Source organism: Balaenoptera physalus (assembly GCF_965194825.1).
Source record: "Balaenoptera physalus genome assembly, chromosome: 6".
Classification (NCBI taxonomy): domain Eukaryota; kingdom Metazoa; phylum Chordata; class Mammalia; order Artiodactyla; family Balaenopteridae; genus Balaenoptera; species Balaenoptera physalus.
The window spans coordinates 31,089,880-31,161,968 of NC_138885.1; positions in this window are offsets into that span (position 1 = coordinate 31,089,880).

A 72,089-nucleotide genomic window follows, 5' to 3' on the forward strand; every position below is an offset into this window, starting at 1 on the left:
TTCACTTAGAATCTTCGTACCTAAATCCACTCATCATGCTGCTACTAGCCTTATGACGTTGATTTCATGGCTGAGTGATATTCCATTGTACATAAGGACCACAACTTCTTTATCCATTTTTCTCTTTCCTGGGATATTTAAGGTGTAACGAAGTGGAGATTCTTGTCAACAGAGCAGCCCTAAACTTTGGGGTGCCTGTGTCTTGCTGATTTTTAGTTTTCCCAATTTATACGCCCATGAGTGGATGTGCCCTATGCTCCCTAAGCTCAGTTTTTTAGATGTTTCAGGACACACCGTGCACTTCTCCAGAGTGGCTGTTGGCAATTTACATCCCGCCCATCAGCGTAGCCAGGCTCCCGTTTCTCCATGGCCTGTCCTGCATTTCTGGTTTTGACACTTTATTCAGCATGGCCCTTTTGACCGATGGGAAGCGAGACTTCTTTGTAGCGCTGATTTGCCTTTCCAGGTTGCTTGGTTGGCCAAAAAGGGCGTATGCGTTTTTTCCTGAATATATTCAGGAAAAAACGCATACGCCCTTTTTGGCCAAGGGCATAATTGTCGAGGTTTCGCCGCTTTTCCTGTGCTTTAAAGGCGATTCGAATCTCCCTCCTGAAATCTGTTTCCTGCAATTCTGCCTTGCTTTCAAATCCTCTTCGTTGCCTTCCATCAATATATTTGTGGACGAGAGTCATCATTTATAAGTCTGCAGGTTTGTGAATTGCAGTGCCCCTGAGCTCCATTTTTCAACTCGCTTTCTTGGGAGATGGCCGCAAAAGCGCAGGATTGCTTCAGGCCCTATTCTGGTCCAAGGCGGCAGGCTGAGCCTGTGGTTAATTCTTCTTCTTGAGGGGAAAATAGAGTGACCTGTGCCTGTCCCAACACCTAGAGCTAGTCTCTCATTGGTTCCCCCTCTTCCCGTTCATCCTCAGGACTAATTGCAACCTGTACGGAACAGGAGGTTAAAGGTGCTGATTCTCCAAGGAGGGAGATTGCTAGTAAAGCGGCTGGAATGGCGAACCCAAGCACAAGGAGATGAGAAATGAGGTGCGTTTTAGAAACCTTTCCCGATCACACGGTGTACCATCTTCTGGGTTTCTCATGAATGTTTTCGATGTAGGAAGATGCCCTTGAACCTGGAGATTTGGGACCCATGGGATGGGTACCACGCAGTATTACTTTATAGGGTCTGCGTTTGCTCACCCAACCTCACCAAACCTCTCAGTCCCAAGAGTGTCCACCCTTATGTCTCAATCAGCTGTGGGTCTAGATATGGTCAATCCAGGTGGCATCACAGCCCCTGAACGAATTTTGTAAGAATTTCTCTCTCTTTCACTGTCTTTGTTTCACGGGTTTTTAAAAGTAATTGATTTTTATAATGGGGTTTACCTGCTTTTCACTGCTGTGATTTTGCCGCTTTACACCCACTTGACTCACTTACAGAGAGATATCAATGCATAGGTTTCAAGATTCTTACTAGTCAGATATATTCTTGGGCGGTGAATAGGGGGTGTGGAGTCCAATTCATTGAGGAAGGAGTAGGGCTTGTGTATTACATATTGGGTTTATGGAACGGTATCTGAGCTAATTTGAAACCCTTGCTGTATGCATCACCCCACCTCACCTTTCCCATTAAGCAGCCATAGTGTGTTTTCTAAACGTGTGACTCTATTCTGTTTTGTAATTCAGTTCAAGGGTAGCAGTTTTTACATTCCCTCTATAAGTCATATCTTATGATAAGTGTCTTTTTCTGTGTGACTTATTTCACTTAGAATCTTCGTACCTAAATCCACTCATCATGCTGCTACTAGCCTTATGACGTTGATTTCATGGCTGAGTGATATTCCATTGTACATAAGGACCACAACTTCTTTATCCATTTTTCTCTTTCATGGGATATTTAAGGTGTAACGAAGTGGAGATTCTTGTCAACAGAGCAGCCCTAAACTTTGGGGTGCCTGTGTCTTGCTGATTTTTAGTTTTCCCAATTTATATGCCCATGAGTGGATGTGCCCTATGCTCCCTAAGCTCAGTTTTTTAGATGTTTCAGGACACACCGTGCACTTCTCCAGAGTGGCTGTTGGCAATTTACATCCCGCCCCTCAGCGTAGCCAGGCTCCCGTTTCTCCATGGCCTGTCCTGCATTTCTGGTTTTGACACTTTATTCAGCATGGCCCTTTTGACCGATGGGAAGCGAGACTTCTTTGTAGCGCTGATTTGCCTTTCCAGGTTGCTTGGTTGGCCAAAAAGGGCGTATGCGTTTTTTCCTGAATATATTCAGGAAAAAACGCATACGCCCTTTTTGGCCAAAGGCATCATTGTCGAGGTTTTGCCGCTTTTCCTGTGCTTTAAAGGCGATTCGAATCTCCCTCCTGAAATCTGTTTCCTGCAATTCTGCCTTGCTTTCAAATCCTCTTCGTTGCCTTCCATCAATATATTTGTGGACGAGAGTCATCATTTATAAGTCTGCAGGTTTGTGAATTGCAGTGCCCCTGAGCTCCATTTTTCAACTCGCTTTCTTGGGAGCTGGCCGCAAAAGCGCAGGATTGCTTCAGGCCCTATTCTGGTACCGGGCGGCAGGCTGAGCCTGTGGTTAATTCTTCTTCCTGATGGGAAAATAGAGCGACCTGTGCCTGTCCCAACACCTAGAGCTAGTCTCTCATTGGTTCCCCCTCTTCCCGTTCATCCTCAGGACAAATTGCATCCTGTACGGAACAGGAGGTTAAAGGTGCTGATTCTCCAAGGAAGGAGATTGCTAGAAAAGCGGCTGGAATGGAGAACCCGAGCACAAGGAGATGAGAAATGAGGTGCGTTTTAGAAACCTTTCCCGATCACACGGTGTACCATCTTCTGGGATTCTCATGAATGTTTTCGATGTAGGAAGATGCCCTTGAACCTGGAGATTTGGGACCCATGGGATGGGTACCACGCAGTATTACTTTATAGTGTCTGCGTTTGCTCACCCAACCTCACCAAACCTCTCAGCCCCAAGAGTGTCCACCCTTATGTCTCAATCAGCTGTGGGTCTAGACATGGTCAATCCAGGTGGCATCACAGCCCCTGAACGAATTTTGTAAGAATTTCTCTCTCTTTCACTGTCTTTGTTTCACGGGTTTTTAAAAGTAATTGATTTTTATAATGGGGTTTACCTGCTTTTCACTGCTGTGATTTTGCCGCTTTACACCCACTTGACTCAGTTACAGAGAGATATCAATGCATAGGTTTCAAGATTCTTACTAGTCAGATATATTCTTGGGCGGTGAATAGGGGGTGTTGAGTCCAATTCATTGAGGAAGGAGTAGGGCTTGTGTATTACATATTGGGTTTATGGAACGGTATCTGAGCTTATTTGAAACCCTTGCTGTATGCATCACCCCACCTCACCTTTCCCATTAAGCAGCCATAGTGTGTTTTCTAAACGTGTGACTCTATTCTGTTTTGTAATTCAGTTCAAGGGTAGCGGTTTTTACATTCCCTCTATAAGTCATATCTTATGATAAGTGTCTTTTTCTGTGTGACTTATTTCACTTAGAATCTTCGTACCTAAATCCACTCATCATGCTGCTACTAGCCTTATGACGTTGATTTCATGGCTGAGTGATATTCCATTGTACATAAGGACCACAACTTCTTTATCCATTTTTCTCTTTCCTGGGATATTTAAGGTGTAACGAAGTGGAGATTCTTGTCAACAGAGCAGCCCTAAACTTTGGGGTGCCTGTGTCTTGCTGATTTTTAGTTTTCCCAATTTATACGCCCATGAGTGGATGTGCCCTATGCTCCCTAAGCTCAGTTTTTTAGATGTTTCAGGACACACCGTGCACTTCTCCAGAGTGGCTGTTGGCAATTTACATCCCGCCCATCAGCGTAGCCAGGCTCCCGTTTCTCCATGGCCTGTCCTGCATTTCTGGTTTTGACACTTTATTCAGCATGGCCCTTTTGACCGATGGGAAGCGAGACTTCTTTGTAGCGCTGATTTGCCTTTCCAGGTTGCTTGGTTGGCCAAAAAGGGCGTATGCGTTTTTTCCTGAATATATTCAGGAAAAAACGCATACGCCCTTTTTGGCCAAGGGCATAATTGTCGAGGTTTCGCCGCTTTTCCTGTGCTTTAAAGGCGATTCGAATCTCCCTCCTGAAATCTGTTTCCTGCAATTCTGCCTTGCTTTCAAATCCTCTTCGTTGCCTTCCATCAATATATTTGTGGACGAGAGTCATCATTTATAAGTCTGCAGGTTTGTGAATTGCAGTGCCCCTGAGCTCCATTTTTCAACTCGCTTTCTTGGGAGATGGCCGCAAAAGCGCAGGATTGCTTCAGGCCCTATTCTGGTCCAAGGCGGCAGGCTGAGCCTGTGGTTAATTCTTCTTCTTGAGGGGAAAATAGAGTGACCTGTGCCTGTCCCAACACCTAGAGCTAGTCTCTCATTGGTTCCCCCTCTTCCCGTTCATCCTCAGGACTAATTGCAACCTGTACGGAACAGGAGGTTAAAGGTGCTGATTCTCCAAGGAGGGAGATTGCTAGTAAAGCGGCTGGAATGGCGAACCCAAGCACAAGGAGATGAGAAATGAGGTGCGTTTTAGAAACCTTTCCCGATCACACGGTGTACCATCTTCTGGGTTTCTCATGAATGTTTTCGATGTAGGAAGATGCCCTTGAACCTGGAGATTTGGGACCCATGGGATGGGTACCACGCAGTATTACTTTATAGGGTCTGCGTTTGCTCACCCAACCTCACCAAACCTCTCAGTCCCAAGAGTGTCCACCCTTATGTCTCAATCAGCTGTGGGTCTAGATATGGTCAATCCAGGTGGCATCACAGCCCCTGAACGAATTTTGTAAGAATTTCTCTCTCTTTCACTGTCTTTGTTTCACGGGTTTTTAAAAGTAATTGATTTTTATAATGGGGTTTACCTGCTTTTCACTGCTGTGATTTTGCCGCTTTACACCCACTTGACTCACTTACAGAGAGATATCAATGCATAGGTTTCAAGATTCTTACTAGTCAGATATATTCTTGGGCGGTGAATAGGGGGTGTGGAGTCCAATTCATTGAGGAAGGAGTAGGGCTTGTGTATTACATATTGGGTTTATGGAACGGTATCTGAGCTAATTTGAAACCCTTGCTGTATGCATCACCCCACCTCACCTTTCCCATTAAGCAGCCATAGTGTGTTTTCTAAACGTGTGACTCTATTCTGTTTTGTAATTCAGTTCAAGGGTAGCAGTTTTTACATTCCCTCTATAAGTCATATCTTATGATAAGTGTCTTTTTCTGTGTGACTTATTTCACTTAGAATCTTCGTACCTAAATCCACTCATCATGCTGCTACTAGCCTTATGACGTTGATTTCATGGCTGAGTGATATTCCATTGTACATAAGGACCACAACTTCTTTATCCATTTTTCTCTTTCATGGGATATTTAAGGTGTAACGAAGTGGAGATTCTTGTCAACAGAGCAGCCCTAAACTTTGGGGTGCCTGTGTCTTGCTGATTTTTAGTTTTCCCAATTTATATGCCCATGAGTGGATGTGCCCTATGCTCCCTAAGCTCAGTTTTTTAGATGTTTCAGGACACACCGTGCACTTCTCCAGAGTGGCTGTTGGCAATTTACATCCCGCCCCTCAGCGTAGCCAGGCTCCCGTTTCTCCATGGCCTGTCCTGCATTTCTGGTTTTGACACTTTATTCAGCATGGCCCTTTTGACCGATGGGAAGCGAGACTTCTTTGTAGCGCTGATTTGCCTTTCCAGGTTGCTTGGTTGGCCAAAAAGGGCGTATGCGTTTTTTCCTGAATATATTCAGGAAAAAACGCATACGCCCTTTTTGGCCAAAGGCATCATTGTCGAGGTTTTGCCGCTTTTCCTGTGCTTTAAAGGCGATTCGAATCTCCCTCCTGAAATCTGTTTCCTGCAATTCTGCCTTGCTTTCAAATCCTCTTCGTTGCCTTCCATCAATATATTTGTGGACGAGAGTCATCATTTATAAGTCTGCAGGTTTGTGAATTGCAGTGCCCCTGAGCTCCATTTTTCAACTCGCTTTCTTGGGAGCTGGCCGCAAAAGCGCAGGATTGCTTCAGGCCCTATTCTGGTACCGGGCGGCAGGCTGAGCCTGTGGTTAATTCTTCTTCCTGATGGGAAAATAGAGCGACCTGTGCCTGTCCCAACACCTAGAGCTAGTCTCTCATTGGTTCCCCCTCTTCCCGTTCATCCTCAGGACAAATTGCATCCTGTACGGAACAGGAGGTTAAAGGTGCTGATTCTCCAAGGAAGGAGATTGCTAGAAAAGCGGCTGGAATGGAGAACCCGAGCACAAGGAGATGAGAAATGAGGTGCGTTTTAGAAACCTTTCCTGATCACACGGTGTACCATCTTCTGGGTTCCTCATGCATGTTTTCGATATAGGAAGATGCCCTTGAACCTGGAGATTTGGGACCCATGGGATGGGTACCACGCAGTATTACTTTAAAGGGTCTGTGTTTGCTCACCCAACCTCACCAAACCTCTCAGTCCCAAGAGTGTCCACCCTTATGTCTCAATCAGCTGTGGGTCTAGATATGGTCAATCCAGGTGGCATCACAGCCCCTGAACGAATTTTGTAAGAATTTCTCTCTCTGTCACTGTCTTTGTTTCACGGGTTTTTAAAAGTAATTGATTTTTATAATGGGGTTTAGCAGCTTTTCACTGCTGTGTTTCTGCCGCTTTACACCCACTTGACTCACTTACAGAGAGATATCAATGCATAGGTTTCAAGATTCTTACTAGTCAGATATATTCTTGGGCGGTGAATAGGGGGTGTGGAGTCCAATTCATTGAGGAAGGAGTAGGGCTTGTGTATTACATATTGGGTTTATGGAACGGTATCTGAGCTAATTTGAAACCCTTGCTGTATGCATCACCCCACCTCACCTTTCCCATTAAGCAGCCATAGTGTGTTTTCTAAACGTGTGACTCTATTCTGTTTTGTAATTCAGTTCAAGGGTAGCAGTTTTTACATTCCCTCTATAAGTCATATCTTATGATAAGTGTCTTTTTCTGTGTGACTTATTTCACTTAGAATCTTCGTACCTAAATCCACTCATCATGCTGCTACTAGCCTTATGACGTTGATTTCATGGCTGAGTGATATTCCATTGTACATAAGGACCACAACTTCTTTATCCATTTTTCTCTTTCATGGGATATTTAAGGTGTAACGAAGTGGAGATTCTTGTCAACAGAGCAGCCCTAAACTTTGGGGTGCCTGTGTCTTGCTGATTTTTAGTTTTCCCAATTTATATGCCCATGAGTGGATGTGCCCTATGCTCCCTAAGCTCAGTTTTTTAGATGTTTCAGGACACACCGTGCACTTCTCCAGAGTGGCTGTTGGCAATTTACATCCCGCCCCTCAGCGTAGCCAGGCTCCCGTTTCTCCATGGCCTGTCCTGCATTTCTGGTTTTGACACTTTATTCAGCATGGCCCTTTTGACCGATGGGAAGCGAGACTTCTTTGTAGCGCTGATTTGCCTTTCCAGGTTGCTTGGTTGGCCAAAAAGGGCGTATGCGTTTTTTCCTGAATATATTCAGGAAAAAACGCATACGCCCTTTTTGGCCAAAGGCATCATTGTCGAGGTTTTGCCGCTTTTCCTGTGCTTTAAAGGCGATTCGAATCTCCCTCCTGAAATCTGTTTCCTGCAATTCTGCCTTGCTTTCAAATCCTCTTCGTTGCCTTCCATCAATATATTTGTGGACGAGAGTCATCATTTATAAGTCTGCAGGTTTGTGAATTGCAGTGCCCCTGAGCTCCATTTTTCAACTCGCTTTCTTGGGAGCTGGCCGCAAAAGCGCAGGATTGCTTCAGGCCCTATTCTGGTACCGGGCGGCAGGCTGAGCCTGTGGTTAATTCTTCTTCCTGATGGGAAAATAGAGCGACCTGTGCCTGTCCCAACACCTAGAGCTAGTCTCTCATTGGTTCCCCCTCTTCCCGTTCATCCTCAGGACAAATTGCATCCTGTACGGAACAGGAGGTTAAAGGTGCTGATTCTCCAAGGAAGGAGATTGCTAGAAAAGCGGCTGGAATGGAGAACCCGAGCACAAGGAGATGAGAAATGAGGTGCGTTTTAGAAACCTTTCCTGATCACACGGTGTACCATCTTCTGGGTTCCTCATGCATGTTTTCGATATAGGAAGATGCCCTTGAACCTGGAGATTTGGGACCCATGGGATGGGTACCACGCAGTATTACTTTAAAGGGTCTGTGTTTGCTCACCCAACCTCACCAAACCTCTCAGTCCCAAGAGTGTCCACCCTTATGTCTCAATCAGCTGTGGGTCTAGATATGGTCAATCCAGGTGGCATCACAGCCCCTGAACGAATTTTGTAAGAATTTCTCTCTCTGTCACTGTCTTTGTTTCACGGGTTTTTAAAAGTAATTGATTTTTATAATGGGGTTTAGCAGCTTTTCACTGCTGTGTTTCTGCCGCTTTACACCCACTTGACTCACTTACAGAGAGTTATCAATACATAGGTTTTAAGATTCTTACTAGTCAGATATTTTCTAGGGCGGTGAATACGGGTTGTTTAGTCCAATTCACTGAGCAAGGAGTAGGGCTTGTCTATTACATATTGTGTTTATTGAACGGTATCTGAGCTAATTTGAAACCCTTGTTTTATGCATCACCCCACCTCCCCTTTCCCGTTAAGCAGCCATAGTGTGTTTTCTAAACGTGTGACTCTGTTTTGTTTTGTAATTCAGTTCAAGGGTAGGGGTTTTTACATTCCCTCTATAAGTGATATCTTATGATAAGTGTCTTTTTCTGTGTGACTTATTTCACTTAGAATCGTCGTACCTAAATCCACACATCATGCTGCTACTAGCCTTATGACGTTGATTTCATGGCTGAGTGATATTCCATTGTACATAAGGACCACAACTTCTTTATCCATTTTTCTCTTTCCTGGGATATTTAAGGTGTAACGAAGTGGAGGTTCTTGTCAACAGAGCAGCCCTAAACTTTGGGGTGCCTGTGTCTTGCTGATTTTTAGTTTTCCCAATTTATACGCCCATGAGTGGATGTGCCCTATGCTCCCTAAGCTGAGTTTTTTAGATGTTTCAGGACACACCGTGCACTTCTCCAGAGTGGCTGTTGGCAATTTACATCCCGCCCATCAGCGTAGCTAGGCTCCCGTTTCTCCATGGCCTGTCCTGCATTTCTGGGTTTGACACTTTATTCAGCATGGCCCTTTTGACCGATGGGAAGCGAGACTTCTTTGTAGCGCTGATTTGCCTTTCCAGGTTGCTTGGTTGGCCAAAAAGGGCGTATGCCTTTTTTCCTGAATATATTCAGGAAAAAAGGCATACGCCCTTTTAGGCCAAGGGCATCATTGTCGAGGTTTTGCCGCTTTTCCTGTGCTTTAAAGGCGATTCGAATCTCCCTCCTGAAATCTGTTTCCTGCAATTCTGCCTTGCTTTCAAGTCCTCTTCGTTGCCTTCCCTCAATATATTAGTGGACGAGAGTCATCATTTATAAGTCTGCAGGTTTGTGAATTGCAGTGCCCCTGAGCTCCATTTTTCAACTCGCTTTCTTGGGAGCTGGCCGCAAAAGCACAGGATAGCTTCAGGCCCTATTCTGGTCCCGGGCGGCAGGCTGAGCCTGTGGTTAATTCTTCTTCCTGATGGGAAAATAGAGTGACCTGTGCCTGTCCCAACACCTAGAGCTAGTCTCTCATTGGTTCCCCCTCTTCCCGTTCATCCTCAGGACAAATTGCAACCTGTACGGAACGGGAGGTTAAAGGTGCTGATTCTCCAAGGAGGGAGATTGCTAGTAAAGCGGCTGGAATGGCGAACCCGAGCACAAGGAGATGAGAAATGAGGTGCGTTTTGAAAACCTTTCCGGATCACACGGTGTACCATCTTCTGGGTTTCTCATGCATGTTTTCGATGTAGGAAGATGCCCTTGAACCTGGAGATTTGGGACCCATGGGATGGGTACCACGCAGTATTACTTTAAAGGGTCTGCGTTTGCTCACCCAACCTCACCAAACCTCTCAGCCCCAAGAGTGTCCACCCTTATGTCTCAATCAGCTGTGTGTCTAGATATGGTCAATCCAGGTGGCATCACAGCCCCTGAACGAATTTTGTAAGAATTTCTCTCCCTTTCACTGTCTTTGTTTAACGGGTTTTTAAAAGTAATTGATTTTTATAATGGGGTTTACCTGCTTTTCACTGCTGTGTTTTTGCCGCTTTACACCCACTTGACTCACTTACAGAGAGATATCAATGCATAGGTTTTAAGATTCTTACTAGTCAGATATATTCTTGGGCGGTGAATAGGGGGTGCTGAGTCCAATTCACTGAGCAAGGGGTAGGTCTTGTCTATTACCTATTGGGTTTATGGAACGGTATCTGAGCTAATTTGAAACCCTTGTTTTATGCATCACCCCACCTCACCTTTCCCGTTAAGCAGCTATAGTGTGTTTTCTAAACGTGTGACCCTGCTCTGATTTGTAATTCAGCTCAAGGGTAGCGGTTTTTATATTCCCTCTATAAGTGATATCTTATGATAAGTATCTTTTTCTGTGTGACTTATTTCACTTAGAATCGTCCTACCTAAATCCACTCATCTTGCTGCTACTAGCCTTATGACGTTGATTTAATGGCTGAGTGATATTCCACTGTACATAAGGACCACAACTTCTTTATCCATTTTTCTCTTTCCTGGGATATTTAAGGTGTAACGAAGTGGAGGTTCTTGTAAAGAGAGCAGCCCTAAACTTTGGGGTACCTGTGTCTTTTTGATTTTTATTTTTCCCAGTTTATACGCCCATGAGTGGAAGTGCCCTATGCTCTCTAGCTGTGTTTTTTAGATGTTTTAGGAAACACCATACACTTCTGCAGAGTGGCCGTTGGCAAATTACATCCCGCCCATCAGCCTAACAAGGCTCCCTTTTCTCCCTGGCCTGTCCTGCATTTCTGGGTTTTACACTCTTTTAGAATGGCCCTTTTGAAACCTGGGAAGCGAGACTTCTTTGTAGCGCTGATTTGCCTTTCCAGGTTGCTTCGTTGGCCAAAAAGGGCGTATGCGTTTTTTCCTGAATATATTCAGGAAAAAACGCATACGCCCTTTTTGGCCAAGGGCATCATTGTCGAGGTTTTGCCGCTTTTCCTGTGCTTTAAAGGCGATTCGAATCTCCCTCCTGAAATCTGTTTCCTGCAATTCTGCCTTGCTTTCAAGTCCTCTTCGTTGCCTTCCCTCAATATATTTGTGGACGAGAGTCATCATTTATAAGTCTGCAGGTTTGTGAATTGCAGTGCCCCTGAGCTCCATTTTTCAACTCGCATTCTTGGGAGCTGGCCGCAAAAGCGCAGGATTGCTTCAGGCCCTATTCTGGTCCCGGGCGGCAGGCTGAGCCTGTGGTTAATTCTTCTTCCTGATGTGAAAATAGATCGACATGTGCCTGTCCCAACACCTAGAGCTAGTCTCTCATTGGTTCCCCCTCTTCCCGTTCATCCTCAGGACAAATTGCAACCTGTACGGAACAGGAGGTTAAAGGTGCTGATTCTCCAAGGAAGGAGATTGCTAGAAAAGCGGCTGGAATGGAGAACCCGAGCACAAGGAGATGAGAAATGAGGTGCGTTTTAGAAACCTTTCCTGATCACACGGTGTACCATCTTCTGGGTTCCTCATGCATGTTTTCGATATAGGAAGATGCCCTTGAACCTGGAGATTTGGGACCCATGGGATGGGTACCACGCAGTATTACTTTAAAGGGTCTGCGTTTGCTCACCCAACCTCACCAAACCTCTCAGCCCCAAGAGTGTCCACCCTAATGTCTCAATCAGCTGTGGGTCTAGATATGGTCAATCCAGGTGGCAACACAGCCCCTGAACGAATTTTGTAAGAATTTCTCTCTCTTTCACTGTCTTTGTTTCACGGGTTTTTAAAAGTAATTGATTTTTATAATGGGGTTTACCTGCTTTTCACTGCTGTGTTTTTGCCGCTTTACACCCACTTGACTCACTTACAGAGAGATATCAATGCATAGGTTTTAAGATTCTTACTAGTCAGATATATTCTTGGGCGGTGAATAGGGGGTGTTGAGTCCAATTCACTGAGCAAGGAGTAGGTCTTGTCTATTACCTATTGGGTTTATGGAACGGTATCTGAGCTAATTTGAAACCCTTGTTTTATGCATCACCCCACCTCACCTTTCCCGTTAAGCAGCCATAGTGTGTTTTCTAAACGTGTGACTGTATTCTGTTTTGTAATTCAGTTCAAGGGTAGCGGTTTTTATATTCTCTCTATAAGTGATATCTTATGATAAGTGTCTTTTTCTGTGTGACTTATTTCACTTAGAATCGTCCTACCTAAATCCACTCATCTTGCTGCTACTAGCCTTATGACGTTATTTTCATGGCTGAGTGATATTCCATTGTACATAAGGACCACAACTTCTTTATCCATTTTTCTCTTTCCTGGGATATTTAAGGTGTAACGAAGTGGAGGTTCTTGTCAACAGAGCAGCCCTAAACTTTGGGGTGCCTGTGTCTTGCTGATTTTTATTTTTCACAATTTATACGCCCATGAGTGGAAGTGCCCTATGCTCCGTAAGCTGAGTTTTTTAGATGTTTCAGGACACACCGTGCACTTCTCCAGAGTGGCTGTTGGCAATTTACATCCCGCCCATCAGCATAGCCAGGCTCCCGTTTCTCCATGGCCTGTCCTGCATTTCTGGTTTTGACACTTTATTCAGCATGGCCCTTTTGACCGATGGGAAGAGAGACCTCTTTGTAGCGCTGATTTGACTTTCCAGGTTGCTTCGTTGGCCAAAAAGGGCGTATGCGTTTTTTCCTGAATATATTCAGGAAAAAACGCATACGACCTTTTTGGCCAAGGGCATCATTGTCGAGGTTTTGCCGCTTTTCCTGTGCTTTAAAGGCGATTCGAATCTCCCTCCTGAAATCTGATTCCTGCAATTCTGCCTTGCTTTCAAATCCTCTTCGATGCCTTCCCTCAATATATTTGTGGACGAGAGTCATCATTTATAAGTCTGCAGGTTTGTGAATTGCAGTGCCCCTGAGCTCCATTTTTCAACTCGCTTTCTTGGGGCTGGCCGCAAAAGCGCAGGATTGCTTCAGGCCCTATTCTGGTCCCGGGCGGCAGGCTGAGCCTGTGGTTAATTCTCCTTCCTGATGGGAAAATAGAGTGACCTGTGCCTGTCCCAACACCTAGAGCTAGTCTCTCATTGGTTCCCCCTCTTCCCGTTCATCCTCAGGACAAATTGCAACCTGTACGGAACAGGAGGTTAAAGGTGCTGATTCTCCAAGGAGGGAGATTGCTAGTAAAGCGGCTGGAATGGCGAACCCGAGCACAAGGAGATGAGAAATGAGGTGCGTTTTAGAAACCTTTCCCGATCACACGGTGTACCATCTTCTGGGTTTCTCATGCATGTTTTCGATGTAGTAAGATGACCTTGAACCTGGAGATTTGGGACCCATGGGATGGGTACCACGCAGTATTACTTTAAAGGGTCTGCGTTTGCTCACCCAAACTCACCAAACCTCTCAGCCCCAAGAGTGTCCACCTTTATGTTTCAATCAGCTGTGGGTCTAGATATGGTCAATCCAGGTGGCATCACAGCCCCTGAACGAATTTTGTAAGAATTTCTCTCTCTTTCACTGTCTTTGTTTCACGGGTTTTTAAAAGTAATTGAATTTTATAATAGGGTTTAGCTGCTTTTCACTGCTGTGTTTTTGCCGCTTTACACCCACTGGACTCACTTCCAGAGAGATATCAATGCATAGGTTTTAAGATTCTTACTAGTCAGATATATTCTTGGGCGGTGAATAGGGGGTGTTGAGTCCAATTCACTGAGCAAGGAGTAGGTCTTGTCTATTACCTATTGGGTTTATTGAACGGTATCTGAGCTAATTTGAAACCCTTGTTTTATGCATCACCCCACCTCACCTTTCCCGTTAAGCAGCCATAGTGTGTTTTCTAAACGTGTGACTCTGCTCTGATTTGTAATTCAGTTCAAGGGTAGCGGTTTTTATATACCCTCTATAAGTGATATCTTATGATAAGTATCTTTTTCAGTATGACTTATTTCACTTAGAATCGTCCTACCTAAATCCACTCATCTTGCAGCTACTAGCCTTATGACGTTGATTTCATGGCTGAGTTATATTCCATTGTACATAAGGACCACAACTCCTTTATCCATTTTTCTCTTTCCTGGGATATTTAAGGTGTAACGAAGTGGAGGTTCTTGTCAACAGAGCAGCCCTAAACTTTGGGGTGCCTGTGTCTTGCTGATTTTTAGTTTCCCCAATTTATACGCCCATGAGTGGAAGTGCCCTATGCTCCCTAAGCTGAGTTTTTTAGATGTTTCAGGACACACCGTGCACTTCTCCAGAGTGGCTGTTGGCAATTTACATCCCGCCCATCAGCATAGCCAGGCTCCCGTTTCTCCATGGCCTGTCCTGCATTTCTGGTTTTGACACTTTATTCAGCATGGCCCTTTTGACCGATGGGAAGCGAGACTTCTTTGTAGCGCTGATTTGCCTTTCCAGGTTGCTTGGTTGGCCAAAAAGGGCGTATGCCTTTTTTCCTGAATATATTCAGGAAAAAAGGCATACGCCCTTTTTGGCCAAGGGCATCATTGTCGAGGTTTTGCCGCTTTTCCTGTGCTTTAAAGGCGATTCGAATCTCCCTCCTGAAATCTGTTTCCTGCAATTCTGCCTTGCTTTCAAGTCCTCTTCGTTGCCTTCCCTCAATATATTTGTGGACGAGAGTCATCATTTATAAGTCTGCAGGTTTGTGAATTGCAGTGCCCCTGAGCTCCATTTTTCAACTCGCTTTCTTGGGAGCTGGCCGCAAAAGCGCAGGATTGCTTCAGGCCCTATTCTGGTCCCGGGCGGCAGGCTGAGCCTGTGGTTAATTCTTCTTCCTGATGGGAAAATAGAGCGACCTGTGCCTGTCCCAACACCTAGAGCTAGTCTCTCATTGGTTCCCCCTCTTCCCGTTCAGCCTCAGGACAAATTGCAACCTGTACGGAACAGGAGGTTAAAGGTGCTGATTCTCCAAGGAAGGAGATTGCTAGAAAAGCGGCTGGAATGGCGAACCCGAGCACAAGGAGATGAGAAATGAGGTGCGTTTTAGAAACCTTTCCTGATCACACGGTGTACCATCTTCTGGGTTCCTCATGCATGTTTTCGATATAGGAAGATGCCCTTGAACCTGGAGATTTGGGACCCATGGGATGGGTACCACGCAGTATTACTTTAAAGGGTCTGTGTTTGCTCACCCAACCTCACCAAACCTCTCAGTCCCAAGAGTGTCCACCCTTATGTCTCAATCAGCTGTGGGTCTAGATATGGTCAATCCAGGTGGCATCACAGCCCCTGAACGAATTTTGTAAGAATTTCTCTCTCTGTCACTGTCTTTGTTTCACGGGTTTTAAAAGTAATTGATTTTTATAATGGGGTTTAGCAGCTCTTCACTGCTGTGTTTCTGCCGCTTTACACCCACTTGACTCACTTACAGAGAGTTATCAATACATAGGTTTTAAGATTCTTACTAGTCAGATATTTTCTAGGGCGGTGAATACGGGTTGTTTAGTCCAATTTACTGAGCAAGGAGTCGGGCTTGTCTATTACATATTGTGTTTATGGAACGGTATCTGAGCTAATTTGAAACCCTTGTTTTATGCATCACCCCACCTCACCTTTCCCGTTAAGCAGCCATAGTGTGTTTTCTAAACGTGTGACTCTGTTTTGTTTTGTAATTCAGTTCAAGGGTAGGGGTTTTTACATTCCCTCTATAAGTGATATCTTATGATAAGTGTCTTTTTCTGTGTGACTTATTTCACTTAGAATCGTCGTACCTAAATCCACACATCATGCTGCTACTAGCCTTATGACGTTGATTTCATGGCTGAGTGATATTCCATTGTACATAAGGACCACAACTTCTTTATCCATTTTTCTCTTTCCTGGGATATTTAAGGTGTAACGAAGTGGAGGTTCTTGTCAACAGAGCATCCCTAAACTTTGGGGTGCCTGTGTCTTGCTGATTTTTAGTTTTCCCAATTTATACGCCCATGAGTGGATGTGCCCTATGCTCCCTAAGCTGAGTTTTTTAGATGTTTCAGGACACACCGTGCACTTCTCCAGAGTGGCTGTTGGCAATTTACATCCCGCCCATCAGCGTAGCTAGGCTCCCGTTTCTCCATGGCCTGTCCTGCATTTCTGGGTTTGACACTTTATTCAGCATGGCCCTTTTGACCGATGGGAAGCGAGACTTCTTTGTAGCGCTGATTTGCCTTTCCAGGTTGCTTGGTTGGCCAAAAAGGGCGTATGCCTTTTTTCCTGAATATATTCAGGAAAAAAGGCATACGCCCTTTTAGGCCAAGGGCATCATTGTCGAGGTTTTGCCGCTTTTCCTGTGCTTTAAAGGCGATTCGAATCTCCCTCCTGAAATCTGATTCCTGCAATTCTGCCTTGCTTTCAAATCCTCTTCGATGCCTTCCCTCAATATATTTGTGGACGAGAGTCATCATTTATAAGTCTGCAGGTTTGTGAATTGCAGTGCCCCTGAGCTCCATTTTTCAACTCGCTTTCTTGGGGCTGGCCGCAAAAGCGCAGGATTGCTTCAGGCCCTATTCTGGTCCCGGGCGGCAGGCTGAGCCTGTGGTTAATTCTCCTTCCTGATGGGAAAATAGAGTGACCTGTGCCTGTCCCAACACCTAGAGCTAGTCTCTCATTGGTTCCCCCTCTTCCCGTTCATCCTCAGGACAAATTGCAACCTGTACGGAACAGGAGGTTAAAGGTGCTGATTCTCCAAGGAGGGAGATTGCTAGTAAAGCGGCTGGAATGGCGAACCCGAGCACAAGGAGATGAGAAATGAGGTGCGTTTTAGAAACCTTTCCCGATCACACGGTGTACCATCTTCTGGGTTTCTCATGCATGTTTTCGATGTAGTAAGATGACCTTGAACCTGGAGATTTGGGACCCATGGGATGGGTACCACGCAGTATTACTTTAAAGGGTCTGCGTTTGCTCACCCAAACTCACCAAACCTCTCAGCCCCAAGAGTGTCCACCTTTATGTTTCAATCAGCTGTGGGTCTAGATATGGTCAATCCAGGTGGCATCACAGCCCCTGAACGAATTTTGTAAGAATTTCTCTCTCTTTCACTGTCTTTGTTTCACGGGTTTTTAAAAGTAATTGAATTTTATAATAGGGTTTAGCTGCTTTTCACTGCTGTGTTTTTGCCGCTTTACACCCACTGGACTCACTTCCAGAGAGATATCAATGCATAGGTTTTAAGATTCTTACTAGTCAGATATATTCTTGGGCGGTGAATAGGGGGTGTTGAGTCCAATTCACTGAGCAAGGAGTAGGTCTTGTCTATTACCTATTGGGTTTATTGAACGGTATCTGAGCTAATTTGAAACCCTTGTTTTATGCATCACCCCACCTCACCTTTCCCGTTAAGCAGCCATAGTGTGTTTTCTAAACGTGTGACTCTGCTCTGATTTGTAATTCAGTTCAAGGGTAGCGGTTTTTATATACCCTCTATAAGTGATATCTTATGATAAGTATCTTTTTCAGTATGACTTATTTCACTTAGAATCGTCCTACCTAAATCCACTCATCTTGCAGCTACTAGCCTTATGACGTTGATTTCATGGCTGAGTTATATTCCATTGTACATAAGGACCACAACTCCTTTATCCATTTTTCTCTTTCCTGGGATATTTAAGGTGTAACGAAGTGGAGGTTCTTGTCAACAGAGCAGCCCTAAACTTTGGGGTGCCTGTGTCTTGCTGATTTTTAGTTTCCCCAATTTATACGCCCATGAGTGGAAGTGCCCTATGCTCCCTAAGCTGAGTTTTTTAGATGTTTCAGGACACACCGTGCACTTCTCCAGAGTGGCTGTTGGCAATTTACATCCCGCCCATCAGCATAGCCAGGCTCCCGTTTCTCCATGGCCTGTCCTGCATTTCTGGTTTTGACACTTTATTCAGCATGGCCCTTTTGACCGATGGGAAGCGAGACTTCTTTGTAGCGCTGATTTGCCTTTCCAGGTTGCTTGGTTGGCCAAAAAGGGCGTATGCCTTTTTTCCTGAATATATTCAGGAAAAAAGGCATACGCCCTTTTTGGCCAAGGGCATCATTGTCGAGGTTTTGCCGCTTTTCCTGTGCTTTAAAGGCGATTCGAATCTCCCTCCTGAAATCTGTTTCCTGCAATTCTGCCTTGCTTTCAAGTCCTCTTCGTTGCCTTCCCTCAATATATTTGTGGACGAGAGTCATCATTTATAAGTCTGCAGGTTTGTGAATTGCAGTGCCCCTGAGCTCCATTTTTCAACTCGCTTTCTTGGGAGCTGGCCGCAAAAGCGCAGGATTGCTTCAGGCCCTATTCTGGTCCCGGGCGGCAGGCTGAGCCTGTGGTTAATTCTTCTTCCTGATGGGAAAATAGAGCGGCCTGTGCCTGTCCCAACACCTAGAGCTAGTCTCTCATTGGTTCCCCCTCTTCCCGTTCAGCCTCAGGACAAATTGCAACCTGTACGGAACAGGAGGTTAAAGGTGCTGATTCTCCAAGGAAGGAGATTGCTAGAAAAGCGGCTGGAATGGCGAACCCGAGCACAAGGAGATGAGAAATGAGGTGCGTTTTAGAAACCTTTCCTGATCACACGGTGTACCATCTTCTGGGTTCCTCATGCATGTTTTCGATATAGGAAGATGCCCTTGAACCTGGAGATTTGGGACCCATGGGATGGGTACCACGCAGTATTACTTTAAAGGGTCTGTGTTTGCTCACCCAACCTCACCAAACCTCTCAGTCCCAAGAGTGTCCACCCTTATGTCTCAATCAGCTGTGGGTCTAGATATGGTCAATCCAGGTGGCATCACAGCCCCTGAACGAATTTTGTAAGAATTTCTCTCTCTGTCACTGTCTTTGTTTCACGGGTTTTTAAAAGTAATTGATTTTTATAATGGGGTTTAGCAGCTCTTCACTGCTGTGTTTCTGCCGCTTTACACCCACTTGACTCACTTACAGAGAGTTATCAATACATAGGTTTTAAGATTCTTACTAGTCAGATATTTTCTAGGGCGGTGAATACGGGTTGTTTAGTCCAATTCACTGAGCAAGGAGTCGGGCTTGTCTATTACATATTGTGTTTATGGAACGGTATCTGAGCTAATTTGAAACCCTTGTTTTATGCATCACCCCACCTCACCTTTCCCGTTAAGCAGCCATAGTGTGTTTTCTAAACGTGTGACTCTGTTTTGTTTTGTAATTCAGTTCAAGGGTAGGGGTTTTTACATTCCCTCTATAAGTGATATCTTATGATAAGTGTCTTTTTCTGTGTGACTTATTTCACTTAGAATCGTCGTACCTAAATCCACACATCATGCTGCTACTAGCCTTATGACGTTGATTTCATGGCTGAGTGATATTCCATTGTACATAAGGACCACAACTTCTTTATCCATTTTTCTCTTTCCTGGGATATTTAAGGTGTAACGAAGTGGAGGTTCTTGTCAACAGAGCATCCCTAAACTTTGGGGTGCCTGTGTCTTGCTGATTTTTAGTTTTCCCAATTTATACGCCCATGAGTGGATGTGCCCTATGCTCCCTAAGCTGAGTTTTTTAGATGTTTCAGGACACACCGTGCACTTCTCCAGAGTGGCTGTTGGCAATTTACATCCCGCCCATCAGCGTAGCTAGGCTCCCGTTTCTCCATGGCCTGTCCTGCATTTCTGGGTTTGACACTTTATTCAGCATGGCCCTTTTGACCGATGGGAAGCGAGACTTCTTTGTAGCGCTGATTTGCCTTTCCAGGTTGCTTGGTTGGCCAAAAAGGGCGTATGCCTTTTTTCCTGAATATATTCAGGAAAAAAGGCATACGCCCTTTTAGGCCAAGGGCATCATTGTCGAGGTTTTGCCGCTTTTCCTGTGCTTTAAAGGCGATTCGAATCTCCCTCCTGAAATCTGTTTCCTGCAATTCTGCCTTGCTTTCAAGTCCTCTTCGTTGCCTTCCCTCAATATATTAGTGGACGAGAGTCATCATTCATAAGTCTGCAGGTTTGTGAATTGCAGTGCCCCTGAGCTCCATTTTTCAACTCGCTTTCTTGGGAGCTGGCCGCAAAAGCGCAGGATTGCTTCAGGCCCTATTCTGGTCCCGGGCGGCAGGCTGAGCCTGTGGTTAATTCTTCTTCCTGATGGCAAAATAGAGCGACCTGTGCCTGTCCCAACACCTAGAGCTAGTCTCTCATTGGTTCCCCCTCTTCCCGTTCATCCTCAGGACAAATTGCAACCTGTACGGAACAGGAGGTTAAAGGTGCTGATTCTCCAAGGAAGGAGATTGCTAGTAAAGCGGCTGGAATGGCGAACCCGAGCACAAGGAGATGAGAAATGAGGTGCGTTTTAGAAACCTTTCCCGATCACACGGTGTACCAAATTCTGTGTTTCTCATGCATGTTTTCGATGTAGGAAGATGCCCTTGAACCTGGAGATTTGGGACCCATGGGATGGGTACCACGCAGTATTACATTAAAGGCTCTGCGTTTGCTCACCCAAACTCACCAAACCTCTCAGCCCCACGAGTGTCCACCCTTATGTTTCAATCAGCAGTGGGTCTAGATATGGTCAATCCAGGTGGCATCACAGCCCGTGAACGAATTTTGTAAGAATTTCTCTCTCTTTCACTGTCTTTGTTTCACGGGTTTTTAAAAGTAATTAATTTTTATAATGGGGTTTAGCAGCTTTTCACTGCTGTGTTTTTGCCACTTTACACCCACTTGACTCACTTACAGAGAGTTATCAATACATAGGTTTTAAGATTCTTACTAGTCAGATATATTCTTGGGCGGTGAATAGGGGGTGTTGAGTCTAATTCATTGAGCAAGGAGTAGGTCTTGTCTATTACATATTGGGTTTATTGAACGGTATGTGAGCTAATTTGAATCCCTTGTTTTAGCATCACCCCACCTCACCTTTCCTGTTAAGCAGCCATAGTGTGTTTTCTAAACGTGTGACTCTATTCTGTTTTGTAATTCAGTTCAAGGGTAGCGGTTTTTATATTCCCTCTATAAGTGATATCTTATGATAAGTGTCTTTTTCTGTGTGACTTATTTCACTTAGAATCGTCCTACCTAAATCCACTCATCTTGCTGCTACTAGCCTTATGACGTTGATTTCATGGCTGAGTGATATTCCACTGTACATAAGGACCACAACTTCTTTATCCATTTTTCTCTTTCCTGGGATATTTAAGGTGTAACGAAGTGGAGGTTCTTGTAAAGAGAGCAGCCCTAAACTTTGGGGTACCTGTGTCTTTTTGATTTTTATTTTTCCCAGTTTATACGCCCATGAGTGGAAGTGCCCTATGCTCTCTAGCTGTGTTTTTTAGATGTTTTAGGAAACACCATACACTTCTCCAGAGTGGCCGTTGGCAAATTACATCCCGCCCATCAGCCTAACAAGGCTCCCTTTTCTCCCTGGCCTGTCCTGCATTTCTGGGTTTTACACTCTCTTAGAATGGCCCTTTTGAACCCTGGGAAGCGAGACTTCTTTGTAGCGCTGATTTGCCTTTCCAGGTTGCTTGGTTGGCCAAAAAGGGCGTATGCGTTTTTTCCTGAATATATTCAGGAAAAAACGCATACGCCCATTTTGGCCAAGGGCATCATTGTCGAGGTTTCACCGCTTTTCCTGTGCTTTAAAGGCGATTCGAATCTCCCTCCTGAAATCTGTTTCCTGCAATTCTGCCTTGCTTTCAAATCCTCTTCGTTGCCTTCCCTCAATATATTTGTGGACTAGAGTCATCATTTATAAGTCTGCAGGTTTGTGAATTGCAGTGCCCCTGAGCTCCATTTTTCAACTCGCTTTCTTGGGAGCTGGCCGCAAAAGCGCAGGATTGCTTCAGGCCCTATTCTGGTCCCGGGCGGCAGGCTGAGCCTGTGGTTAATTCTTCTTCCTGATGGGAAAATAGAGTGACCTGTGCCTGTCCCAACACCTAGAGCTAGTCTCTCATTGGTTCCCCCATTTCCCGTTCATCCTCAGGACAAATTACAACCTGTACGGAACAGGAGGTTAAAGGTGCTGATTCTCCAAGGAGGGAGATTGCTAGGAAAGCGGCTGGAATGGTGAACCCAGGCACAAGGAGATGAGAAATGAGGTGCGTTTTGAAAACCTTTCCGGATCACACGGTGTACCATCTTCTGGGTTTCTCATGCATGTTTTCGATGTAGGAAGATGCCCTTGAACCTGGAGATTTGGGACCCATGGGATGGGTACCACGCAGTATTACTTTAAAGGGTCTGCGTTTGCTCACCCAACCTCACCAAACCTCTCAGCCCCAAGAGTGTCCACCCTTATGTCTCAATCAGCTGTGGGTCTAGATATGGTCAATCCAGGTGGCAACACAGCCCCTGAACGAATTTTGTAAGAATTTCTCTCTCTTTCACTGTCTTTGTTTCACGGGTTTTTAAAAGTAATTCATTTTTATAATGGGGTTTACCTGCTTTTCACTGCTGTCTTTTTGCCGCTTTACACCCACTAGACTCACTTACAGAGAGATATCAATGCATAGGTTTTAAGATTCTTACTAGTCAGATATATTCTTGGGCGGTGAATAGGGGGTGTTGAGTCCAATTCACTGAGCAAGGAGTAGGTCTTGTCTATTACATATTGGGTTTATGGAACGGTATCTGAGCTAATTTGAAACCCTTGTTTTATGCATCACCCCACCTCACCTTTCCCGTTAAGCAGCCATAGTGTGTTTTCTAAACGTGTGACCCTGCTCTGATTTGTAATTCACCTCAAGGGTAGCGGTTTTTATATTCCCTCTATAAGTGATATTTTATGATAAGTGTCTTTTTCTGTGTGACTTATTTCACTTAGAATCGTCCTACCTAATCCACTCATCTTGCTGCTACTAGCCTTATGACGTTGATTTCATGGCTGAGTGATATTCCATTGTACATAAGGACCACAACTTCTTTATCCATTTTTCTCTTTCCTGGAATATTTAAGGTGTAACGAAGTGGAGGTTCTTGTCAACAGAGCAGCCCTAAACTTTGGGGTGCCTGTGTCTTGCTGATTTTTATTTTTCTCAATTTATACGCCCATGAGTGGAAGTGCCCTATGCTCCCTAAGCTGAGTTTTTTAGATGTTTCAGGACACACCGTGCACTTCTCCAGAATGGCTGTTGGCAATTTACATCCCGCCCATCAGCATAGCCAGGCTCCCGTTTCTCCATGGCCTGTCCTGCATTTCTGGTTTTGACACTTTATTCAGCATGACCCTTTTGACCGATGGGAAGCGAGACTTCTTTGTAGCGCTGATTTGCCTTTCCAGGTTGCTTGGTTGGCCAAAAAGGGCGTATGCGTTTTTTCCTGAATATATTCAGGAAAAAACGCATACGCCCTTTTTGGCCAAGGGCATCATCGTCGAGGTTTTGCCGCTTTTCCTGTGCTTTAAAGGCGATTCGAATCTCCCTCCTGAAATCTGTTTCCTGCAATTCTGCCTTGCTTTCAAATCCTCTTCTTTGCCTTCCCTCAATATATTTGTGGACGAGAGTCATCATTTATAATTCTGCAGGTTTGTGAATTGCAGTGACCCTGAGCTCCATTTTTCAACTCACTTTCTTGGGGCTGGCCGCAAAAGCGCAGGATTGCTTCAGGCCCTATTCTGGTCCGGGGGGCAGGCTGAGCCTGTGGTTAATTCTTCTTCCTGATGGGAAAATAGAGTGACCTGTGCCTGTCCCAACACCTAGAGCTGGTCTCTCATTGGTTCCCCCTCTTCCCGTTCATCCTCAGGACAAATTGCAACCTGTACGGAACAGGAGGATAAAGGTGCTGATTCTCCAAGGAGCGAGATTGCTAGTAAAGCGGCTGGAATGGTGAACCCGAGCACAAGGAGATAAGAAATGAGGTGCGTTTTAGAAACCTTTCCCGATCACACGGTGTACCATCTTCTGGGTTTCTCATGCATGTTTTCGATGTAGTAAGATGACCTGGAACCTGGAGATTTGGGACCCATGGGATGGGTACCACGCAGTATTACTTTAAAGGGTCTGCGTTTGCTCACCCAAACTCACCAAACCTCTCAGCCCCAAGAGTGTCCACCTTTATGTTTCAATCAGCTGTGGGTCTAGATATGGTCAATCCAGGTGGCATCACAGCCCCTGAACGAATTTTGTAAGAATTTCTCTCTCTTTCACTGTCTTTGTTTCACGGGTTTTTAAAAGTAATTGAATTTTATAATAGGGTTTAGCTGCTTTTCACTGCTGTGTTTTTGCCGCTTTACACCCACTGGACTCACTTCCAGAGAGATATCAATGCATAGGTTTTAAGATTCTTACTAGTCAGATATATTCTTGGGCGGTGAATAGGGGGTGTTGAGTCCAATTCACTGAGCAAGGAGTAGGTCTTGTCTATTACCTATTGGGTTTATTGAACGGTATCTGAGGTAATTTGAAACCCTTGTTTTATGCATCACCCCACCTCACCTTTCCCGTTAAGCAGCCATAGTGTGTTTTCTAAACGTGTGACTCTGCTCTGATTTGTAATTCAGTTCGAGGGTAGCGGTTTTTATATACCCTCTATAAGTGATATCTTATGATAAGTATCTTTTTCAGTATGACTTATTTCACTTAGAATCGTCCTACCTAAATCCACTCATCTTGCTGCTTCTAGCCTTATGACGTTGATTTCATGGCTGAGTGATATTCCATTGTACATAAGGACCACAACTTCTTTATCCATTTTTCTCTTTCCTGGGATATTTAAGGTGTAACGAAGTGGAGGTTCTTGTCAACAGAGCAGCCCTAAACTTTGGGGTTCCTGTGTCTTGCTGATTTTTAGTTTTCCCAATTTATACGCCCATGAGTGGAAGTGCCCTAAGCTCCCTAAGCCTAGTTTTTTAGATGTTTCAGGACACACCGTGCACTTCTCCAGAGTGGCTGTTGGCAATTTACATCCCGCCCATCAGCGTAGCCAGGCTCCCGTTTCTCCATGGCCTGTCTTGCATTTCTGGTTTGGACACTTTATTCAGCATGGCCCTTTTGACCGATGCGAAGCGAGACTTCTTTGTAGCGCTGATTTGCCTTTCCAGGTTGCTTGGTTGGCCAAAAAGGGCGTATGCGTTTTTTGCTGAATATATTCAGGAAAAAACGCATACGCCCATTTTGGCCAAGGGCATCATTGTCGAGGTTTTACCGCTTTTCCTGTGCTTTAAAGGCGATTCGAATCTCCCTCCTGAAATCTGTTTCCTGCAATTCTGCCTTGCTTTCAAATCGTCTTCGTTGCCTTCCCTCAATATATTTGTGGACTAGAGTCATCATTTATAAGTCTGCAGGTTTGTGAATTGCAGTGCCCCTGAGCTCCATTTTTCAACTCGCTTTCTTGGGAGCTGGCCGCAAAAGCGCAGGATAGCTTCAGGCCCTATTCTGGTCCCGGGCGGCAGGCTGAGCCTGTGGTTAATTCTTCTTCCTGATGGGAAAATAGAGTGACCTGTGCCTGTCCCAACACCTAGAGCTAGTCTCTCATTGGTTCCCCCTCTTCCCGTTCATCCTCAGGACAAATTGCAACCTGTACGGAACGGGAGGTTAAAGGTGCTGATTCTCCAAGGAGGGAGATTGCTAGTAAAGCGGCTGGAATGGCGAACCCGAGCACAAGGAGATGAGAAATGAGGTGCGTTTTGAAAACCTTTCCGGATCACACGGTGTACCATCTTCTGGGTTTCTCATGCATGTTTTCGATGTAGGAAGATGCCCTTGAACCTGGAGATTTGGGACCCATGGGATGGGTACCACGCAGTATTACTTTAAAGGGTCTGCGTTTGCTCACCCAACCTCACCAAACCTCTCAGCCCCAAGAGTGTCCACCCTTATGACTCAATCTGCTGTGTGTCTAGATATGGTCAATTCAGGTGGCATCACAGCCCCTGAACGAATTTTGTAAGAATTTCTCTCCCTTTCACTGTCTTTGTTTAACGGGTTTTTAAAAGTAATTGATTTTTATAATGGGGTTTACCTGCTTTTCACTGCTGTGTTTTTGCCGCTTTACACCCACTTGACTCACTTACAGAGAGATATCAATGCATAGGTTTTAAGATTCTTACTAGTCAGATATATTCTTGGGCGGTGAATAGGGGGTGCTGAGTCCAATTCACTGAGCAAGGGGTAGGTCTTGTCTATTACCTATTGGGTTTATGGAACGGTATCTGAGCTAATTTGAAACCCTTGTTTTATGCATCACCCCACCTCACCTTTCCCGTTAAGCAGCTATAGTGTGTTTTCTAAACGTGTGACCCTGCTCTGATTTGTAATTCAGCTCAAGGGTAGCGGTTTTTATATTCCCTCTATAAGTGATATCTTATGATAAGTATCTTTTTCTGTGTGACTTATTTCACTAAGAATCGTCCTACCTAAATCCACTCATCTTGCTGCTACTAGCCTTATGACGTTGATTTCATGGCTGAGTGATATTCCACTGTACATAAGGACCACAACTTCTTTATCCATTTTTCTCTTTCCTGGGATATTTAAGGTGTAACGAAGTGGAGGTTCTTGTAAAGAGAGCAGCCCTAAACTTTGGGGTACCTGTGTCTTTTTGATTTTTATTTTTCCCAGTTTATACGCCCATGAGTGGAAGTGCCCTATGCTCTCTAGCTGTGTTTTTTAGATGTTTTAGGAAACACCATACACTTCTCCAGAGTGGCCGTTGGCAAATTACATCCCGCCCATCAGCCTAACAAGGCTCCCTTTTCTCCCTGGCCTGTCCTGCATTTCTGGGTTTTACACTCTTTTAGAATGGCCCTTTTGAACCCTGGGAAGCGAGACTTCTTTGTAGCGCTGATTTGCCTTTCCAGGTTGCTTGGTTGGCCAAAAAGGGCGTATGCGTTTTTTCCTGAATATATTCAGGAAAAAACGCATACGCCCATTTTGGCCAAGGGCATCATTGTCGAGGTTTTACCGCTTTTCCTGTGCTTTAAAGGCGATTCGAATCTCCCTCCTGAAATCTGTTTCCTGCAATTCTGCCTTGCTTTCAAATCGTCTTCGTTGCCTTCCCTCAATATATTTGTGGACTAGAGTCATCATTTATAAGTCTGCAGGTTTGTGAATTGCAGTGCCCCTGAGCTCCATTTTTCAACTCGCTTTCTTGGGAGCTGGCCGCAAAAGCGCAGGATAGCTTCAGGCCCTATTCTGGTCCCGGGCGGCAGGCTGAGCCTGTGGTTAATTCTTCTTCCTGATGGGAAAATAGAGTGACCTGTGCCTGTCCCAACACCTAGAGCTAGTCTCTCATTGGTTCCCCCTCTTCCCGTTCATCCTCAGGACAAATTGCAACCTGTACGGAACGGGAGGTTAAAGGTGCTGATTCTCCAAGGAGGGAGATTGCTAGTAAAGCGGCTGGAATGGCGAACCCGAGCACAAGGAGATGAGAAATGAGGTGCGTTTTGAAAACCTTTCCGGATCACACGGTGTACCATCTTCTGGGTTTCTCATGCATGTTTTCGATGTAGGAAGATGCCCTTGAACCTGGAGATTTGGGACCCATGGGATGGGTACCACGCAGTATTACTTTAAAGGGTCTGCGTTTGCTCACCCAACCTCACCAAACCTCTCAGCCCCAAGAGTGTCCACCCTTATGTCTCAATCAGCTGTGTGTCTAGATATGGTCAATCCAGGTGGCATAACAGCCCCTGAACGAATTTTGTAAGAATTTCTCTCCCTTTCACTGTCTTTGTTTAACGGGTTTTTAAAAGTAATTGATTTTTATAATGGGGTTTACCTGCTTTTCACTGCTGTGTTTTTGCCGCTTTACACCCACTTGACTCACTTACAGAGAGATATCAATGCATAGGTTTTAAGATTCTTACTAGTCAGATATATTCTTGGGCGGTGAATAGGGGGAGCTGAGTCCAATTCACTGAGCAAGGGGTAGGTCTTGTCTATTACCTATTGGGTTTATGGAACGGTATGTGAGCTAATTTAAATCCCTTGTTTTAGCATCACCCCACCTCACCTTTCCTGTTAAGCAGCCATAGTGTGTTTTCTAAACGTGTGACTCTATTCTGTTTTGTAATTCAGTTCAAGGGTAGCGGTTTTTATATTCCCTCTATAAGTGATATCTTATGATAAGTGTCTTTTTCTGTGTGACTTATTTCACTTAGAATCGTCCTACCTAATCCACTCATCTTGCTGCTACTAGCCTTATGACGTTGATTTCATGGCTGAGTGATATTCCGTTGTACATAAGGACCACAACTTCTTTATCCATTTTTCTCTTTCCTGGAATATTTAAGGTGTAACGAAGTGGAGGTTCTTGTCAACAGAGCAGCCCTAAACTTTGGGGTGCCTGTGTCTTGCTGATTTTTATTTTTCTCAATTTATACGCCCATGAGTGGAAGTGCCCTATGCTCCCTAAGCTGAGTTTTTTAGATGTTTCAGGACACACCGTGCACTTCTCCAGAGTGGCTGTTGGCAATTTACATCCCGCCCATCAGCATAGCCAGGCTCCCGTTTCTCCATGGCCTGTCCTGCATTTCTGGTTTTGATACTTTATTCAGCATGGCCCTTTTGACCGATGGGAAGCGAGACTTCTTTGTAGCGCTGATTTGCCTTTCCAGGTTGCTTGGTTGGCCAAAAAGGGCGTATGCCTTTTTTTCCTGAATATATTCAGGAAAAAAGGCATACGCCCTTTTTGGCCAAGGGCATCATTGTCGAGGTTTTGCCGCTTTTCCTGTGCTTTAAAGGCGATTCGAATCTCCCTCCTGAAATCTGTTTCCTGCAATTCTGCCTTGCTTCCAAGTCCTCTTCGTTGCCTTCCCTCAATATATTTGTGGACGAGAGTCATCATTTATAAGTCTGCAGGTTTGTGAATTGCAGTGCCCCTGAGCTCCATTTTTCAACTCGCTTTCTTGGGAGCTGGCCGCAAAAGCGCAGGATTGCTTCAGGCCCTATTCTGGTCCCGGGCGGCAGGCTGAGCCTGTGGTTAATTCTTCTTGCTGATGGGAACATAGAGCGACCTGTGCCTGTCCCAACACCTAGAGCTAGTCTCTCATTGGTTCCCCCTCTTCCCGTTCATCCTCAGGACAAATTGCAACCTGTACGGAACAGGAGGTTAAAGGTGCTGATTCTCCAAGGAAGGAGATTGCTAGAAAAGCGGCTGGAATGGAGAACCCGAGCACAAGGAGATGAGAAATGAGGTGCGTTTTAGAAACCTTTCCTGATCACACGGTGTACCATCTTCTGGGTTCCTCATGCATGTTTTCGATATAGGAAGATGCCCTTGAACCTGGAGATTTGGGACCCATGGGATGGGTACCACGCAGTATTACTTTAAAGGGTCTGTGTTTGCTCACCCAACCTCACCAAACCTCTCAGTCCCAAGAGTGTCCACCCTTATGTCTCAATCAGCTGTGGGTCTAGATATGGTCAATCCAGGTGGCATCACAGCCCCTGAACGAATTTTGTAAGAATTTCTCTCTCTGTCACTGTCTTTGTTTCACGGGTTTTTAAAAGTAATTGATTTTTATAATGGGGTTTAGCAGCTCTTCACTGCTGTGTTTCTGCCGCTTTACACCCACTTGACTCACTTACAGAGAGTTATCAATACATAGGTTTTAAGATTCTTACTAGTCAGATATTTTCTAGGGCGGTGAATACGGGTTGTTTAGTCCAATTCACTGAGCAAGGAGTCGGGCTTGTCTATTACATATTGTGTTTATGGAACGGTATCTGAACTAATTTGAAACCCTTGTTTTATGCATCACCCCACCTCCCCTTTCCCGTTAAGCAGCCATAGTGTGTTTTCTAAACGTGTGACTCTGTTTTGTTTTGTAATTCAGTTCAAGGGTAGGGGTTTTTACATTCCCTCTATAAGTGATATCTTATGATAAGTGTCTTTTTCTGTGTGACTTATTTCACTTAGAATCGTCCTACCTAAATCCACTCATCTTGCTGCTACTAGCCTTATGACGTTGATTTCATGGCTGAGTGATATTCCATTGTACATAAGGACCACAACTTCTTTATCCATTTTTCTCTTTCCTGGGATATTTAAGGTGTAACGAAGTGGAGGTTCTTGTCAACAGAGCAGCCCTAAACTTTGGGGTGCCTGTGTCTTGCTGATTTTTAGTTTTCCCAATATATACGCCCATGAGTGGAAGTGCCCTAAGCTCCCTAAGCCTAGTTTTTTAGATGTTTCAGGACACACCGTGCACTTCTCCAGAGTGGCTGTTGGCAATTTACATCCCGCCCATCAGCGTAGCCAGGCTCCCGTTTCTCCATGGCCTGTCTTGCATTTCTGGTTTGGACACTTTATTCAGCATGGCCCTTTTGACCGATGCGAAGCGAGACTTCTTTGTAGCGCTGATTTGCCTTTCCAGGTTGCTTGGTTGGCCAAAATGGGCGTATGCGTTTTTTCCTGAATATATTCAGGAAAAAACGCATACGCCCATTTTGGCCAAGGGCATCATTGTCGAGGTTTTACCGCTTTTCCTGTGCTTTAAAGGCGATTCGAATCTCCCTCCTGAAATCTGTTTCCTGCAATTCTGCCTTGCTTTCAAATCCTCTTCGTTGCCTTCCCTCAATATATTTGTGGACTAGAGTCATCATTTATAAGTCTGCAGGTTTGTGAATTGCAGTGCCCCTGAGCTCCATTTTTCAACTCGCTTTCTTGGGAGCTGGCCGCAAAAGCGCAGGATAGCTTCAGGCCCTATTCTGGTCCCGGGCGGCAGGCTGAGCCTGTGGTTAATTCTTCTTCCTGATGGGAAAATAGAGTGACCTGTGCCTGTCCCAACACCTAGAGCTAGTCTCTCATTGGTTCCCCCTCTTCCCGTTCATCCTCAGGACAAATTGCAACCTGTACGGAACGGGAGGTTAAAGGTGCTGATTCTCCAAGGAGGGAGATTGCTAGTAAAGCGGCTGGAATGGCGAACCCGAGCACAAGGAGATGAGAAATGAGGTGCGTTTTGAAAACCTTTCCGGATCACACGGTGTACCATCTTCTGGGTTTCTCATGCATGTTTTCGATGTAGGAAGATGCCCTTGAACCTGGAGATTTGGGACCCATGGGATGGGTACCACGCAGTATTACTTTAAAGGGTCTGCGTTTGCTCACCCAACCTCACCAAACCTCTCAGCCCCAAGAGTGTCCACCCTTATGTCTCAATCAGCTGTGTGTCTAGATATGGTCAATCCAGGTGGCATCACAGCCCCTGAACGAATTTTGTAAGAATTTCTCTCCCTTTCACTGTCTTTGTTTAACGGGTTTTTAAAAGTAATTGATTTTTATAATGGGGTTTACCTGCTTTTCACTGCTGTGTTTTTGCCGCTTTACACCCACTTGACTCACTTACAGAGAGATATCAATGCATAGGTTTTAAGATTCTTACTAGTCAGATATATTCTTGGGCGGTCAATACGGGGTGCTGAGTCCAATTCACTGAGCAAGGGGTAGGTCTTGTCTATTACCTATTGGGTTTATGGAACGGTATCTGAGCTAATTTGAAACCCTTGTTTTATGCATCACCCCACCTCACCTTTCCCGTTAAGCAGCTATAGTGTGTTTTCTAAACGTGTGACCCTGCTCTGATTTGTAATTCAGCTCAAGGGTAGCGGTTTTTATATTCCCTCTATAAGTGATATCTTATGATAAGTATCTTTTTCTGTGTAACTTATTTCACTAAGAATCGTCCTACCTAAATCCACTCATCTTGCTGCTACTAGCCTTATGACGTTGATTTAATGGCTGAGTGATATTCCACTGTACATAAGGACCACAACTTCTTTATCCATTTTTCTCTTTCCTGGGATATTTAAGGTGTAACGAAGTGGAGGTTCTTGTAAAGAGAGCAGCCCTAAACTTTGGGGTACCTGTGTCTTTTTGATTTTTATTTTTCCCAGTTTATACGCCCATGAGTGGAAGTGCCCTATGCTCTCTAGCTGTGTTTTTTAGATGTTTTAGGAAACACCATACACTTCTGCAGAGTGGCCGTTGGCAAATTACATCCCGCCCATCAGCCTAACAAGGCTCCCTTTTCTCCCTGGCCTGTCCTGCATTTCTGGGTTTTACACTCTTTTAGAATGGCCCTTTTGAAACCTGGGAAGCGAGACTTCTTTGTAGCGCTGATTTGCCTTTCCAGGTTGCTTCGTTGGCCAAAAAGGGCGTATGCGTTTTTTCCTGAATATATTCAGGAAAAAACGCATACGCCCTTTTTGGCCAAGGGCATCATTGTCGAGGTTTTGCCGCTTTTCCTGTGCTTTAAAGGCGATTCGAATCTCCCTCCTGAAATCTGTTTCCTGCAATTCTGCCTTGCTTTCAAGTCCTCTTCGTTGCCTTCCCTCAATATATTTGTGGACGAGAGTCATCATTTATAAGTCTGCAGGTTTGTGAATTGCAGTGCCCCTGAGCTCCATTTTTCAACTCGCATTCTTGGGAGCTGGCCGCAAAAGCGCAGGATTGCTTCAGGCCCTATTCTGGTCCCGGGCGGCAGGCTGAGCCTGTGGTTAATTCTTCTTCCTGATGTGAAAATAGATCGACATGTGCCTGTCCCAACACCTAGAGCTAGTCTCTCATTGGTTCCCCCTCTTCCCGTTCATCCTCAGGACAAATTGCAACCTGTACGGAACAGGAGGTTAAAGGTGCTGATTCTCCAAGGAAGGAGATTGCTAGAAAAGCGGCTGGAATGGAGAACCCGAGCACAAGGAGATGAGAAATGAGGTGCGTTTTAGAAACCTTTCCTGATCACACGGTGTACCATCTTCTGGGTTCCTCATGCATGTTTTCGATATAGGAAGATGCCCTTGAACCTGGAGATTTGGGACCCATGGGATGGGTACCACGCAGTATTACTTTAAAGGGTCTGCGTTTGCTCACCCAACCTCACCAAACCTCTCAGCCCCAAGAGTGTCCACCCTAATGTCTCAATCAGCTGTGGGTCTAGATATGGTCAATCCAGGTGGCAACACAGCCCCTGAACGAATTTTGTAAGAATTTCTCTCTCTTTCACTGTCTTTGTTTCACGGGTTTTTAAAAGTAATTGATTTTTATAATGGGGTTTACCTGCTTTTCACTGCTGTCTTTTTGCCGCTTTACACCCACTTGACTCACTTACAGAGAGATATCAATGCATAGGTTTTAAGATTCTTACTAGTCAGATATATTCTTGGGCGGTGAATAGGGGGTGTTGAGTCCAATTCACTGAGCAAGGAGTAGGTGTTGTCTATTACCTATTGGGTTTATGGAACGGTATCTGAGCTAATTTGAAACCCTTGTTTTATGCATCACCCCACCTCACCTTTCCCGTTAAGCAGCCATAGTGTGTTTTCTAAACGTGTGACTGTATTCTGTTTTGTAATTCAGTTCAAGGGTAGCGGTTTTTATATTCTCTCTATAAGTGATATCTTATGATAAGTGTCTTTTTCTGTGTGACTTATTTCACTTAGAATCGTCCTACCTAAATCCACTCATCTTGCTGCTACTAGCCTTATGACGTTATTTTCATGGCTGAGTGATATTCCATTGTACATAAGGACCACAACTTCTTTATCCATTTTTCTCTTTCCTGGGATATTTAAGGTGTAACGAAGTGGAGGTTCTTGTAAAGAGAGCAGCCCTAAACTTTGGGGTACCTGTGTCTTTTTGATTTTTATTTTTCCCAGTTTATACGCCCATGAGTGGAAGTGCCCTAAGCTCCCTAAGCCTAGATTTTTAGATGTTTCAGGACACACCGTGCACTTCTCCAGAGTGGCTGTTGGCAATTTACATCCCGCCCATCAGCGTAGCCAGGCTCCCGTTTCTCCATGGCCTGTCTTGCATTTCTGGTTTGGACACTTTATTCAGCATGGCCCTTTTGACCGATGCGAAGCGAGACTTTTTGTAGCGCTGATTTGCCTTTCCAGGTTGCTTGGTTGGCCAAAAAGGGCGTATGCGTTTTTTCCTGAATATATTCAGGAAAAAACGCATACGCCCATTTTGGCCAAGGGCATCATTGTCGAGGTTTTACCGCTTTTCCTGTGCTTTAAAGGCGATTCGAATCTCCCTCCTGAAATCTGTTTCCTGCAATTCTGCCTTGCTTTCAAATCCTCTTCGTTGCCTTCCCTCAATATATTTGTGGACTAGAGTCATCATTTATAAGTCTGCAGGTTTGTGAATTGCAGTGCCCCTGAGCTCCATTTTTCAACTCGCTTTCTTGGGAGCTGGCCGCAAAAGCGCAGGATAGCTTCAGGCCCTATTCTGGTCCCGGGCGGCAGGCTGAGCCTGTGGTTAATTCTTCTTCCTGATGGGAAAATAGAGTGACCTGTGCCTGTCCCAACACCTAGAGCTAGTCTCTCATTGGTTCCCCCTCTTCCCGTTCATCCTCAGGACAAATTGCAACCTGTACGGAACGGGAGGTTAAAGGTGCTGATTCTCCAAGGAGGGAGATTGCTAGTAAAGCGGCTGGAATGGCGAACCCGAGCACAAGGAGATGAGAAATGAGGTGCGTTTTGAAAACCTTTCCGGATCACACGGTGTACCATCTTCTGGGTTTCTCATGCATGTTTTCGATGTAGGAAGATGCCCTTGAACCTGGAGATTTGGGACCCATGGGATGGGTACCACGCAGTATTACTTTAAAGGGTCTGCGTTTGCTCACCCAACCTCACCAAACCTCTCAGCCCCAAGAGTGTCCACCCTTATGTCTCAATCAGCTGTGGGTCTAGATATGGTCAATCCAGGTGGCAACACAGCCCCTGAACGAATTTTGTAAGAATTTCTCTCTCTTTCACTGTCTTTGTTTCACGGGTTTTTAAAAGTAATTCATTTTTATAATGGGGTTTACCTGCTTTTCACTGCTGTGTTTTTGCCGCTTTACACCCACTTGACTCACTTACAGAGAGATATCAATGCATAGGTTTTAAGATTCTTACTAGTCAGATATATTCTTGGGCGGTGAATAGGGGGTGTTGAGTCCAATTCACTGAGCAAGGAGTAGGTCTTGTCTATTACCTATTGGGTTTATGGAACGGTATCTGAGCTAATTTGAAACCCTTGTTTTATGCATCACCCCACCTCACCTTTCCCGTTAAGCAGCCATAGTGTGTTTTCTAAACGTGTGACCCTGCTCTGATTTGTAATTCACCTCAAGGGTAGCGGTTTTTATATTCCCTCTATAAGTGATACTTTATGATAAGTGTCTTTTTCTGTGTGACTTATTTCACTTAGAATCGTCCTACCTAATCCACTCATCTTGCTGCTACTAGCCTTATGACGTTGATTTCATGGCTGAGTGATATTCCGTTGTACATAAGGACCACAACTTCTTTATCCATTTTTCTCTTTCCTGGAATATTTAAGGTGTAACGAAGTGGAGGTTCTTGTAAAGAGAGCAGCCCTAAACTTTGGGGTACCTGTGTCTTTTTGATTTTTATTTTTCCCAGTTTATACGCCCATGAGTGGAAGTCCCCTATGCTCTCTAGCTGTGTTTTTTAGATGTTTTAGGAAACACCATACACTTCTCCAGAGTGGCTGTTGGCAAATTACATCCCGCCCATCAGCCTAACAAGGCTCCCTTTTCTCCCTGGCCTGTCCTGCGTTTCTGGGTTTTACACTCTTTTAGAATGGCCCTTTTGAAACCTGGGAAGCGAGACTTCTTTGTAGCGCTGATTTGCCTTTCCAGGTTGCTTCGTTGGCCAAAAAGGGCGTATGCGTTTTTTCCTGAATATATTCAGGAAAAAACGCATACGCCCTTTTTGGCCAAGGGCATCATTGTCGAGGTTTTGCCGCTTTTCCTGTGCTTTAAAGGCGATTCGAATCTCCCTCCTGAAATCTGTTTCCTGCAATTCTGCCTTGCTTTCAAATCCTCTTCGTTGCCTTCCCTCAATATATTTGTGGACGAGAGTCATCATTTATAAGTCTGCAGGTTTGTGAATTGCAGTGACCCTGAGCTCCATTTTTCAACTCACTTTCTTGGGGCTGGCCGCAAAAGCGCAGGATTGCTTCAGGCCCTATTCTGGTCCGGGGGGCATGCTGAGCCTGTGGTTAATTCTTCTTCCTGATGGGAAAATAGAGTGACCTGTGCCTGTCCCAACACCTAGAGCTGGTCTCTCATTGGTTCCCCCTCTTCCCGTTCATCCTCAGGACAAATTTCAACCTGTACGGAACAGGAGGATAAAGGTGCTGATTCTCCAAGGAGGGAGATTGCTAGTAAAGCGGCTGGAATGGTGAACCCGAGCACAAGGAGATGAGAAATGAGGTGCGTTTTAGAAACCTTTCCCGATCACACGGTGTACCATCTTCTGGGTTTCTCATGCATGTTTTCGATGTAGTAAGATGACCTTGAACCTGGAGATTTGGGACCCATGGGATGGGTACCACGCAGTATTACTTTAAAGGGTCTGCGTTTGCTCACCCAAACTCACCAAACCTCTCAGCCCCAAGAGTGTCCACCTTTATGTTTCAATCAGCTGTGGGTCTAGATATGGTCAATCCAGGTGGCATCACAGCCCCTGAACGAATTTTGTAAGAATTTCTCTCTCTTTCACTGTCTTTGTTTCACGGGTTTTTAAAAGTAATTGAATTTTATAATAGGGTTTAGCTGCTTTTCACTGCTGTGTTTTTGCCGCTTTACACCCACTGGACTCACTTCCAGAGAGATATCAATGCATAGGTTTTAAGATTCTTACTAGTCAGATATATTCTTGGGCGGTGAATAGGGGGTGTTGAGTCCAATTCACTGAGCAAGGAGTAGGTCTTGTCTATTACCTATTGGGTTTATGGAACGGTATCTGAGCTAATTTGAAACCCTTGTTTTATGCATCACCCCACCTCACCTTTCCCGTTAAGCAGCCATAGTGTGTTTTCTAAACGTGTGACTCTGCTCTGATTTGTAATTCAGTTCAAGGGTAACGGTTTTTATATACCCTCTATAAGTGATATCTTATGATAAGTATCTTTTTCAGTATGACTTATTTCACTTAGAATCGTCCTACCTAAATCCACTCATCTTGCTGCTACTAGCCTTATGACGTTGATTTCATGGCTGAGTGATATTCCATTGTACATAAGGACCACAACTCCTTTATCCATTTTTCTCTTTCCTGGGATATTTAAGGTGTAACGAAGTGGAGGTTCTTGTCAACAGAGCAGCCCTAAAGTTTGGGGTGCCTGTGTCTTGCTGATTTTTAGTTTCCCCAATTTATACGCCCATGAGTGGAAGTGCCCTATGCTCCTTAAGCTGAGTTTTTTAGATGTTTCAGGACACACCGTGCACTTCTCCAGAGTGGCTGTTGGCAATTTACATCCCGCCCATCAGCATAGCCAGGCTCCCGTTTCTCCATGGCCTGTCCTGCATTTCTGGTTTTGACACTTTATTCAGCATGGCCCTTTTGACCGATGGGAAGCGAGACTTCTTTGTAGCGCTGATTTGCCTTTCCAGGTTGCTTGGTTGGCCAAAAAGGGCGTATGCCTTTTTTCCTAAATATATTCAGGAAAAAAGGCATACGCCCTTTTTGGCCAAGGGCATCATTGTCGAGGTTTTGCCGCTTTTCCTGTGCTTTAAAGGCGATTCGAATCTCCCTCCTGAAATCTGTTTCCTGCAATTCTGCCTTGCTTTCAAGTCCTCTTCGTTGCCTTCCCTCAATATATTTGTGGACGAGAGTCATCATTTATAAGTCTGCAGGTTTGTGAATTGCAGTGCCCCTGAGCTCCATTTTTCAACTCGCTTTCTTGGGAGCTGGCCGCAAAAGCGCAGGATTGCTTCAGGCCCTATTCTGGTCCCGGGCGGCAGGCTGAGCCTGTGGTTAATTCTTCTTCCTGATGGGAAAATAGAGCGACCTGTGCCTGTCCCAACACCTAGAGCTAGTCTCTCATTGGTTCCCCCTCTTCCCGTTCATCCTCAGGACAAATTGCAACCTGTACGGAACAGGAGGTTAAAGGTGCTGATTCTCCAAGGAAGGAGATTGCTAGAAAAGCGGCTGGAATGGAGAACCCGAGCACAAGGAGATGAGAAATGAGGTGCGTTTTAGAAACCTTTCCTGATCACACGGTGTACCATCTTCTGGGTTGCTCATGCATGTTTTCGATATAGGAAGATGCCCTTGAACCTGGAGATTTGGGACCCATGGGATGGGTACCACGCAGTATTACTTTAAAGAGTCTGTGTTTGCTCACCCAACCTCACCAAACCTCTCAGTCCCAAGAGTGTCCACCCTTATGTCTCAATCAGCTGTGGGTCTAGATATGGTCAATCCAGGTGGCATCACAGCCCCTGAACGAATTTTGTAAGAATTTCTCTCTCTGTCACTGTCTTTGTTTCACGGGTTTTTAAAAGTAATTGATTTTTATAATGGGGTTTAGCAGCTCTTCACTGCTGTGTTTCTGCCGCTTTACACCCACTTGACTCACTTACAGAGAGTTATCAATACATAGGTTTTAAGATTCTTACTAGTCAGATATTTTCTAGGGCGGTGAATACGGGTTGTTTAGTCCAATTCACTGAGCAAGGAGTCGGGCTTGTCTATTACATATTGTGTTTATGGAACGGTATCTGAGCTAATTTGAAACCCTTGTTTTATGCATCACCCCACCTCCCCTTTCCCGTTAAGCAGCCATAGTGTGTTTTCTAAACGTGTGACTCTGTTTTGTTTTGTAATTCAGTTCAAGGGTAGGGGTTTTTACATTCCCTCTATAAGTGATATCTTATGATAAGTGTCTCTTTCTGTGTGACTTATTTCACTTAGAATCGTCGTACCTAAATCCACACATCATGCTGCTACTAGCCTTATGACGTTGATTTCATGGCTGAGTGATATTCCATTGTACATAAGGACCACAACTTCTTTATCCATTTTTCTCTTTCCTGGGATATTTAAGGTGTAACGAAGTGGAGGTTCTTGTCAACAGAGCAGCCCTAAACTTTGGGGTGCCTGTGTCTTGCTGATTTTTAGTTTTCACAATTTATACGCCCATGAGTGGAAGTGCCCTATGCTCCCTAAGCTGAGTTTTTTAGATGTTTCAGGACACACCGTGCACTTCTCCAGAGTGGCTGTTGGCAATTTACATCCCGCCCATCAGCATAGCCAGGCTCCCGTTTCTCCATGGCCTGTCCTGCATTTCTGGTTTTGACACTTTATTCAGCATGACCCTTTTGACCGATGGGAAGCGAGACTTCTTTGTAGCGCTGATTTGCCTTTCCAGGTTGCTTGGTTGGCCAAAAAGGGCGTATGCGTTTTTTCCTGAATATATTCAGGAAAAAACGCATACGCCCTTTTTGACCAAGGGCATCATTGTCGAGGTTTTGCCGCTTTTCCTGTGCTTTAAAGGCGATTCGAATCTCCCTCCTGAAATCTGTTTCCTGCAATTCTGCCTTGCTTTCAAATCCTCTTCGATGCCTTCCTCAATATATTTGTGGACGAGAGTCATCATTTATAAGTCTGCAGGTTTGTGAATTGCAGTGCCCCTGAGCTCCATTTTTCAACTCGCTTTCTTGGGAGCTGGCCGCAAAAGCGCAGGATAGCTTCAGGCCCTATTCTGGTCCCGGGCGGCAGGCTGAGCCTGTGGTTAATTCTTCTTCCTGATGGGAAAATAGAGTGACCTGTGCCTTTCCCAACACCTAGAGCTAGTCTCTCATTGGTTCCCCCTCTTCCCGTTCATCCTCAGGACAAATTGCAAACTGTACGGAACGGGAGGTTAAAGGTGCTGATTCTCCAAGGAGGGAGATTGCTAGTAAAGCGGCTGGAATGGCGAACCCGAGCACAAGGAGATGAGAAATGAGGTGCGCTTTGAAAACCTTTCCCGATCACACGGTGTACCATCTTCTGGGTTTCTCATGCATGTTTTCGATGTAGGAAGATGCCCTTGAACCTGGAGATTTGGGACCCATGGGATGGGTACCACGCAGTATTACTTTAAAGGGTCTGCGTTTGCTCACCCAACCTCACCAAACCTCTCAGCCCCAAGAGTGTCCACCCTTATGTCTCAATCAGCTGTGTGTCTAGATATGGTCAATCCAGGTGGCAACACAGCCCCTGAACGAATTTTGTAAGAATTTCTCTCTCTTTCACTGTCTTTGTTTAACGGGTTTTTAAAAGTAATTGATTTTTATAATGGGGTTTAGCAGCTTTTCACTGCTGTGTTTTTGCCGCTTTACACCCACTTGACTCACTTACAGAGAGATATCAATGCATAGGTTTTAAGATTCTTACTAGTCAGATATATTCTTGGGCGGTGAATAGGGGGTGCTGAGTCCAATTCACGGAGCAAGGGGTAGGTCTTGTCTATTACCTATTGGGTTTATGGAACGGTATCTGAGCTAATTTGAAACCCTTGTTTTATGCATCACCCCACCTCACCTTTCCCGTTAAGCAGCCATAGTGTGTTTTCTAAACGTGTGACCCTGCTCTGATTTGTAATTCACCTCAAGGGTAGCGGTTTTTATATTCCCTCTATAAGTGATATTTTATGATAAGTGTCTTTTTCTGTGTGACTTATTTCACTTAGAATCGTCCTACCTAATCCACTCATCTTGCTGCTACTAGCCTTATGACGTTGATTTCATGGCTGAGTGATATTCCATTGTACATAAGGACCACAACTTCTTTATCCATTTTTCTCTTTCCTGGAATATTTAAGGTGTAACGAAGTGGAGGTTCTTGTCAACAGAGCAGCCCTAAACTTTGGGGTGCCTGTGTCTTGCTGATTTTTATTTTTCTCAATTTATACGCCCATGAGTGGAAGTGCCCTATGCTCCCTAAGCTGAGTTTTTTAGATGTTTCAGGACACACCGTGCACTTCTCCAGAATGGCTGTTGGCAATTTACATCCCGCCCATCAGCATAGCCAGGCTCCCGTTTCTCCATGGCCTGTCCTGCATTTCTGGTTTTGACACTTTATTCAGCATGACCCTTTTGACCGATGGGAAGCGAGACTTCTTTGTAGCGCTGATTTGCCTTTCCAGGTTGCTTGGTTGGCCAAAAAGGGCGTATGCGTTTTTTCCTGAATATATTCAGGAAAAAACGCATACGCCCTTTTTGGCCAAGGGCATCATTGTCGAGGTTTTGCCGCTTTTCCTGTGCTTTAAAGGCGATTCGAATCTCCCTCCTGAAATCTGTTTCCTGCAATTCTGCCTTGCTTTCAAATCCTCTTCGTTGCCTTCCCTCAATATATTTGTGGACGAGAGTCCTCATTTATAAGTCTGCAGGTTTGAGAATTGCAGTGCCCCTGAGCTCCATTTTTCAACTCGCTTTCTTGGGAGCTGGCCGCAAAAGCGCAGGATTGCTTCAGGCCCTATTCTGGTCCCGGGCGGCAGGCTGAGCCTGTGGTTAATTCTTCTTCCTGATGGGAAAATAGAGCGACCTGTGCCTGTCCCAACACCTAGAGCTAGTCTCTCATTGGTTCCCCCTCTTCCCGTTCATCCTCAGGACAAATTGCAACCTGTACGGAACAGGAGGTTAAAGGTGCTGATTCTCCAAGGAAGGAGATTGCTAGAAAAGCGGCTGGAATGGAGAACCCGAGCACAAGGAGATGAGAAATGAGGTGCGTTTTAGAAACCTTTCCTGATCACACGGTGTACCATCTTCTGGGTTGCTCATGCATGTTTTCGATATAGGAAGATGCCCTTGAACCTGGAGATTTGGGACCCATGGGATGGGTACCACGCAGTATTACTTTAAAGGGTCTGTGTTTGCTCACCCAACCTCACCAAACCTCTCAGTCCCAAGAGTGTCCACCCTTATGTCTCAATCAGCTGTGGGTCTAGATATGGTCAATCCAGGTGGCATCACAGCCCCTGAACGAATTTTGTAAGAATTTCTCTCTCTGTCACTGTCTTTGTTTCACGGGTTTTTAAAAGTAATTGATTTTTATAATGGGGTTTAGCAGCTCTTCACTGCTGTGTTTCTGCCGCTTTACACCCACTTGACTCACTTACAGAGAGTTATCAATACATAGGTTTTAAGATTCTTACTAGTCAGATATTTTCTAGGGCGGTGAATACGGGTTGTTTAGTCCAATTCACTGAGCAAGGAGTAGGGCTTGTCTATTACATATTGTGTTTATGGAACGGTATCTGAGCTAATTTGAAACCCTTGTTTTATGCATCACCCCACCTCCCCTTTCCCGTTAAGCAGCCATAGTGTGTTTTCTAAACGTGTGACTCTGTTTTGTTTTGTAATTCAGTTCAAGGGTAGGGGTTTTTACATTCCCTCTATAAGTGATATCTTATGATAAGTGTCTTTTTCTGTGTGACTTATTTCACTTAGAATCGTCGTACCTAAATCCACACATCATGCTGCTACTAGCCTTATGACGTTGATTTCATGGCTGAGTGATATTCCATTGTACATAAGGACCACAACTTCTTTATCCATTTTTCTCTTTCCTGGGATATTTAAGGTGTAACGAAGTGGAGGTTCTTGTCAACAGAGCAACCCTAAACTTTGGGGTGCCTGTGTCTTGCTGATTTTTAGTTTTCACAATTTATACGCCCATGAGTGGAAGTGCCCTATGCTCCCTAAGCTGAGTTTTTTAGATGTTTCAGGACACACCGTGCACTTCTCCAGAGTGGCTGTTGGCAATTTACATCCCGCCCATCAGCATAGCCAGGCTCCCGTTTCTCCATGGCCTGTCCTGCATTTCTGGGTTTGACACTTTATTCAGCATGGCCCTTTTGACCGATGGGAAGAGAGACCTCTTTGTAGCGCTGATTTAACTTTCCAGGTTGCTTCGTTGGCCAAAAAGGGCGTATGCGTTTTTTCCTGAATATATTCAGGAAAAAACGCATACGCCCTTTTTGGCCAAGGGCATCATTGTCGAGGTTTTGCCGCTTTTCCTGTGCTTTAAAGGCGATTCGAATCTCCCTCCTGAAATCTGTTTCCTGCAATTCTGCCTTGCTTTCAAGTCCTCTTCGATGCCTTCCCTCAATATATTTGTGGACGAGAGTCATCATTTATAAGTCTGCAGGTTTGTGAATTGCAGTGCCCCTGAGCTCCATTTTTCAACTCGCTTTCTTGGGAGCTGGCCGCAAAAGCGCAGGATAGCTTCAGGCCCTATTCTGGTCTCGGGCGGCAGGCTGAGCCTGTGGTTAATTCTTCTTCCTGATGGGAAAATAGAGTGACCTGTGCCTTTCCCAACACCTAGAGCTAGTCTCTCATTGGTTCCCCCTCTTCCCGTTCATCCTCAGGACAAATTGCAACCTGTACGGAACGGGAGGTTAAAGGTGCTGATTCTCCAAGGAGGGAGATTGCTAGTAAAGCGGCTGGAATGGCGAACCCGAGCACAAGGAGATGAGAAATGAGGTGCGTTTTGAAAACCTTTCCGGATCACACGGTGTACCATCTTCTGGGTTTCTCATGCATGTTTTCGATGTAGGAAGATGCCCTTGAACCTGCAGATTTGGGACCCATGGGATGGGTACCACGCAGTATTACTTTAAAGGGTCTGCGTTTGCTCACCCAAACTCACCAAACCTCTCAGCCCCAAGAGTGTCCACCCTTATGTCTCAATCAGCTGTGTGTCTAGATATGGTCAATCCAGGTGGCAACACAGCCCCTGAACGAATTTTGTAAGAATTTCTCTCTCTTTCACTGTCTTTGTTTAACGGGTTTTTAAAAGTAATTGATTTTTATAATGGGGTTTACCTGCTTTTCACTGCTGTGTTTTTGCCGCTTTACACCCACTTGACTCACTTACAGAGAGATATCAATGCATAGGTTTTAAGATTCTTACTAGTCAGATATATTCTTGGGCGGTGAATAGGGGGTGCTGAGTCCAATTCACTGAGCAAGGGGTAGGTCTTGTCTATTACCTATTGGGTTTATGGAACGGTATCTGAGCTAATTTGAAACCCTTGTTTTATGCATCACCCCACCTCACCTTTCCCGTTAAGCAGCTATAGTGTGTTTTCTAAACGTGTGACCCTGCTCTGATTTGTAATTCAGCTCAAGGGTAGCGGTTTTTATATACCCTCTATAAGTGGTATCTTATGATAAGTATCTTTTTCTGTGTGACTTATTTCACTTAGAATCGTCCTACCTAAATCCACTCACCTTGCTGCTACTAGCCTTATGACGTTGATTTCATGGCTGAGTGATATTCCACTGTACATAAGGACCACAACTTCTTTATCCATTTTTCTCTTTCCTGGGATATTTAAGGTGTAACGAAGTGGAGGTTCTTGTAAAGAGAGCAGCCCTAAACTTTGGGGTACCTGTGTCTTTTTGATTTTTATTTTTCCCAGTTTATACGCCCATGAGTGGAAGTGCCCTATGCTCTCTAGCTGTGTTTTTTAGATGTTTTAGGAAACACCATACACTTCTCCAGAGTGGCCGTTGGCAAATTACATCCCGCCCATCAGCCTAACAAGGCTCCCTTTTCTCCCTGGCCTGTCCTGCATTTCTGGGTTTTACACTCTTTTAGAATGGCCCTTTTGAACCCTGGGAAGCGAGACTTCTTTGTAGCGCTGATTTGCCTTTCCAGGTTGCTTGGTTGGCCAAAAAGGGCGTATGCGTTTTTTCCTGAATATATTCAGGAAAAAACGCATACGCCCATTTTGGCCAAGGGCATCATTGTCGAGGTTTCACCGCTTTTCCTGTGCTTTAAAGGCGATTCGAATCTCCCTCCTGAAATCTGTTTCCTGCAATTCTGCCTTGCTTTCAAATCCTCTTCGTTGCCTTCCCTCAATATATTTGTGGACTAGAGTCATCATTTATAAGTCTGCAGGTTTGTGAATTGCAGTGCCCCTGAGCTCCATTTTTCAACTCGCTTTCTTGGGAGCTGGCCGCAAAAGCGCAGGATTGCTTCAGGCCCTATTCTGGTCCCGGGCGGCAGGCTGAGCCTGTGGTTAATTCTTCTTCCTGATGGGAAAATAGAGTGACCTGTGCCTGTCCCAACACCTAGAGCTAGTCTCTCATTGGTTCCCCCATTTCCCGTTCATCCTCAGGACAAATTACAACCTGTACGGAACAGGAGGTTAAAGGTGCTGATTCTCCAAGGAGGGAGATTGCTAGGAAAGCGGCTGGAATGGTGAACCCAGGCACAAGGAGATGAGAAATGAGGTGCGTTTTGAAAACCTTTCCGGATCACACGGTGTACCATCTTCTGGGTTTCTCATGCATGTTTTCGATGTAGGAAGATGCCCTTGAACCTGGAGATTTGGGACCCATGGGATGGGTACCACGCAGTATTACTTTAAAGGGTCTGCGTTTGCTCACCCAACCTCACCAAACCTCTCAGCCCCAAGAGTGTCCACCCTTATGTCTCAATCAGCTGTGGGTCTAGATATGGTCAATCCAGGTGGCAACACAGCCCCTGAACGAATTTTGTAAGAATTTCTCTCTCTTTCACTGTCTTTGTTTCACGGGTTTTTAAAAGTAATTCATTTTTATAATGGGGTTTACCTGCTTTTCACTGCTGTCTTTTTGCCGCTTTACACCCACTAGACTCACTTACAGAGAGATATCAATGCATAGGTTTTAAGATTCTTACTAGTCAGATATATTCTTGGGCGGTGAATAGGGGGTGTTGAGTCCAATTCACTGAGCAAGGAGTAGGTCTTGTCTATTACATATTGGGTTTATGGAACGGTATCTGAGCTAATTTGAAACCCTTGTTTTATGCATCACCCCACCTCACCTTTCCCATTAAGCAGCCATAGTGTGTTTTCTAAACGTGTGACCCTGCTCTGATTTGTAATTCACCTCAAGGGTAGCGGTTTTTATATTCCCTCTATAAGTGATATTTTATGATAAGTGTCTTTTTCTGTGTGACATATTTCACTTAGAATCGTCCTACCTAATCCACTCATCTTGCTGCTACTAGCCTTATGACGTTGATTTCATGGCTGAGTGATATTCCATTGTACATAAGGACCACAACTTCTTTATCCATTTTTCTCTTTCCTGGAATATTTAAGGTGTAACGAAGTGGAGGTTCTTGTCAACAGAGCAGCCCTAAACTTTGGGGTGCCTGTGTCTTGCTGATTTTTATTTTTCTCAATTTATACGCCCATGAGTGGAAGTGCCCTATGCTCCCTAAGCTGAGTTTTTTAGATGTTTCAGGACACACCGTGCACTTCTCCAGAATGGCTGTTGGCAATTTACATCCCGCCCATCAGCATAGCCAGGCTCCCGTTTCTCCATGGCCTGTCCTGCATTTCTGGTTTTGACACTTTATTCAGCATGACCCTTTTGACCGTTGGGAAGCGAGACTTCTTTGTAGCGCTGATTTGCCTTTCCAGGTTGCTTGGTTGGCCAAAAAGGGCGTATGCGTTTTTTCCTGAATATATTCAGGAAAAAACGCATACGCCCTTTTTGGCCAAGGGCATCATTGTCGAGGTTTTGCCGCTTTTCCTGTGCTTTAAAGGTGATTCGAATCTCCCTCCTGAAATCTGTTTCCTGCAATTCTGCCTTGCTTTCAAATCCTCTTCGTTGCCTTCCCTCAATATATTTGTGGACGAGAGTCATCATTTATAAGTCTGCAGGTTTGTGAATTGCAGTGACCCTGAGCTCCATTTTTCAACTCACTTTCTTGGGGCTGGCCGCAAAAGCGCAGGATTGCTTCAGGCCCTATTCTGGTCCGGGGGGAAGGCTGAGCCTGTGGTTAATTCTTCTTCCTGATGGGAAAATAGAGTGACCTGTGCCTGTCCCAACACCTAGAGCTGGTCTCTCATTGGTTCCCCCTCTTCCCGTTCATCCTCAGGACAAATTGCAACCTGTACGGAACAGGAGGATAAAGGTGCTGATTCTCCAAGGAGGGAGATTGCTAGTAAAGCGGCTGGAATGGTGAACCCGAGCACAAGGAGATGAGAAATGAGGTGCGTTTTAGAAACCTTTCCCGATCACACGGTGTACCATCTTCTGGGTTTCTCATGCATGTTTTCGATGTAGTAAGATGACCTTGAACCTGGAGATTTGGGACCCATGGGATGGGTACCACGCAGTATTACTTTAAAGGGTCTGCGTTTGCTCACCCAAACTCACCAAACCTCTCAGCCCCAAGAGTGTCCACCTTTATGTTTCAATCAGCTGTGGGTCTAGATATGGTCAATCCAGGTGGCATCACAGCCCCTGAACGAATTTTGTAAGAATTTCTCTCTCTTTCACTGTCTTTGTTTCACGGGTTTTTAAAAGTAATTGAATTTTATAATAGGGTTTAGCTGCTTTTCACTGCTGTGTTTTTGCCGCTTTACACCCACTGGACTCACTTCCAGAGAGATATAAATGCATAGGTTTTAAGATTCTTACTAGTCAGATATATTCTTGGGCGGTGAATAGGGGGTGTTGAGTCCAATTCACTGAGCAAGGAGTAGGTCTTGTCTATTACCTATTGGGTTTATTGAACGGTATCTGAGCTAATTTGAAACCCTTGTTTTATGCATCACCCCACCTCACCTTTCCCGTTAAGCAGCCATAGTGTGTTTTCTAAACGTGTGACTCTGCTCTGATTTGTAATTCAGTTCAAGGGTAGCGGTTTTTATATACCCTCTATAAGTGATATCTTATGATAAGTATCTTTTTCAGTATGACTTATTTCACTTAGAATCGTCCTACCTAAATCCACTCATCTTGCTGCTACTAGCCTTATGACGTTGATTTCATGGCTGAGTGATATTCCATTGTACATAAGGACCACAACTCCTTTATCCATTTTTCTCTTTCCTGGGATATTTAAGGTGTAACGAAGTGGAGGTTCTTGTCAACAGAGCAGCCCTAAACTTTGGGGTGCCTGTGTCTTGCTGATTTTTAGTTTCCCCAATTTATACGCCCATGAGTGGAAGTGCCCTATGCTCCGTAAGCTGAGTTTTTTAGATGTTTCAGGACACACCGTGCACTTCTCCAGAGTGGCTGTTGGCAATTTACATCCCGCCCATCAGCATAACCAGGCTCCCGTTTCTCCATGGCCTGTCCTGCATTTCTGGTTTTGACACTTTATTCAGCATGGCCCTTTTGACCGATGGGAAGCGAGACTTCTTTGTAGCGCTGATTTGCCTTTCCAGGTTGCTTGGTTGGCCAAAAAGGGCGTATGCGTTTTTTACTGAATATATTCAGGAAAAAAGGCATACGCCCTTTTTGGCCAAGGGCATCATTGTCGAGGTTTTGCCGCTTTTCCTGTGCTTTAAAGGCGATTCGAATCTCCCTCCTGAAATCTGTTTCCTGCAATTCTGCCTTGCTTTCAAGTCCTCTTCGTTGCCTTCCCTCAATATATTTGTGGACGAGAGTCATCATTTATAAGTCTGCAGGTTTGTGAATTGCAGTGCCCCTGAGCTCCATTTTTCAACTCGCTTTCTTGGGAGCTGGCCGCAAAAGCGCAGGATTGCTTCAGGCCCTATTCTGGTCCCGGGCGGCAGGCTGAGCCTGTGGTTAATTCTTCTTCCTGATGGGAAAATAGAGCGACCTGTGCCTGTCCCAACACCTAGAGCTAGTCTCTCATTGGTTCCCCCTCTTCCCGTTCATCCTCAGGACAAATTGCAACCTGTACGGAACAGGAGGTTAAAGGTGCTGATTCTCCAAGGAAGGAGATTGCTAGAAAAGCGGTTGGAATGGAGAACCCGAGCACAAGGAGATGAGAAATGAGGTGCGTTTTAGAAACCTTTCCTGATCACACGGTGTACCATCTTCTGGGTTGCTCATGCATGTTTTCGATATAGGAAGATGCCCTTGAACCTGGAGATTTGGGACCCATGGGATGGGTACCACGCAGTATTACTTTAAAGGGTCTGTGTTTGCTCACCCAACCTCACCAAACCTCTCAGTCCCAAGAGTGTCCACCCTTATGTCTCAATCAGCTGTGGGTCTAGATATGGTCAATCCAGGTGGCATCACAGCCCCTGAACGAATTTTGTAAGAATTTCTCTCTCTGTCACTGTCTTTGTTTCACGGGTTTTTAAAAGTAATTGATTTTTATAATGGGGTTTAGCAGCTCTTCACTGCTGTGTTTCTGCCGCTTTACACCCACTTGACTCACTTACAGAGAGTTATCAATACATAGGTTTTAAGATTCTTAGTAGTCAGATATTTTCTAGGGCGGTGAATACGGGTTGTTTAGTCCAATTCACTGAGCAAGGAGTAGGGCTTGTCTATTACATATTGTGTTTATGGAACGGTATCTGAGCTAATTTGAAACCCTTGTTTTATGCATCACCCCACCTCCCCTTTCCCGTTAAGCAGCCATAGTGTGTTTTCTAAACGTGTGACTCTGTTTTGTTTTGTAATTCAGTTCAAGGGTAGGGGTTTTTACATTCCCTCTATAAGTGATATCTTATGATAAGTGTCTTTTTCTGTGTGACTTATTTCACTTAGAATCGTCGTACCTAAATCCACACATCATGCTGCTACTAGCCTTATGACGTTGATTTCATGGCTGAGTGATATTCCATTGTACATAAGGACCACAACTTCTTTATCCATTTTTCTCTTTCCTGGGATATTTAAGGTGTAACGAAGTGGAGGTTCTTGTCAACAGAGCAACCCTAAACTTTGGGGTGCCTGTGTCTTGCTGATTTTTAGTTTTCACAATTTATACGCCCATGAGTGGAAGTGCCCTATGCTCCCTAAGCTGAGTTTTTTAGATGTTTCAGGACACACCGTGCACTTCTCCAGAGTGGCTGTTGGCAATTTACATCCCGCCCATCAGCATAGCCAGGCTCCCGTTTCTCCATGGCCTGTCCTGCATTTCTGGGTTTGACACTTTATTCAGCATGGCCCTTTTGACCGATGGGAAGAGAGACCTCTTTGTAGCGCTGATTTGACTTTCCAGGTTGCTTCGTTGGCCAAAAAGGGCGTATGCGTTTTTTCCTGAATATATTCAGGAAAAAACGCATACGCCCTTTTTGGCCAAGGGCATCATTGTCGAGGTTTTGCCGCTTTTCCTGTGCTTTAAAGGCGATTCGAATCTCCCTCCTGAAATCTGTTTCCTGCAATTCTGCCTTGCTTTCAAGTCCTCTTCGATGCCTTCCCTCAATATATTTGTGGACGAGAGTCATCATTTATAAGTCTGCAGGTTTGTGAATTGCAGTGCCCCTGAGCTCCATTTTTCAACTCGCTTTCTTGGGAGCTGGCCGCAAAAGCGCAGGATAGCTTCAGGCCCTATTCTGGTCTCGGGCGGCAGGCTGAGCCTGTGGTTAATTCTTCTTCCTGATGGGAAAATAGAGTGACCTGTGCCTTTCCCAACACCTAGAGCTAGTCTCTCATTGGTTCCCCCTCTTCCCGTTCATCCTCAGGACAAATTGCAACCTGTACGGAACGGGAGGTTAAAGGTGCTGATTCTCCAAGGAGGGAGATTGCTAGTAAAGCGGCTGGAATGGCGAACCCGAGCACAAGGAGATGAGAAATGAGGTGCGTTTTGAAAACCTTTCCGGATCACACGGTGTACCATCTTCTGGGTTTCTCATGCATGTTTTCGATGTAGGAAGATGCCCTTGAACCTGCAGATTTGGGACCCATGGGATGGGTACCACGCAGTATTACTTTAAAGGGTCTGCGTTTGCTCACCCAACCTCACCAAACCTCTCAGCCCCAAGAGTGTCCACCCTTATGTCTCAATCAGCTGTGTGTCTAGATATGGTCAATCCAGGTGGCAACACAGCCCCTGAACGAATTTTGTAAGAATTTCTCTCTCTTTCACTGTCTTTGTTTCACGGGTTTTTAAAAGTAATTGATTTTTATAATGGGGTTTACCTGCTTTTCACTGCTGTGTTTTTGCCGCTTTACACCCACTTGACTCACTTACAGAGAGATATCAATGCATAGGTTTTAAGATTCTTACTAGTCAGATATATTCTTGGGCGGTGAATAGGGGGTGCTGAGTCCAATTCACTGAGCAAGGGGTAGGTCTTGTCTATTACCTATTGGGTTTATGGAACGGTATCTGAGCTAATTTGAAACCCTTGTTTTATGCATCACCCCACCTCACCTTTCCCGTTAAGCAGCTATAGTGTGTTTTCTAAACGTGTGACCCTGCTCTGATTTGTAATTCAGCTCAAGGGTAGCGGTTTTTATATACCCTCTATAAGTGGTATCTTATGATAAGTATCTTTTTCTGTGTGACTTATTTCACTTAGAATCGTCCTACCTAAATCCACTCACCTTGCTGCTACTAGCCTTATGACGTTGATTTCATGGCTGAGTGATATTCCACTGTACATAAGGACCACAACTTCTTTATCCATTTTTCTCTTTCCTGGGATATTTAAGGTGTAACGAAGTGGAGGTTCTTGTAAAGAGAGCAGCCCTAAACTTTGGGGTACCTGTGTCTTTTTGATTTTTATTTTTCCCAGTTTATACGCCCATGAGTGGAAGTGCCCTATGCTCTCTAGCTGTGTTTTTTAGATGTTTTAGGAAACACCATACACTTCTCCAGAGTGGCCGTTGGCAAATTACATCCCGCCCATCAGCCTAACAAGGCTCCCTTTTCTCCCTGGCCTGTCCTGCATTTCTGGGTTTTACACTCTTTTAGAATGGCCCTTTTGAACCCTGGGAAGCGAGACTTCTTTGTAGCGCTGATTTGCCTTTCCAGGTTGCTTGGTTGGCCAAAAAGGGCGTATGCGTTTTTTCCTGAATATATTCAGGAAAAAACGCATACGCCCATTTTGGCCAAGGGCATCATTGTCGAGGTTTCACCGCTTTTCCTGTGCTTTAAAGGCGATTCGAATCTCCCTCCTGAAATCTGTTTCCTGCAATTCTGCCTTGCTTTCAAATCCTCTTCGTTGCCTTCCCTCAATATATTTGTGGACTAGAGTCATCATTTATAAGTCTGCAGGTTTGTGAATTGCAGTGCCCCTGAGCTCCATTTTTCAACTCGCTTTCTTGGGAGCTGGCCGCAAAAGCGCAGGATTGCTTCAGGCCCTATTCTGGTCCCGGGCGGCAGGCTGAGCCTGTGGTTAATTCTTCTTCCTGATGGGAAAATAGAGTGACCTGTGCCTGTCCCAACACCTAGAGCTGGTCTCTCATTGGTTCCCCCTCTTCCCGTTCATCCTCAGGACAAATTGCAACCTGTACGGAACAGGAGGATAAAGGTGCTGATTCTCCAAGGAGGGAGATTGCTAGTAAAGCGGCTGGAATGGTGAACCCGAGCACAAGGAGATGAGAAATGAGGTGCGTTTTAGAAACCTTTCCCGATCACACGGTGTACCATCTTCTGGGTTTCTCATGCATGTTTTCGATGTAGTAAGATGACCTTGAACCTGGAGATTTGGGACCCATGGGATGGGTACCACGCAGTATTACTTTAAAGGGTCTGCGTTTGCTCACCCAAACTCACCAAACCTCTCAGCCCCAAGAGTGTCCACCTTTATGTTTCAATCAGCTGTGGGTCTAGATATGGTCAATCCAGGTGGCATCACAGCCCCTGAACGAATTTTGTAAGAATTTCTCTCTCTTTCACTGTCTTTGTTTCACGGGTTTTTAAAAGTAATTGAATTTTATAATAGGGTTTAGCTGCTTTTCACTGCTGTGTTTTTGCCGCTTTACACCCACTGGACTCACTTCCAGAGAGATATAAATGCATAGGTTTTAAGATTCTTACTAGTCAGATATATTCTTGGGCGGTGAATAGGGGGTGTTGAGTCCAATTCACTGAGCAAGGAGTAGGTCTTGTCTATTACCTATTGGGTTTATTGAACGGTATCTGAGCTAATTTGAAACCCTTGTTTTATGCATCACCCCACCTCACCTTTCCCGTTAAGCAGCCATAGTGTGTTTTCTAAACGTGTGACTCTGCTCTGATTTGTAATTCAGTTCAAGGGTAGCGGTTTTTATATACCCTCTATAAGTGATATCTTATGATAAGTATCTTTTTCAGTATGACTTATTTCACTTAGAATCGTCCTACCTAAATCCACTCATCTTGCTGCTACTAGCCTTATGACGTTGATTTCATGGCTGAGTGATATTCCATTGTACATAAGGACCACAACTCCTTTATCCATTTTTCTCTTTCCTGGGATATTTAAGGTGTAACGAAGTGGAGGTTCTTGTCAACAGAGCAGCCCTAAACTTTGGGGTGCCTGTGTCTTGCTGATTTTTAGTTTCCCCAATTTATACGCCCATGAGTGGAAGTGCCCTATGCTCCGTAAGCTGAGTTTTTTAGATGTTTCAGGACACACCGTGCACTTCTCCAGAGTGGCTGTTGGCAATTTACATCCCGCCCATCAGCATAACCAGGCTCCCGTTTCTCCATGGCCTGTCCTGCATTTCTGGTTTTGACACTTTATTCAGCATGGCCCTTTTGACCGATGGGAAGCGAGACTTCTTTGTAGCGCTGATTTGCCTTTCCAGGTTGCTTGGTTGGCCAAAAAGGGCGTATGCGTTTTTTACTGAATATATTCAGGAAAAAAGGCATACGCCCTTTTTGGCCAAGGGCATCATTGTCGAGGTTTTGCCGCTTTTCCTGTGCTTTAAAGGCGATTCGAATCTCCCTCCTGAAATCTGTTTCCTGCAATTCTGCCTTGCTTTCAAGTCCTCTTCGTTGCCTTCCCTCAATATATTTGTGGACGAGAGTCATCATTTATAAGTCTGCAGGTTTGTGAATTGCAGTGCCCCTGAGCTCCATTTTTCAACTCGCTTTCTTGGGAGCTGGCCGCAAAAGCGCAGGATTGCTTCAGGCCCTATTCTGGTCCCGGGCGGCAGGCTGAGCCTGTGGTTAATTCTTCTTCCTGATGGGAAAATAGAGCGACCTGTGCCTGTCCCAACACCTAGAGCTAGTCTCTCATTGGTTCCCCCTCTTCCCGTTCATCCTCAGGACAAATTGCAACCTGTACGGAACAGGAGGTTAAAGGTGCTGATTCTCCAAGGAAGGAGATTGCTAGAAAAGCGGCTGGAATGGAGAACCCGAGCACAAGGAGATGAGAAATGAGGTGCGTTTTAGAAACCTTTCCTGATCACACGGTGTACCATCTTCTGGGTTGCTCATGCATGTTTTCGATATAGGAAGATGCCCTTGAACCTGGAGATTTGGGACCCATGGGATGGGTACCACGCAGTATTACTTTAAAGGGTCTGTGTTTGCTCACCCAACCTCACCAAACCTCTCAGTCCCAAGAGTGTCCACCCTTATGTCTCAATCAGCTGTGGGTCTAGATATGGTCAATCCAGGTGGCATCACAGCCCCTGAACGAATTTTGTAAGAATTTCTCTCTCTGTCACTGTCTTTGTTTCACGGGTTTTTAAAAGTAATTGATTTTTATAATGGGGTTTAGCAGCTCTTCACTGCTGTGTTTCTGCCGCTTTACACCCACTTGACTCACTTACAGAGAGTTATCAATACATAGGTTTTAAGATTCTTAGTAGTCAGATATTTTCTAGGGCGGTGAATACGGGTTGTTTAGTCCAATTCACTGAGCAAGGAGTAGGGCTTGTCTATTACATATTGTGTTTATGGAACGGTATCTGAGCTAATTTGAAACCCTTGTTTTATGCATCACCCCACCTCCCCTTTCCCGTTAAGCAGCCATAGTGTGTTTTCTAAACGTGTGACTCTGTTTTGTTTTGTAATTCAGTTCAAGGGTAGGGGTTTTTACATTCCCTCTATAAGTGATATCTTATGATAAGTGTCTTTTTCTGTGTGACTTATTTCACTTAGAATCGTCGTACCTAAATCCACACATCATGCTGCTACTAGCCTTATGACGTTGATTTCATGGCTGAGTGATATTCCATTGTACATAAGGACCACAACTTCTTTATCCATTTTTCTCTTTCCTGGGATATTTAAGGTGTAACGAAGTGGAGGTTCTTGTCAACAGAGCAACCCTAAACTTTGGGGTGCCTGTGTCTTGCTGATTTTTAGTTTTCACAATTTATACGCCCATGAGTGGAAGTGCCCTATGCTCCCTAAGCTGAGTTTTTTAGATGTTTCAGGACACACCGTGCACTTCTCCAGAGTGGCTGTTGGCAATTTACATCCCGCCCATCAGCATAGCCAGGCTCCCGTTTCTCCATGGCCTGTCCTGCATTTCTGGGTTTGACACTTTATTCAGCATGGCCCTTTTGACCGATGGGAAGAGAGACCTCTTTGTAGCGCTGATTTGACTTTCCAGGTTGCTTCGTTGGCCAAAAAGGGCGTATGCGTTTTTTCCTGAATATATTCAGGAAAAAACGCATACGCCCTTTTTGGCCAAGGGCATCATTGTCGAGGTTTTGCCGCTTTTCCTGTGCTTTAAAGGCGATTCGAATCTCCCTCCTGAAATCTGTTTCCTGCAATTCTGCCTTGCTTTCAAGTCCTCTTCGATGCCTTCCCTCAATATATTTGTGGACGAGAGTCATCATTTATAAGTCTGCAGGTTTGTGAATTGCAGTGCCCCTGAGCTCCATTTTTCAACTCGCTTTCTTGGGAGCTGGCCGCAAAAGCGCAGGATAGCTTCAGGCCCTATTCTGGTCTCGGGCGGCAGGCTGAGCCTGTGGTTAATTCTTCTTCCTGATGGGAAAATAGAGTGACCTGTGCCTTTCCCAACACCTAGAGCTAGTCTCTCATTGGTTCCCCCTCTTCCCGTTCATCCTCAGGACAAATTGCAACCTGTACGGAACGGGAGGTTAAAGGTGCTGATTCTCCAAGGAGGGAGATTGCTAGTAAAGCGGCTGGAATGGCGAACCCGAGCACAAGGAGATGAGAAATGAGGTGCGTTTTGAAAACCTTTCCGGATCACACGGTGTACCATCTTCTGGGTTTCTCATGCATGTTTTCGATGTAGGAAGATGCCCTTGAACCTGCAGATTTGGGACCCATGGGATGGGTACCACGCAGTATTACTTTAAAGGGTCTGCGTTTGCTCACCCAACCTCACCAAACCTCTCAGCCCCAAGAGTGTCCACCCTTATGTCTCAATCAGCTGTGTGTCTAGATATGGTCAATCCAGGTGGCAACACAGCCCCTGAACGAATTTTGTAAGAATTTCTCTCTCTTTCACTGTCTTTGTTTCACGGGTTTTTAAAAGTAATTGATTTTTATAATGGGGTTTACCTGCTTTTCACTGCTGTGTTTTTGCCGCTTTACACCCACTTGACTCACTTACAGAGAGATATCAATGCATAGGTTTTAAGATTCTTACTAGTCAGATATATTCTTGGGCGGTGAATAGGGGGTGCTGAGTCCAATTCACTGAGCAAGGGGTAGGTCTTGTCTATTACCTATTGGGTTTATGGAACGGTATCTGAGCTAATTTGAAACCCTTGTTTTATGCATCACCCCACCTCACCTTTCCCGTTAAGCAGCTATAGTGTGTTTTCTAAACGTGTGACCCTGCTCTGATTTGTAATTCAGCTCAAGGGTAGCGGTTTTTATATACCCTCTATAAGTGGTATCTTATGATAAGTATCTTTTTCTGTGTGACTTATTTCACTTAGAATCGTCCTACCTAAATCCACTCACCTTGCTGCTACTAGCCTTATGACGTTGATTTCATGGCTGAGTGATATTCCACTGTACATAAGGACCACAACTTCTTTATCCATTTTTCTCTTTCCTGGGATATTTAAGGTGTAACGAAGTGGAGGTTCTTGTAAAGAGAGCAGCCCTAAACTTTGGGGTACCTGTGTCTTTTTGATTTTTATTTTTCCCAGTTTATACGCCCATGAGTGGAAGTGCCCTATGCTCTCTAGCTGTGTTTTTTAGATGTTTTAGGAAACACCATACACTTCTCCAGAGTGGCCGTTGGCAAATTACATCCCGCCCATCAGCCTAACAAGGCTCCCTTTTCTCCCTGGCCTGTCCTGCATTTCTGGGTTTTACACTCTTTTAGAATGGCCCTTTTGAACCCTGGGAAGCGAGACTTCTTTGTAGCGCTGATTTGCCTTTCCAGGTTGCTTGGTTGGCCAAAAAGGGCGTATGCGTTTTTTCCTGAATATATTCAGGAAAAAACGCATACGCCCATTTTGGCCAAGGGCATCATTGTCGAGGTTTCACCGCTTTTCCTGTGCTTTAAAGGCGATTCGAATCTCCCTCCTGAAATCTGTTTCCTGCAATTCTGCCTTGCTTTCAAATCCTCTTCGTTGCCTTCCCTCAATATATTTGTGGACTAGAGTCATCATTTATAAGTCTGCAGGTTTGTGAATTGCAGTGCCCCTGAGCTCCATTTTTCAACTCGCTTTCTTGGGAGCTGGCCGCAAAAGCGCAGGATTGCTTCAGGCCCTATTCTGGTCCCGGGCGGCAGGCTGAGCCTGTGGTTAATTCTTCTTCCTGATGGGAAAATAGAGTGACCTGTGCCTGTCCCAACACCTAGAGCTGGTCTCTCATTGGTTCCCCCTCTTCCCGTTCATCCTCAGGACAAATTGCAACCTGTACGGAACAGGAGGATAAAGGTGCTGATTCTCCAAGGAGGGAGATTGCTAGAAAAGCGGCTGGAATGGTGAACCCGAGCACAAGGAGATGAGAAATGAGGTGCGTTTTAGAAACCTTTCCCGATCACACGGTGTACCATCTTCTGGGTTTCTCATGCATGTTTTCGATGTAGTAAGATGAACTTGAACCTGGAGATTTGGGACCCATGGGATGGGTACCACGCAGTATTACTTTAAAGGGTCTGCGTTTGCTCACCCAAACTCACCAAACCTCTCAGCCCCAAGAGTGTCCACCTTTATGTTTCAATCAGCTGTGGGTCTAGATATGGTCAATCCAGGTGGCATCACAGCCCCTGAACGAATTTTGTAAGAATTTCTCTCTCTTTCACTGTCTTTGTTTCACGGGTTTTTAAAAGTAATTGAATTTTATAATAGGGTTTAGCTGCTTTTCACTGCTGTGTTTTTGCCGCTTTACACCCACTGGACTCACTTCCAGAGAGATATCAATGCATAGGTTTTAAGATTCTTACTAGTCAGATATATTCTTGGGCGGTGAATAGGGGTTGTTGAGTCCAATTCACTGAGCAAGGAGTAGGTCTTGTCTATTACCTCTTGGGTTTATTGAACGGTATCTGAGCTAATTTGAAACCCTTGTTTTATGCATCACCCCACCTCACCTTTCCCGTTAAGCAGCCATAGTGTGTTTTCTAAACGTGTGACTCTGCTCTGATTTGTAATTCAGTTCAAGGGTAGCGGTTTTTATATACCCTCTATAAGTGATATCTTATGATAAGTACCTTTTTCAGTATGACTTATTTCACTTAGAATCGTCCTACCTAAATCCACTCATCTTGCTGCTACTAGCCTTATGACGTTGATTTCATGGCTGAGTGATATTCCATTGTACATAAGGACCACAACTCCTTTATCCATTTTTCTCTTTCCTGGGATATTTAAGGTGTAACGAAGTGGAGGTTCTTGTCAACAGAGCAGCCCTAAACTTTGGGGTGCCTGTGTCTTGCTGATTTTTAGTTTCCCCAATTTATACGCCCATGAGTGGAAGTGCCCTATGCTCCCTAAGCTGAGTTTTTTAGATGTTTCAGGACACACCGTGCACTTCTCCAGAGTGGCTGTTGGCAATTTACATCCCGCCCATCAGCATAGCCAGGCTCCCGTTTCTCCATGGCCTGTCCTGCATTTCTGGTTTTGACACTTTATTCAGCATGGCCCTTTTGACCGATGGGAAGCGAGACTTCTTTGTAGCGCTGATTTGCCTTTCCAGGTTGCTTGGTTGGCCAAAAAGGGCGTATGCCTTTTTTCCTGAATATATTCAGGAAAAAAGGCATACGCCCTTTTTGGCCAAGGGCATCATTGTCGAGGTTTTGCCGCTTTTCCTGTGCTTTAAAGGCGATTCGAATCTCCCTCCTGAAATCTGTTTCCTGCAATTCTGCCTTGCTTTCAAGTCCTCTTCGTTGCCTTCCCTCAATATATTTGTGGACGAGAGTCATCATTTATAAGTCTGCAGGTTTGTGAATTGCAGTGCCCCTGAGCTCCATTTTTCAACTCGCTTTCTTGGGAGCTGGCCGCAAAAGCGCAGGATTGCTTCAGGCCCTATTCTGGTCCCGGGCGGCAGGCTGAGCCTGTGGTTAATTCTTCTTCCTGATGGGAAAATAGAGCGACCTGTGCCTGTCCCAACACCTAGAGCTAGTCTCTCATTGGTTCCCCCTCTTCCCGTTCAGCCTCAGGACAAATTGCAACCTGTACGGAACAGGAGGTTAAAGGTGCTGATTCTCCAAGGAAGGAGATTGCTAGAAAAGCGGCTGGAATGGCGAACCCGAGCACAAGGAGATGAGAAATGAGGTGCGTTTTAGAAACCTTTCCTGATCACACGGTGTACCATCTTCTGGGTTCCTCATGCATGTTTTCGATATAGGAAGATGCCCTTGAACCTGGAGATTTGGGACCCATGGGATGGGTACCACGCAGTATTACTTTAAAGGGTCTGTGTTTGCTCACCCAACCTCACCAAACCTCTCAGTCCCAAGAGTGTCCACCCTTATGTCTCAATCAGCTGTGGGTCTAGATATGGTCAATCCAGGTGGCATCACAGCCCCTGAACGAATTTTGTAAGAATTTCTCTCTCTGTCACTGTCTTTGTTTCACGGGTTTTTAAAAGTAATTGATTTTTATAATGGGGTTTAGCAGCTCTTCACTGCTGTGTTTCTGCCGCTTTACACCCACTTGACTCACTTACAGAGAGTTATCAATACATAGGTTTTAAGATTCTTACTAGTCAGATATATTCTTGGGCGGTGAATAGGGGGTGTTGAATCTAATTCATTGAGCAAGGAGTAGGTCTTGTCTATTACATATTGGGTTTATGGAACGGTATGTGAGCTAATTTGAATCCCTTGTTTTAGCATCACCCCACCTCACCTTTCCTGTTAAGCAGCCATAGTGTGTTTTCTAAACGTGTGACTCTATTCTGTTTTGTAATTCAGTTCAAGGGTAGCGGTTTTTATATTCCCTCTATAAGTGATATCTTATGATAAGTGTCTTTTTCTGTGTGACTTATTTCACTTAGAATCGTCCTACCTAAATCCACTCATCTTGCTGCTACTAGCCTTATGACGTTGATTTCATGGCTGAGTGATATTCCACTGTACATAAGGACCACAACTTCTTTATCCATTTTTCTCTTTCCTGGGATATTTAAGGTGTAACGAAGTGGAGGTTCTTGTAAAGAGAGCAGCCCTAAACTTTGGGGTACCTGTGTCTTTTTGATATTTATTTTTCCCAGTTTATACGCCCATGAGTGGAAGTGCCCTATGCTCTCTAGCTGTGTTTTTTAGATGTTTTAGGAAACACCATACACTTCTCCAGAGTGGCCGTTGGCAAATTACATCCCGCCCATCAGCCTAACAAGGCTCCCTTTTCTCCCTGGCCTGTCCTGCATTTCTGGGTTTTACACTCTTTTAGAATGGCCCTTTTGAACCCTGGGAAGCGAGACTTCTTTGTAGCGCTGATTTGCCTTTCCAGGTTGCTTGGTTGGCCAAAAAGGGCGTATGCGTTTTTTCCTGAATATATTCAGGAAAAAACGCATACGCCCATTTTGGCCAAGGGCATCATTGTCGAGGTTTCACCGCTTTTCCTGTGCTTTAAAGGCGATTCGAATCTCCCTCCTGAAATCTGTTTCCTGCAATTCTGCCTTGCTTTCAAATCCTCTTCGTTGCCTTCCCTCAATATATTTGTGGACTAGAGTCATCATTTATAAGTCTGCAGGTTTGTGAATTGCAGTGCCCCTGAGCTCCATTTTTCAACTCGCTTTCTTGGGAGCTGGCCGCAAAAGCGCAGGATTGCTTCAGGCCCTATTCTGGTCCCGGGCGGCAGGCTGAGCCTGTGGTTAATTCTTCTTCCTGATGGGAAAATAGAGTGACCTGTGCCTGTCCCAACACCTAGAGCTAGTCTCTCATTGGTTCCCCCATTTCCCGTTCATCCTCAGGACAAATTACAACCTGTACGGAACAGGAGGTTAAAGGTGCTGATTCTCCAAGGAGGGAGATTGCTAGGAAAGCGGCTGGAATGGTGAACCCAGGCACAAGGAGATGAGAAATGAGGTGCGTTTTGAAAACCTTTCCGGATCACACGGTGTACCATCTTCTGGGTTTCTCATGCATGTTTTCGATGTAGGAAGATGCCCTTGAACCTGGAGATTTGGGACCCATGGGATGGGTACCACGCAGTATTACTTTAAAGGGTCTGCGTTTGCTCACCCAACCTCACCAAACCTCTCAGCCCCAAGAGTGTCCACCCTTATGTCTCAATCAGCTGTGGGTCTAGATATGGTCAATCCAGGTGGCAACACAGCCCCTGAACGAATTTTGTAAGAATTTCTCTCTCTTTCACTGTCTTTGTTTCACGCGTTTTTAAAAATAATTCATTTTTATAATGGGGTTTACCTGCTTTTCACTGCTGTGTTTTTGCCGCTTTACACCCACTTGACTCACTTACAGAGAGATATCAATGCATAGGTTTTAAGATTCTTACTAGTCAGATATATTCTTGGGCGGTGAATAGGGGGTGTTGAGTCCAATTCACTGAGCAAGGAGTAGGTATTGTCTATTACCTATTGGGTTTATGGAACGGTATCTGAGCTAATTTGAAACCCTTGTTTTATGCATCACCCCACCTCACCTTTCCCGTTAAGCAGCCATAGTGTGTTTTCTAAACGTGTGACCCTGCTCTGATTTGTAATTCACCTCAAGGGTAGCGGTTTTTATATTCCCTCTATAAGTGATATTTTATGATAAGTGTCTTTTTCTGTGTGACTTATTTCACTTAGAATCGTCCTACCTAATCCACTCATCTTGCTGCTACTAGCCTTATGACGTTGATTTCATGGCTGAGTGATATTCCATTGTACATAAGGACCACAACTTCTTTATCCATTTTTCTCTTTCCTGGAATATTTAAGGTGTAACGAAGTGGAGGTTCTTGTCAACAGAGCAGCCCTAAACTTTGGGGTGCCTGTGTCTTGCTGATTTTTATTTTTCTCAATTTATACGCCCATGAGTGGAAGTGCCCAATGCTCCCTAAGCTGAGTTTTTTAGATGTTTCAGGACACACCGTGCACTTCTCCAGAATGGCTGTTGGCAATTTACATCCCGCCCATCAGCATAGCCAGGCTCCCGTTTCTCCATGGCCTGTCCTGCATTTCTGGTTTTGACACTTTATTCAGCATGGCCCTTTTGACCGATGGGAAGCGAGACTTCTTTGTATCGCTGATTTGCCTTTCCAGGTTGCTTGGTTGGCCAAAAAGGGCGTATGCGTTTTTTCCTGAATATATTCAGGAAAAAACGCATACGCCCTTTTTGGCCAAGGGCATCATTGTCGAGGTTTTGCCGCTTTTCCTGTGCTTTAAAGGCGATTCGAATCTCCCTCCTGAAATCTGTTTCCTGCAATTCTGCCTTGCTTTCAAATCCTCTTCGTTGCCTTCCCTCAATATATTTGTGGACGAGAGTCATCATTTATAAGTCTGCAGGTTTGTGAATTGCAGTGACCCTGAGCTCCATTTTTCAACTCACTTTCTTGGGGCTGGCCGCAAAAGCGCAGGATTGCTTCAGGCCCTATTCTCGTCCCGGGGGGCAGGCTGAGCCTGTGGTTAATTCTTCTTCCTGATGGGAAAATAGAGTGACCTGTGCCTGTCCCAACACCTAGAGCTGGTCTCTCATTGGTTCCCCCTCTTCCCGTTCATCCTCAGGACAAATTGCAACCTATACGGAACAGGAGGATAAAGGTGCTGATTCTCCAAGGAGGGAGATTGCTAGTAAAGCGGCTGGAATGGTGAACCCGAGCACAAGGAGATGAGAAATGAGGTGCGTTTTAGAAACCTTTCCCGATCACACGGTGTACCATCTTCTGGGTTTCTCATGCATGTTTTCGATGTAGTAAGATGACCTTGAACCTGGAGATTTGGGACCCATGGGATGGGTACCACGCAGTATTACTTTAAAGGGTCTGCGTTTGCTCACCCAAACTCACCAAACCTCTCAGCCCCAAGAGTGTCCACCTTTATGTTTCAATCAGCTGTGGGTCTAGATATGGTCAATCCAGGTGGCATCACAGCCCCTGAACGAATTTTGTAAGAATTTCTCTCTCTTTCACTGTCTTTGTTTCACGGGTTTTTAAAAGTAATTGAATTTTATAATAGGGTTTAGCTGCTTTTCACTGCTGTGTTTTTGCCGCTTTACACCCACTGGACTCACTTCCAGAGAGATATCAATGCATAGGTTTTAAGATTCTTACTAGTCAGATATATTCTTGGGCGGTGAATAGGGGGTGTTGAGTCCAATTCACTGAGCAAGGAGTAGGTCTTGTCTATTACCTATTGGGTTTATTGAACGGTATCTGAGCTAATTTGAAACCCTTGTTTTATGCATCACCCCACCTCACCTTTCCCGTTAAGCAGCCATAGTGTGTTTTCTAAACGTGTGACTCTGCTCTGATTTGTAATTCAGTTCAAGGGTAGCGGTTTTTATATACCCTCTATAAGTGATATCTTATGATAAGTATCTTTTTCAGTATGACTTATTTCACTTAGAATCGTCCTACCTAAATCCACTCATCTTGCTGCTACTAGCCTTATGACGTTGATTTCATGGCTGAGTGATATTCCATTGTACATAAGGACCACAACTGCTTTATCCATTTTTCTCTTTCCTGGGATATTTAAGGTGTAACGAAGTGGAGGTTCTTGTCAACAGAGCAGCCCTAAACTTTGGGGTGCCTGTGTCTTGCTGATTTTTAGTTTCCCCAATTTATACGCCCATGAGTGGAAGTGCCCTATGCTCCCTAAGCTGAGTTTTTTAGATGTTTCAGGACACACCGTGCACTTCTCCAGAGTGGCTGTTGGCAATTTACATCCCGCCCATCAGCATAGCCAGGCTCCCGTTTCTCCATGGCCTGTCCTGCATTTCTGGTTTTGACACTTTATTCAGCATGGCCCTTTTGACCGATGGGAAGCGAGACTTCTTTGTAGCGCTGATTTGCCTTTCCAGGTTGCTTGGTTGGCCAAAAAGGGCGTATGCCTTTTTTCCTGAATATATTCAGGAAAAAAGGCATACGCCCTTTTTGGCCAAGGGCATCATTGTCGAGGTTTTGCCGCTTTTCCTGTGCTTTAAAGGCGATTCGAATCTCCCTCCTGAAATCTGTTTCCTGCAATTCTGCCTTGCTTTCAAGTCCTCTTCGTTGCCTTCCCTCAATATATTTGTGGACGAGAGTCATCATTTATAAGTCTGCAGGTTTGTGAATTGCAGTGCCCCTGAGCTCCATTTTTCAACTCGCTTTCTTGGGAGCTGGCCGCAAAAGCGCAGGATTGCTTCAGGCCCTATTCTGGTCCCGGGCGGCAGGCTGAGCCTATGGTTAATTCTTCTTCCTGATGGGAAAATAGAGCGACCTGTGCCTGTCCCAACACCTAGAGCTAGTCTCTCATTGGTTCCCCCTCTTCCCGTTCAGCCTCAGGACAAATTGCAACCTGTACGGAACAGGAGGTTAAAGGTGCTGATTCTCCAAGGAAGGAGATTGCTAGAAAAGCGGCTGGAATGGAGAACCCGAGCACAAGGAGATGAGAAATGAGGTGCGTTTTAGAAACCTTTCCTGATCACACGGTGTACCATCTTCTGGGTTCCTCATGCATGTTTTCGATATAGGAAGATGCCCTTGAACCTGGAGATTTGGGACCCATGGGATGGGTACCACGCAGTATTACTTTAAAGGGTCTGTGTTTGCTCACCCAACCTCACCAAACCTCTCAGTCCCAAGAGTGTCCACCCTTATGTCTCAATCAGCTGGGGGTCTAGATATGGTCAATCCAGGTGGCATCACAGCCCCTGAACGAATTTTGTAAGAATTTCTCTCTCTGTCACTGTCTTTGTTTCACGGGTTTTTAAAAGTAATTGATTTTTATAATGGGGTTTTGCAGCTCTTCACTGCTGTGTTTCTGCCGCTTTACACCCACTTGACTCACTTACAGAGAGTTATCAATACATAGGTTTTAAGATTCTTACTAGTCAGATATTTTCTAGGGCGGTGAATACGGGTTGTTTAGTCCAATTCACTGAGCAAGGAGTCGGGCTTGTCTATTACATATTGTGTTTATGGAACGGTATCTGAGCTAATTTGAAACCCTTGTTTTATGCATCACCCCACCTCACCTTTCCCGTTAAGCAGCCATAGTGTGTTTTCTAAACGTGTGACTCTGTTTTGTTTTGTAATTCAGTTCAAGGGTAGGGGTTTTTACATTCCCTCTATAAGTGATATCTTATGATAAGTGTCTTTTTCTGTGTGACTTATTTCACTTAGAATCGTCGTACCTAAATCCACACATCATGCTGCTACTAGCCTTATGACGTTGATTTCATGGCTGAGTGATATTCCATTGTACATAAGGACCACAACTTCTTTATCCATTTTTCTCTTTCCTGGGATATTTAAGGTGTAACGAAGTGGAGGTTCTTGTCAACAGAGCAGCCCTAAACTTTGGGGTGCCTGTGTCTTGCTGATTTTTAGTTTTCCCAATTTATATGCCCATGAGTGGATGTGCCCTATGCTCCCTAAGCTGAGTTTTTTAGATGTTTCAGGACACACCGTGCACTTCTCCAGAGTGGCTGTTGGCAATTTACATCCCGCCCATCAGCGTAGCTAGGCTCCCGTTTCTCCATGGCCTGTCCTGCATTTCTGGGTTTGACACTTTATTCAGCATGGCCCTTTTGACCGAAGGGAAGCGAGACTTCTTTGTAGCGCTGATTTGCCTTTCCAGGTTGCTTGGTTGGCCAAAAAGGGCGTATGCCTTTTTTCCTGAATATATTCAGGAAAAAAGGCATACGCCCTTTTTGGCCAAGGGCATCATTGTCGAGGTTTTGCCGCTTTTCCTGTGCTTTAAAGGCGATTCGAATCTCCCTCCTGAAATCTGTTTCCTGCAATTCTGCCTTGCTTTCAAGTCCTCTTCGTTGCCTTCCCTCAATATATTAGTGGACGAGAGTCATCATTTATAAGTCTGCAGGTTTGTGAATTGCAGTGCCCCTGAGCTCCATTTTTCAACTCGCTTTCTTGGGAGCTGGCCGCAAAAGCGCAGGATTGCTTCAGGCCCTATTCTGGTCCCGGGCGGCAGGCTGAGCCTGTGGTTAATTCTTCTTCCTGATGGCAAAATAGAGCGACCTGTGCCTGTCCCAACACCTAGAGCTAGTCTCTCATTGCTTCCCCCTCTTCCCGTTCATCCTCAGGACAAATTGCAACCTGTACGGAACAGGAGGTTAAAGGTGCTGATTCTCCAAGGAAGGATATTGCTAGAAAAGCGGCTGGAATGGCGAACCCGAGCACAAGGAGATGAGAAATGAGGTGCGTTTTAGAAACCTTTCCCGATCACACGGTGTACCAAATTCTGGGTTTCTCATGCATGTTTTCGATGTAGGAAGATGCCCTTGAACCTGGAGATTTGGGACCCATGGGATGGGTACCACGCAGTATTACATTAAAGGCTCTGCGTTTGCTCACCCAAACTCACCAAACCTCTCAGCCCCACGAGTGTCCACCCTTATGTTTCAATCAGCTGTGGGTCTAGATATGGTCAATCCAGGTGGCATCACAGCCCCTGAACGAATTTTGTAAGAATTTCTCTCTCTTTCACTGTCTTTGTTTCACGGGTTTTTAAAAGTAATTGATTTTTATAATGGGGTTTAGCAGCTTTTCACTGCTGTGTTTTTGCCACTTTACACCCACTTGACTCACTTACAGAGAGTTATCAATACATAGGTTTTAAGATTCTTACTAGTCAGATATTTTCTTGGGCGGTGAATAGGGCGTGTTGAGTCTAATTCATTGAGCATGGAGTAGGTCTTGTCTATTACATATTGGGTTTATGGAACGGTATGTGAGCTAATTTGAATCCCTTGTTTTAGTATCACCCCACCTCACCTTTCCTGTTAAGCAGCCATAGTGTGTTTTCTAAACGTGTGACTGTATTCTGTTTTGTAATTCAGTTCAAGGGTAGCGGTTTTTATATTCCCTCTATAAGTGATATCTTATGATAAGTGTCTTTTTCTGTGTGACTTATTTCACTTAGAATCGTCCTACCTAAATCCACTCATCTTGCTGCTACTAGCCTTATGACGTTATTTTCATGGCTGAGTGATATTCCATTGTACATAAGGACCACAACTTCTTTATCCATTTTTCTCTTTCCTGGGATATTTAAGGTGTAACGAAGTGGAGGTTCTTGTCAACAGAGCAGCCCTAAACTTTGGGGTGCCTGTGTCTTGCTGATTTTTATTTTTCACAATTTATACGCCCATGAGTGGAAGTGCCCTATGCTCCGTAAGCTGAGTTTTTTAGATGTTTCAGGACACACCGTGCACTTCTCCAGAGTGGCTGTTGGCAATTTACATCCCGCCCATCAGCATAGCCAGGCTCCCGTTTCTCCATGGCCTGTCCTGCATTTCTGGTTTTGACACTTTATTCAGCATGGCCCTTTTGACCGATGGGAAGAGAGACCTCTTTGTAGCGCTGATTTGACTTTCCAGGTTGCTTCGTTGGCCAAAAAGGGCGTATGCGTTTTTTCCTGAATATATTCAGGAAAAAACGCATACGCCCTTTTTGGCCAAGGGCATCATTGTCGAGGTTTTGCCGCTTTTCCTGTGCTTTAAAGGCGATTCGAATCTCCCTCCTGAAATCTGTTTCCTGCAATTCTGCCTTGCTTTCAAATCCTCTTCGATGCCTTCCCTCAATATATTTGTGGACGAGAGTCATCATTTATAAGTCTGCAGGTTTGTGAATTGCAGTGCCCCTGAGCTCCATTTTTCAACTCGCTTTCTTGGGGCTGGCCGCAAAAGCGCAGGATTGCTTCAGGCCCTATTCTGGTCCCGGGCGGCAGGCTGAGTCTGTGGTTAATTCTCCTTCCTGATGGGAAAATAGAGTGACCTGTGCCTGTCCCAACACCTAGAGCTAGTCTCTCATTGGTTCCCCCTCTTCCCGTTCATCCTCAGGACAAATTGCAACCTGTACGGAACAGGAGGTTAAAGGTGCTGATTCTCCAAGGAGGGAGATTGCTAGTAAAGCGGCTGGAATGGCGAACCCGAGCACAAGGAGATGAGAAATGAGGTGCGTTTTAGAAACCTTTCCCGATCACACGGTGTACCATCTTCTGGGTTTCTCATGCATGTTTTCGATGTAGTAAGATGACCTTGAACCTGGAGATTTGGGACCCATGGGATGGGTACCACGCAGTATTACTTTAAAGGGTCTGCGTTTGCTCACCCAAACTCACCAAACCTCTCAGCCCCAAGAGTGTCCACCTTTATGTTTCAATCAGCTGTGGGTCTAGATATGGTCAATCCAGGTGGCATCACAGCCCCTGAACGAATTTTGTAAGAATTTCTCTCTCTTTCACTGTCTTTGTTTCACGGGTTTTTAAAAGTAATTGAATTTTATAATAGGGTTTAGCTGCTTTTCACTGCTGTGTTTTTGCCGCTTTACACCCACTGGACTCACTTCCAGAGAGATATCAATGCATAGGTTTTAAGATTCTTACTAGTCAGATATATTCTTGGGCGGTGAATAGGGGGTGTTGAGTCCAATTCACTGAGCAAGGAGTAGGTCTTGTCTATTACCTATTGGGTTTATTGAACGGTATCTGAGCTAATTTGAAACCCTTGTTTTATGCATCACCCCACCTCACCTTTCCCGTTAAGCAGCCATAGTGTGTTTTCTAAACGTGTGACTCTGCTCTGATTTGTAATTCAGTTCAAGGGTAGCGGTTTTTATATACCCTCTATAAGTGATATCTTATGATAAGTATCTTTTTCAGTATGACTTATTTCACTTAGAATCGTCCTACCTAAATCCACTCATCTTGCTGCTACTAGCCTTATGACGTTGATTTCATGGCTGAGTTATATTCCATTGTACATAAGGACCACAACTCCTTTATCCATTTTTCTCTTTCCTGGGATATTTAAGGTGTAACGAAGTGGAGGTTCTTGTCAACAGAGCAGCCCTAAACTTTGGGGTGCCTGTGTCTTGCTGATTTTTAGTTTCCCCAATTTATACGCCCATGAGTGGAAGTGCCCTATGCTCCCTAAGCTGAGTTTTTTAGATGTTTCAGGACACACCGTGCACTTCTCCAGAGTGGCTGTTGGCAATTTACATCCCGCCCATCAGCATAGCCAGGCTCCCGTTTCTCCATGGCCTGTCCTGCATTTCTGGTTTTGACACTTTATTCAGCATGGCCCTTTTGACCGATGGGAAGCGAGACTTCTTTGTAGCGCTGATTTGCCTTTCCAGGTTGCTTGGTTGGCCAAAAAGGGCGTATGCCTTTTTTCCTGAATATATTCAGGAAAAAAGGCATACGCCCTTTTTGGCCAAGGGCATCATTGTCGAGGTTTTGCCGCTTTTCCTGTGCTTTAAAGGCGATTCGAATCTCCCTCCTGAAATCTGTTTCCTGCAATTCTGCCTTGCTTTCAAGTCCTCTTCGTTGCCTTCCCTCAATATATTTGTGGACGAGAGTCATCATTTATAAGTCTGCAGGTTTGTGAATTGCAGTGCCCCTGAGCTCCATTTTTCAACTCGCTTTCTTGGGAGCTGGCCGCAAAAGCGCAGGATTGCTTCAGGCCCTATTCTGGTCCCGGGCGGCAGGCTGAGCCTGTGGTTAATTCTTCTTCCTGATGGGAAAATAGAGCGACCTGTGCCTGTCCCAACACCTAGAGCTAGTCTCTCATTGGTTCCCCCTCTTCCCGTTCAGCCTCAGGACAAATTGCAACCTGTACGGAACAGGAGGTTAAAGGTGCTGATTCTCCAAGGAAGGAGATTGCTAGAAAAGCGGCTGGAATGGCGAACCCGAGCACAAGGAGATGAGAAATGAGGTGCGTTTTAGAAACCTTTCCTGATCACACGGTGTACCATCTTCTGGGTTCCTCATGCATGTTTTCGATATAGGAAGATGCCCTTGAACCTGGAGATTTGGGACCCATGGGATGGGTACCACGCAGTATTACTTTAAAGGGTCTGTGTTTGCTCACCCAACCTCACCAAACCTCTCAGTCCCAAGAGTGTCCACCCTTATGTCTCAATCAGCTGTGGGTCTAGATATGGTCAATCCAGGTGGCATCACAGCCCCTGAACGAATTTTGTAAGAATTTCTCTCTCTGTCACTGTCTTTGTTTCACGGGTTTTTAAAAGTAATTGATTTTTATAATGGGGTTTAGCAGCTCTTCACTGCTGTGTTTCTGCCGCTTTACACCCACTTGACTCACTTACAGAGAGTTATCAATACATAGGTTTTAAGATTCTTACTAGTCAGATATTTTCTAGGGCGGTGAATACGGGTTGTTTAGTCCAATTCACTGAGCAAGGAGTCGGGCTTGTCTATTACATATTGTGTTTAGGGAACGGTATCTGAGCTAATTTGAAACCCTTGTTTTATGCATCACCCCACCTCACCTTTCCCGTTAAGCAGCCATAGTGTGTTTTCTAAACGTGTGACTCTGTTTTGTTTTGTAATTCAGTTCAAGGGTAGGGGTTTTTACATTCCCTCTATAAGTGATATCTTATGATAAGTGTCTTATTCTGTGTGACTTATTTCACTTAGAATCGTCGTACCTAAATCCACACATCATGCTGCTACTAGCCTTATGACGTTGATTTCATGGCTGAGTGATATTCCATTGTACATAAGGACCACAACTTCTTTATCCATTTTTCTCTTTCCTGGGATATTTAAGGTGTAACGAAGTGGAGGTTCTTGTCAACAGAGCAGCCCTAAACTTTGGGGTGCCTGTGTCTTGCTGATTTTTAGTTTTCCCAATTTATATGCCCATGAGTGGATGTGCCCTATGCTCCCTAAGCTGAGTTTTTTAGATGTTTCAGGACACACCGTGCACTTCTCCAGAGTGGCTGTTGGCAATTTACATCCCGCCCATCAGCGTAGCTAGGCTCCCGTTTCTCCATGGCCTGTCCTGCATTTCTGGGTTTGACACTTTATTCAGCATGGCCCTTTTGACCGATGGGAAGCGAGACTTCTTTGTAGCGCTGATTTGCCTTTCCAGGTTGCTTGGTTGGCCAAAAAGGGCGTATGCCTTTTTTCCTGAATATATTCAGGAAAAAAGGCATACGCCCTTTTTGGCCAAGGGCATCATTGTCGAGGTTTTGCCGCTTTTCCTGTGCTTTAAAGGCGATTCGAATCTCCCTCCTGAAATCTGTTTCCTGCAATTCTGCCTTGCTTTCAAGTCCTCTTCGTTGCCTTCCCTCAATATATTAGTGGACGAGAGTCATCATTTATAAGTCTGCAGGTTTGTGAATTGCAGTGCCCCTGAGCTCCATTTTTCAACTCGCTTTCTTGGGAGCTGGCCGCAAAAGCGCAGGATTGCTTCAGGCCCTATTCTGGTCCCGGGCGGCAGGCTGAGCCTGTGGTTAATTCTTCTTCCTGATGGCAAAATAGAGCGACCTGTGCCTGTCCCAACACCTAGAGCTAGTCTCTCATTGCTTCCCCCTCTTCCCGTTCATCCTCAGGAAAAATTGCAACCTGTACGGAACAGGAGGTTAAAGGTGCTGATTCTCCAAGGAAGGATATTGCTAGAAAAGCGGCTGGAATGGCGAACCCGAGCACAAGGAGATGAGAAATGAGGTGCGTTTTAGAAAGCTTTCCCGATCACACGGTGTACCAAATTCTGGGTTTCTCATGCATGTTTTCGATGTAGGAAGATGCCCTTGAACCTGGAGATTTGGGACCCATGGGATGGGTACCACGCAGTATTACATTAAAGGCTCTGCGTTTGCTCACCCAAACTCACCAAACCTCTCAGCCCCACGAGTGTCCACCCTTATGTTTCAATCAGCTGTGGGTCTAGATATGGTCATTCCAGGTGGCATCACAGCCCCTGAACGAATTTTGTAAGAATTTCTCTCTCTTTCACTGTCTTTGTTTCACGGGTTTTTAAAAGTAATTGATTTTTATAGTGGGGTTTAGCAGCTTTTCACTGCTGTGTTTTTGCCACTTTACACCCACTTGACTCACTTACAGAGAGTTATCAATACATAGGTTTTAAGATTCTTACTAGTCAGATATATTCTTGGGCGGTGAATAGGGGGTGTTGAGTCTAATTCATTGAGCAAGGAGTAGGTCTTGTCTATTACATATTGGGTTTATGGAACGGTATGTGAGCTAATTTGAATCCCTTGTTTTAGCATCACCCCACCTCACCTTTCCTGTTAAGCAGCCATAGTGTGTTTTCTAAACGTGTGACTGTATTCTGTTTTGTAATTCAGTTCAAGGGTAGCGGTTTTTATATTCCCTCTATAAGAGATATCTT